The 52363-nt window shown below is 34.4% G+C and overlaps 2 protein-coding genes across 4 annotated transcripts; one reads left to right on the top strand and one right to left on the bottom strand.

Annotated features, from left to right (window-relative positions):
* Positions 1-3996: 3996 nt before the first annotated feature.
* On the bottom strand, positions 3997-17630 carry LOC110463408 (SET domain-containing protein 4-like). 3 transcript variants are annotated; one of them, XM_021517986.1, is made up of 5 exons: positions 17549-17630; positions 9044-9167; positions 5824-6241; positions 5224-5398; positions 3997-4085 (listed from the first exon to the last, which is right to left on the bottom strand). In XM_021517986.1, exons 2-5 carry the CDS (start codon positions 9148-9150, stop codon positions 3997-3999), a joined length of 789 nt encoding a protein of 262 aa, XP_021373661.1. In that variant the 5' UTR covers positions 9151-9167; positions 17549-17630. The 3 variants fall into 3 exon arrangements, with proteins under 3 accessions (XP_021373661.1, XP_021373659.1, XP_021373658.1); XM_021517984.1 differs by having other exon boundaries at positions 17354-17616; XM_021517983.1 differs by having other exon boundaries at positions 17370-17616.
* A 172-nt stretch (positions 17631-17802) lies between these two features.
* On the top strand, positions 17803-42372 carry LOC110463407 (MORC family CW-type zinc finger protein 3-like). The gene is made up of 17 exons (XM_021517982.1): positions 17803-17924; positions 18025-18097; positions 25343-25475; positions 25986-26209; positions 26887-27037; positions 27338-27476; positions 28089-28217; positions 29104-29226; positions 30059-30156; positions 30525-30596; positions 32756-32914; positions 33310-33393; positions 33697-33730; positions 34382-34483; positions 35315-35491; positions 39187-39239; positions 39463-42372. Exons 1-17 carry the CDS (start codon positions 17886-17888, stop codon positions 39902-39904), a joined length of 2232 nt encoding a protein of 743 aa, XP_021373657.1. The 5' UTR covers positions 17803-17885; the 3' UTR covers positions 39905-42372.
* The last annotated feature ends 9991 nt before the right edge of the window (positions 42373-52363 follow it).

Genomic DNA, 52363 nt, shown 5'->3' with positions numbered 1-52363 from the left:
TTGTTATCTACAAGAATCATTTATCAAAATGTATAATCAAAACCTAAAGCCTGATTTCATTTTGGAATGAGAGTAATATTGCATTATTTACATGTGATATCCACCGAGCCACAAATTGCCGGTTCTGGTCCCATCTCCCAAAAAAAAGAAGTATGGCCAGTTCTTGTCCCATCTCCAAGACAGAAGTATGGCAAGTTCTGGTCCCATCTCAAAGACAGAAGTATGGCCGGTTCTTGTCCCATCTCAAAGACAGAAGTATGGCCGGTTCTTGTCCCATCTCCAAGACAGAAGTATGGCCAGTTGTGGTCCCGTCTACCAAACACAAATGTGGCCAGTTCTGGTCCCATCTCCCAAAACAGAAATATGGCCAGTTCTGGTCCTATCTCCAAAAAAAGAAATATGTCCGGTTCTTGTCCCATGTCCGAGACAGAAGTATGGCTAGTTCTGGTCCCATCTCCCAAAACAGAAATATGGCCAGTTCTGGTCCCATCTCCAAGACAGAAGTATGGCCGGTTCTTGTCCCATCTCCAAACACAAGTATGGTCAGTTTTGGTCCCATCTCCAAGACAGAAATATGGCCAGTCCTGGTCCCATCTCCAAGACAGAAGTATGGTCGGTTCTTATCCCGTCTCCCAAACACAAGTATGGCCAGTTCTGGTCCCATCTCCCAAACACAAATGTGGCCAGTTTTGGTCCCATGTCCAAAATTAGATATATGGCCGGTTCTTGTCCCATCTCCCAAACTCAAGTATGGCCAGTTTTGGTCCCATCTCCAAGACAGAAGTACATGTATGCATGGCCAGTTGTGGTCCCGTCTCCCAAACAAAACATGGCCAGTTTTGGTCCCATCTCCCAAAACAGAAGTATGCTCGGTTCTCGCCCATCTCCTAGATAGAAGTATGGCCAGTTCTGGTCCAACCTCCCTGACAGGAGTATATATGGTCAGTTTTTGTCCCATCTCCTAGCTATATATAGATAGAAGTATGGCCAGTTCTTGTCCCACATATGTGGCCAGTTTTGGAATACACTTCAGTTTTTACGTCTACAAATTGAGCGACCAATTCATTATCTAGTCAAATTCTTATAATTAAACTTTACAACTAAAAAAGAAAACTTCTATAGCAAAAAAGTAGGTCTCATTATTATTTACACCAACAACAGTATTTTTTTATGAATGGCACAATTATTTGTTTATGTTTATCAATTAAATACCATGGTTTTCTTTTATGTTGATCAATTATAAAAGCCATGCTTTAAATGCCATGTGTGCAGGCTAGTTTGAGTGCCAATTTAGGCGAGTCAGAGTACCTTCTATAACCTCATCTACTCTCTCAAAGTTGGTTGCTAATAAGGCCATGTCTAGATCTTCACTTGTCATCGGGATACTTTTCCATACCGTCAGTTCAAAAAGTGACCACCATAGTGAAACCTTACCTTACACTTGATACAAAGCAATGAAAAAGCAAGTTACGAACAATATCAAACTATTAGATTTTTACTATAGCCTTGTAAATATACTGTTAAACTATGTCATACTCTATACAGGGAAATGTTCGCCCTGTCAAATTTTCACCTTCAACTGGTAGAATCTGTTATAGTATTAATTTCACCCATCATATGTTATTACTATATTATAGCATATCTTTTAACTGTTGACATTGAGACATGATATACAGGTAAACAAGGGATTAAACTGAATATACAGGTAAACATCAGGTAAACAAGTGATTACATTTAATATATACAGGTAAACATTGAGACATGATATACAGGTAAAAAAGGGATTAAACTTAATATACAGGTAAACATCAGTTAAACAAGTAATTACACTAACATATACAGGTAAACATTGAGACATGATAAAGAGGTAAAAAAGGGATTACAATTAATATACAGGTAAACATCAGGTAAACAAGTAATTACATTTAATATATACAGGTAAACATTGAGACATGATATACAGGTAAACAAGGGATTAAACTTCATATAAACAGGTAAACAATGAATTAATCTTAATAAATACAGGTAAACATTGAGACATGATATACAGGTAAACATTGAGACATGATGTACAGGTAAACAAGGGATTGATACAACGTGTTGTCAGATACATGTCAGTGGGGAATAATGAATACTTTATTGTAAGAATTTCAACAGTTTGACTCAAAGCAGGAATTCATGGTCTGGAATTTAAACTTAAATTTAAACTTTATATGATAGACATGATATTATTTTCTCAACATTGAGACGAAAGTGTCTGGGCCTGCCGTTATCAAACTGCTCTCAGGCGCAAACTTTTATTTCTTATTCTGTGCTCAAATCTTAACTTAAGTCAGAAAATACCTTTGAATGTTGCATGTTATTTGGTAGTTAAGTACCATTCCTATGTTAAAGCTTTACTTACTGATCCCATCAAAAGAATCTGATTTATATATAAAGCACAAAACATGAGTTACCAATACAGACCCAGATTTACCAATATAGGTCCTGGTTTACCAATACAGGCCCTTGTTCACCAATAAAGGTCAAGGTTTACCAATACAGGGCCTGGTTTACCAATCTGAATATAGGTCATGGTTTACCAATACAGACCCAGGTACCAATACTAGTGTGTAGTCCTGATTTACCAATATAGGTTCTTGTTTGCCAATATAGGTCCTGGTTTACCACTACTGGCCCTGGTTTACCAATACAGGCCCTTGTTTACCAATATAGGCCCTGGTTTACCAATACAGGTCCTGATTTACCAATATTGGTCTTGGTTTACCAATACAGGCCCTTGTATACCAATATTGGCCCTGGTTTACCAATACAGGTCCTGGTTTACTAATACAGGTCCTGATTTACCAATATAGGTTCTTTTTCACCAATATAGGTCCTGGTTTACCACTACTGGCCCTGGTTTTCCAATACAGGCCCTTGTTTACCAATATAGGCCCTGGTTTACAAATACAGGTCCTGATTTACCAATATAGGTTCTGGTTTACCAATACAGGCCCTGGTTCACCAATATAGGTTCTGGTTTACCAATACAGGCCCTGGTTCACCAATATAGGTTCTGGTTTACCAATACAGACCCTGGTTTACCAATACTAGTGAATAGTCCTGATTTACCAATATAGGTTCTTGTTCACCAGTATAGGTCCTGATTTACCAATACAGGCCCTGGTTTACCAATACAGGCCCTTGTTTACCAATATAGGTCCTGATTTTGCAATACAGGTCCTGATTTACCAATAATGGTCCTGGTTTACCAATACAGGCCCTGGTTCACCAATATAGGTCCTGGTTCACCAATACAGGCCCTGGTTCACCAATATAGTCCATTGTTTACCAATACAGGCCCTTGTTTACCAATATAGGTCCTGGTTTACCAATAAAGGTCCTTGTTTGACTGCAGCCATGNACTAGTGAGTAGTCCTGATTTACCAATATAGGTTCTTTTTCACCAATAAAGGTCATGGTTTACCACTACTGGCCCTGTTTTACCACTACATGCCCATGTTTACCAATATAGGCCCTGGTTTACCAATACAGGTCTTGATTTACCAATATAGGTCCTGGTTTACCAATACAGGCCCTGGTTCACCAATATAGGTTCTTGTTCACCAATATAGGTCCTGGTTTACCACTACTGGCCCTGGTTTACCAATACAGGCCCGTGTATACCAATATTGGCCCTGGTTTACCAATATAGGTTCTGGTTAACCAATACAGGTCCTGGTTTACCAATACAATTGAGTAGTTCTGATTTACCAATATAGGTCCTGATTTAGCAATACAGGCCCTGGTTTACCAATATAGGCCATTGTTTACCAATACAGGCCCTTGTTTACCAATGTAGGTCCTGGTTTACCAATAAAGGTCCTTGTTTGACTGCAGCCATGATTGTATATTGCCTTCTTTATGGTATCTGCTATAGGATCAGTCCTAATACGCATGGCACATGTACTTGTAATTACCAAAACAGTCACACTATTAAATGAAATCCAAAACTTACTTGTCAAAGCAACCATTCTGTAAAACATCCCTTTTCTCTTTAAGGTGTGTATGCTCCATCCTTAAGGCAATATCTAATAATGAATCTGTAATAAATAAAACCAACTTAGCAATGGTCAATATATATTGGAGTGGGGTACTAAGTGAAATTAGTGACTACATTACTGACCTCAACCTCTAGGAACTGGACTGACTTAAGGTGGCTCAATACACTACTTTTTTCGGAAGTACGTCACAAAATTGGACGCTGATGAAGATGTGTTGAGTAACCTTAACACTGCTTGTTTTCCTGATGATGTTAAATAACTACCCATTAGTTACATAACCTTAACACTGCTTGTTTTCCTAATGATGTTAAATAACTACCCATTAATTACATAACCGTCAGGAGAGCGGGCAATGATAATAGCTGGTGACATCATCATCAAGAGAATGATGTTAAATAACAATGACATCAGAAGATAAAGCAGTGTTAAATAGCTAGCATTACAGCTTCAACTCCTGGGCCCGTATTCATGAAACCGTTCTCATGCTCAAGCCAGACTCTGTGCTCAAGCCAAATTTCTTGAAACTCACTTAAATCGCGTCTAACGATAAAAAAATAAATTGTAAATATTAAAAAAACACATCCCGCTTTAGGTTTCTTCATATTTTTTCCCAAATAATTGACAAAATAAGATTTTTTGTATTAACCAAACAAGAAATTTGGCTTGAGCATGAGAACAGTAGCGATCAAGTTTTCTTTGTGAAAAAATAAAAAACAACTTTTAAGAAGCCTTGTAATGTATACAACTTGAATATTGCAAAATTATTTCCACAGGTTGATTAAATTCCTTTTTGAGTATGAGACATCCTTGTTATGAATACATCAAATGAATCACCTGCATTAACATAGTGAGTGGAGACGCGTGTAATGATCTTGTATGATATGTTTGATGTAGTTTACACAGTCTTTCAACACTACACAGTAGATATTTTATTGAAAGGGGAAAGTTTGATAAAAATTAAAACTAGATATTCCAGGAAAGAAAAATTATTGTTCATACCAAGTTGAATAGTTAATGCCCTAGCTAATCCTTATGGCAATCTTGATCTTGAATTGAATCAAATGTAATCAGATACGATAAGCTCTTTTTTGTTCAAATTTTATCTCAGGCAAAATACGACCAAGTAATCAGGATCCTGTGATGCGATTGCAGTACCAACTGACAAAATAACACTTACCAAAACTGAATTCCACAGCGTCATTAGGGTTGTTGGGTAGAACAAACCCATACTCTACTAACAAGTGAGCGTTGTCATGGTTACCGTAGGATATAAACACCTGATCGTACTTCCTGTATGTGTTCTCAGTCTGGATCTCATAGCAATTACTGTTTACATTGAAAGCTGCAGTTATCTGAAAGCAGACAATATTTTATGATTAAAAGGGGCAATCTCAGTGCAGATGCCATTTGCAAAACTGATACAAGGTGAACAGTGAAAAACATTGTTTATACATCAGTACCAGGAAAAGGATTGGGAAAGAATTGAACGACCAGAATATTTGTAGCTTATAACCTGTAGACAACTGGAATTAAAGCTACCTCACCACCCAATCCAGTCCTGCAACTCAACAAACACTAATTCATGATAAGATATATATTACCGTCCCTTTGATGTTTCTACCTATTGTTCTATAGATTTATGTGTTCAGGGAACACCCCATAATCAGGATCCTGTGATTCGATTGCATATATATAAAGAAAATCAGCTTTTATCGAATGAAAATCTATATTGTCATCTGTGATCTGTATTTCAGCAGATTACGTGATCTGGACTTACATTAGCATCATATGAATGGTTAAGCAGGTCCAGGAATGGTGCCAGGGCTAGGTGGTTCCCGTCAGCCAGGAATTCTTCACACAAGTTGTGTTTATAGTACACAGATCTAGTGTTGACAGAATACCAAGCCCACAAAAAATCTGGAAGTGTTATAACTGGTGCTAACTCAGGCCAGCAGGACCTGATAAAGTCTGTAACCAACTTAAATGCTGTGTGTACTTTTGAGATCTCTGTTGAGGCTCGTGACCTTACAGTTTTGGGTAGGAGATTCAGTTCAGTCTCGGAGAAAAAGGAAGGTGTAGTGTACTTCTTAGGTAATATGTTGATGTAAGGATACCAGAATGATGATTCATGTTTTGCTTTTTCAGCTAATAGAAAAATTGACATAGCTTGTTGAGAAGATAACCGTTTGTCCCATCTGAAACACAAATAATCAGAATTTATGAATTTGAACATAATGATCGTTATTATTGTAATGGATGCGTGCCTACAGTTCGTTACCAAGTTTTATCTTGGACCCAGTAACTGTTGTAACAAATAAATGCCGACAATATATACCAAATAATGGCCATCTATCTGACTCAAATAACTATTACCTAATGATTCAACAAACTACTGCCTCAAATCACTACTGCCTAAACTACACCCGGTAGACATTTTACAACTAAAACACTGTATCACAATATATCCATCACCCTGTATCAACAGTAAGTAGCGCCTTACTGCAACACCCGTGACTGTGTACACCCTTTACCGCGACACACCTCGACCACGTCACCCTTTACCGCCACTACCTTTTGAACAAATCACCCTAGATGCCTTGGTAAACTCTGAAGTATTGGTACAACCTGTGTCTTGGTACCTGTCACTCTGTATCTATCAAAAGTATGTCGCCCTGTACTGCTATACCCTGTGACTATGTGCACTACCCAGTAATACAATTTATTTTGACATAAACTATAAAGAAGTACAGTGGAACCCTAGCTTATGCAGCTTAAGGCCCAAACTTATTAAGCTTTGTCATTGCTTACCGTTTTAGGGGTGTTCGATCGCCATAGTAAGAGAGAGCTTTTCATCTGATGGAACCTCTACTTATGTACCTAGCCATCTAATGAAATGCCTTCTTTTATTAGCCAATAAAAACTACTCTTACTTCCAAAAGAAATAACTAGAGCAAATCTATACTATACATGTAGATCATTTATTGAACAATGCAATTACCAAAGAATCAATCGCTTCATTATTCAGGATCATGTCAGAAAATGTAAATTTGTGATCATTTAAGTTAAAGGGTACCAACAAGTTAATCTATAATATTACCACTGTCACGTGTGTGAAATATTTGTTTAAGACATTTGGAAAAGATGTATTCCATAAAAATCATGTTGTAATGCTTTTTACAAAGTTATAGCTGTTCAAAATTTGAATGTAATGAAATAGATATAATAAAAAATAGAACACAGAAAAACTGCAGGGGTCATACTCAGGTTCTTTCCATTGCAAGACATTCACTTTACCAATGTTGCCATATAGTAACTTTAATGGCACAGCATCAAAAAGAGTGTCCAATTTATGGGTGACAAAGCTTGAGAAAAAGGGAAACCATGACATGAACACTGAAGATACATGACATGACAGAACGTTATAATCTAATCAAGGAAAAATTGTTTTGGCATTTTTCTATAGAAGGGAAATTTTCTCCAATCAAAAAAAGAACTCTTCACTGTTATAACTGATACAGTGGTACCCTTGACCTTAAAGGATCATTCTGGGGAGGTTGGGTGGGGCAGTGGATAACGCACTCGCCTTCACCAAGGCGGGCGGGGTACGATTTCCTGATCGGACGTGTATAGGTATGGGGTGACCTGCCCGACTACGTGGGTTTTCTCCAGGCACTCAGGTTTCTTCCCATATTAAGATCCCTGCGCGCTAACCTCCAGGCCAACAAGAGTCGTTTATGTAAGTTGTAATGTTTCATTATTGTTGTAAAATAAATGAAGTATATTTATACATCATTTTGGTAAATTCCATGACTATCTAGGATCAAATTAACAAGTATTCTATGAGGAATGCTAAAGCAATACATGTCCCATACCAAACAATACATGTCCCATACCAAACAATACAAATATGAAAGGTAATGAAGTGATATTAATAGATGCCTGTCAATCAATTCTGCCTTTGTTTATGATAATGTTGATGTTTCAGCAGTTGAATAAAGGATATAATTGTATAAGTTTTTAGTGACTTACAACAACCATATAAACATTTTTTCTGTTGTAGATGTTGAGAAATATAAATATTGTTTTTCTTCTATCGACCAGCAGGTTTAACGGGGTGAAAGTATCCCGGTATACAGTAGTGGTTTCCCTTCATATCCCGCTAAAAAGTTTTGACAATGATAATTGTTGAAACAAAAACTAATCTTGCCTATGGTGAATTGTGACCCCTTGTGAAGTATGCATGGTGCTGTCACTTTCCTGGATATCATGGGATTTACTTTATCAGGTAATAACAACAGATCCTAGAAGGATCTTGGTGCCAACAATCAAAGTACAATGTATCTTTATCAGATCTACAAAAGATGATCTTTTACTTTCTTTGCTCTTCATTTTTCTTACTATTACCCAATCCTATGTTGAAAATCCTGAATAAGAAACTTGTACATTAAATTAAGCCTTGCAATGTCATATGTATTTTGCCACTATGGCAACAGTAATTGTATAAGAATATAAACCAATGTGTTTTTCCAGTCAGTTTCAAAACTAAACATGCACAACCATTGACCAAAGAGAACGTACATATGAAATTTGAGAAAGATGATCTCTTTAGGGCTTTCTGAGAAATAGAGATAACAATCCTTAACTGTCAAATCCAAGATGGCCACCGGTCGGCCATTTTGTTTATCTTATCAGCCTCAATAGTAAGCTTCTGCAGCTAGTGACTGAAGGGAACTTTCTGAGAAATAATGATAACAAGAATAGTTTAAGGACGGACAGACCACGGACAAAGGGCAAGTTATATAGCCCACTTTCTGATGATGGTTGGCTAAAAATTGGAGAAAACACAAAATGATATGCTTGTCACACAATTAGGTCACTTTATCCTTTCAAGCTAAAACATATTTTTACACTGGAGGATACAGTTGCGGAAAAAAATTATATCAAAGGAGATTTACTTAAAAGAAAAATTGACAACATTTACAGTAAAACTTGCTCACTTCCTAATATGACCTCTGAGACTTGTTAACACAGTGTGTGGAGTGATGAGGAGATGATGTGGGATAGATACAATGATGCTGCCTGGAGTGATGGGCTGGTGGGTCATCAAACCTCTACCAGTATCTGTGTGGAAAAACAGAGATATTAGAGACAGCATACTAACTTTTACACAATGTATATAACACTATGAACCAGTACAAAATAATAATAATAATAATAATTTGAGGTTCTTATATACCGCTTTATCACAACCTAGTTCATAGGTCGTCTCAAAGCGGTTCACAAATTATTATCCATGGTTAAAGGGCCTTGACAACCAGCCAATTTCTTTCTCAACTCCCGGTGCTGCCATTTCCGCGCTCACAGCTAGCATTTTACAATCCTAGCACTGCCCAACCACGTACTCATTTACAGCTGAGTAGACTGGAACAAGCAAAGTAAAGTATCTTGCTCAAAGATACAACCGGTGCCGTGCCTTGACTCGAACCCGCAACCCTTTGGTCACGAGCCCCGCATCCTACCACTAGACTACCGTGCCTCCAACAAATATACAACTGGAGATAAGAACACTGAGAGGAAGAGAATTAAGATAGACTTGAAAACTAGTTTTTTAAATAAGCAAGTATTTTAACATGAGACACTGTAAAATAAACCTAAAACAAAATAAGAGTATTACATACAAAGATTAAGTGATCTTTAAAAAATAAACATTCAAATCAGCTCTATTTGACCAAAGGAGAAATACGAATCTACATGTAATGACAGGTACAGCAATTTAATAAAGTTTAACTGTAGTCTAGTCTGCAAACCAGAATTTATCTCAGCATATTTTATTCTATTTTTTATTTTATTTTATAATACAATGGTAAACATTTCATACATTATCATCGTAGATCTAGAGGAACAAAATAGCAAGATTGTTTAAAAATCTGCATTGCTGTCTGAATTTCCTTGTGAGCTTACTCGCTGTTACCACAACGATGGATAGCCAGCACAGGCTCGTTCTATTGCCTTATTCTCTTTACTATTTATTTCTTGATCCTTGTACATCTGGTTGCATGATATGTTTGTCTGCAAAGATGTGGCAGTTATACCAGTAGGTCGTCCATGTCTAAGCAGTTTATTGCTTCATTGTCCATTTTTCAGGTTTTAATGCTTTAATCAAACAAAATTTGCCATTTGGTCTATTCTCTTTGAAATTGTTTGTAAAGCTTTCTCTCTTAATAATACAGCAATGCATTTCTGGATAGCATCTCTTAATGTTTCTGGATATTTAATATTTTAATCTATACCCTGCTGACTATAATTTATCTACTAACTAGATTATTTGAGTTCTGTCATGGACTTTTGTAATCTACTCCATTATTCTGTTAAGTAAAATTTATTTATACCAAACAGATTTTACTAACAATAGAGTTTAACCGACTCTTATTAAGAAGTCTATACCAGCTACATTGTATACTCTACTTACTAGAGTTTATCTAAGTTCCATTTAGTTAAGTTAGTTAACCATCATGAACAAGGAAAAAATTACTAAAGCCCCTTTTGCTGTACCCAGCTAGCAGTCAGACGTTGGTCAAATGTTGGGCCAATGTAACACCAAACATTGGTCCAAACATACGACAACCAGTGTTGGCTCGACATACGTTTGTCCACCGTAGTGAAGTTGGCTCGACGTCGGAGCTAAGCGTTGGTTAAATGACAGGTAACGTTGGGCCAACGCTGGCTCAACACTTAATTCTGATGTTGGCCCAACATTCTGTTAACGCATGTAATATAACGTTGGGCTAACGTCAGTACATCGGTTGTCTAATGTCGGGTACTGCATCTGGTGCAGTATTGTAAAGTTGGGCCAACGTCATTACATCGGTAGACCAATGTCAGGTACCAACTCAAGTACAACAGTGGTCACAAGTTGGTACTATACCTTTTGTAAAGGAAATGTAACACTGCATGGCTACAATTAACAAATGTCGGAATGATGTTATTATAATAATTATAATAATAATACTGGACGCAGGCAATATGCCTATATATCCAGATCTGGAATATCGTCAGACACTATGCTGACGCCCCAGCAATGAATAAGTTCATTATTGTCTATCTCATGGTTATAGAAACAATCAGGTTGTCCCCAATACTTATCCAGACGGGATATTACCCTTTTCCCTGCATGTACATTTTGTCAATCTTTCCGTCCTCACTTGTTGATGATCAATAAAGGAAGAAACACAAAGGGTAAGTATTTCGTTATGACACACCGATAATAAATTTACAAGTTCAATTCATTTAATGATAATCGAATAGTTTTGCATGAAGCAAATCCATATTTTTAGTTTGGTGAAACAAAATACTTGCACAATGTCAGCAATTCAAACAATGATATTAAAGTAACAGGAATGGCTTCTTTTGAATAAGTATTTATTTAGCCGCTGTTGTATGAGAAACACAGGCTCCTGGCTGCCATCTCCTGTTAAGCAACTTCGTGTGCACCTGAAACATACAAAATATTAAAATCATGAGTATTACTTTTAACTGATTTACCTCAATATTCTGCAGTTTAAACAACAAGAATTGTGATAATGATTTATCAAACAGTAGGATCATTACCATATAGCCTACATAGTATACTATGATTTGACTTCAATTTCAAAGAATTTCACAATCATGGAAAATTTTAACAAATTTGGATGAAAAATGAGGTCCCTTTCTACATGCACTAAACTAGTTAACTCATTCACCCCTGAAGACACATTTGAACTCTTCCATATCAAAGGATGGAAAAGTTCATTATGAAATTTCAGGGATGAATGAGTTAATCAACAGTGATGTACGTAAACAAAAATGATATAAATAAAATAAATAGAAATATCAGTATGGTACATGTAGCATATTGTTTACAGTATATGTTTAAATATTAGATTTATTCTTAAAGTATTAAATATTTCGATGATTTATATTATATAAATATATATTGATGGGATATATAGACGTATATATTGTTGTTAAACCTGAAGAGCCCTGTGAAGGGTGAAAGCAGCTAGTTTTTTTAGTCGGTCGTTAGATCTTATTTTTTCTATACCGGTATTGCTCTTTTGAAATAAACCTGAAGAGACCTAGGTGTGAAGGGTGAAAGCAGCTAGTTTTTTTAGTCGGTTGTTAGATCTTATTTTTTCTATACCGGTATTGCTCTTTTGAAATAAACCTGAAGAGACCTAGGTGTGAAGGGTGAAAGCAGCTAGATTTTTGGTCGGTCGTTAGATCTTATTTTTCTATATATTTATGTGATATATAGAAATTATACCAAATACATGTATCATGTTATGTTTCAATGAGTGCCGCGATTTTGACTCACATATGATGATTATATATACATATACCAACCGATATTTTTCATAGATTATGTGTATAATAAAATAGGATAGGTATGAAATGTATTTATGTAATCACAAACATATACAAAATTTCACACTATTATCTTATGAGTATAAGCAGATCGCGTGCATTAAATGTTTAATCCAGAAATACAGTGTAATTCACCTTCTAGTAGTAAGCATATTTTACTTTAAATAACAGTTAGTTACATGCAGACTGATAAAGAATATGAACAAAACGCATGACAACATATCTAGAGCATACTTACTTGGAATAATAGTCTTTTTGCAGCTTTGAAATACGACAAGTTTGTGTCCAGCATCAATTGCAAACAAAGGAGATGTATTTGGCAGAAACCGTTGACCCCCATTCAAAATCAGCAAGGATATATGTGCTGACCGTAGCTATATTTACGTGAGATAAGGGGATTTGCCGTCATATGTGCAATGTTTTGTGCATGGCAAATATTGGCATGATTTTTTAAAACATTCCTTATTCAAATTAACTTCGAAAAAAAATTCATATTAGAACTCCACGTTTGAATTAAATTCAGTTCAAATGTCTAGTTGTTGGCAATGCGTCGGCCCAACGTTGTAGAAAAACGCCAGCTTCAAACGAAATATATGCACTGTGTTATCGCATAAAAAATTGCAATGGTGTCAGTCCAACGCTGTAGTTATCTTTGTCGAACTGACCATGGCCCAACTGATGTTATAGAAAACAATATGTCGGCCCAACCAGGCACCGACATTATAGAAAACAATATGTCTGCCAACCAGGCACCGACATTTTAGAAAACAATGTCGGCCCAATGTGGCACCAATGTTGTGAAATACCAAATTTAAATAAAATACAGCAATGTATAAATTAATGTTCTGCAACGGTATCGCTCCATGCCTGTTGTATCAACTTCATTTTAAATGACCAGGTATATTAACGTTTTGTTGTCGGCCCAACGTGGTTCCGCCATTGTAGAAAACAATGTGCCGCCCAACGTTGCATGAATGTTATAGAAAAACAATGTCGGTTCAACGTGATACCAATGGTATAGAAAACAATGTCGGTTCGACGTGATACCAATGGTATAGAAAAACAATGTCGGTTCAATGTGATACCAATGGTATAGAAAAAAATGTCAGTTTAACGTGATACCGATGATATAGAAAAACAATGTCGGTTCAACGTGATACCAATGGTATAGAAAACAATGTTGGTTCAACGTGATACCAATGGTATAGAAAAACAATGTCGGTTCAATGTGATACCAATGGTATAGAAAAACATGTCAGTTTAACGTGATACCGATGATATAGAAAAACAATGTCGGTTCAACGTGATACCAATGGTATAGAAAACAATGTTGGTTCAACGTGATACCAATGGTATAGAAAAACAATGTCGGTTCAATGTGATACCGATGGTATAGAAAAAAATGTCAGTTCAACGTGATACCGATGATATAGAAAAACAATGTCGGTTCAACGTGATACCAATTGTATAGAAAACAATGTTGGTTCAACGTGATACCGATGGTATAGAAAACAATGTTGGTTCAACGTGATACCGATGGTATAGAGAACAATGTTGGTTCAACGTGATCCCAATGGTATAGAAAACAATGTTGGTTCAACGTGATACCGATGGTATAGAAAACAATGTTGGTTCAACGTGATACCGATGGTATAGAAAACAATGTCGGTTCAACGTGGTAACAATGGTATAGAAAACAATGTCGGTTCAACGTGGTAACAATGGTATAGAAAACAATGTCGGTTCAACGTGGTAACAATGGTATAGAAAACAATGTCGGTTCAACGTGGTAACAATGGTATAGAAAACAATGTCGGTTCAACGTGGTAACAATGGTATAGAAAACAATGTCGGTTCAACGTGGTAACAATGGTATAGAAAACAATGTCGGTTCAACGTGGTAACAATGGTATAGAAAACAATGTCGGTTCAACGTGGTAACAATGGTATAGAAAACAATGTCGGTTCAACGTGGTAACAATGGTATAGAAAACAATGTCGGTTCAACGTGATGCTGATGGTATTGAAAAACAATGTCGGTTCAACGTGATACCAATGGTATAGAAAATAATGTCAGTTCAACGTAATACCGATTATATAGAAAAACAATGTCGGTTCAACGTGATACCAATGGTATAGAAAACAATGTCGGTTCAATGTGATACCAATGGTATCGAAAATAATGTCAGTTCAACGTGATACCGATGATATAGAAAAACAATGTCGGTTCAACGTGATGCCAATGGTATAGAAAACAATGTCGGTTCAACATGATACCAATGGTATAGAAAAACAATGTCAGTTCAACGTGATACCGATGGTATGGAAAAACAATGTCGGTTCGACGTGATACCAATGGTATAGAAAAACAATGTTGGTTCAACGTGATACCAATGGTATAGAAAAAAATGTCGGTTCAACGTGATACCATCGGTATCACGTTGAACTGACATTGTTTTCTATACCATTGTTATCCCGTTGAACCGACATTGTTTTCTATACCATAGGTATCACGTTGAACCGACATTGTTTTCTATCCCATCGGTATCACGTTGAACCAACATTGTTTTCTATACCATTGGTATAGAAAACAATGTCGGTTCAACGTGATACCAATGGTATAGAAAACAATGTCGGTTCACCATGATACCAATGGTATAGAAAAACAATGTCAGTTCAATGTGATACCGATGGTATAGAAAACAATGTCGGTTCAACGTGATACCAATGGTATAGAAAACAATGTCGGTTCAACGTGATACCAATGGTATAGAAAACAATGTCGGTTCAACGTGATACCGATGGTATAGAAAAACAATGTCGGTTCAATGTGATACCAATGGTATTGAAAAAAATGTCGGTTCAACGTGATACCGATGGTATGGAAAAACAATGTCGGTTCAACGTGATAACAATGGAATAGAAAACAATGTCGGTTCAACATGATAACAATGGTATAGAAAACAATGTCGGGTCAACATGATACCGATGGTATAGAAAACAATATGTCGGCCCAATGTCGGTTCAATGTGATACCAATGGTATTGAAAAAAATGTCGGTTCAACGTGATACCGATGATATAGAAAAACAATGTCGGTTCAACGTGATCCCAACGGTTCAACGAGATACCAATGGTATGGAAAAACAATGTTGGTTCAATGTGATACCAATGGTATAGAAAAACAATGTTGGTTCAACGTGATACCGATGGTATAAAAAACAATGTCGGATCAAAGTGATAACAATGGTATAGAAAACAATGTCGGTTAAACATGATACCGATGGTATAGAAAACAATATGTCAGCCCAACGGGATACTGATGGTATAGAAAACAATACGTCGGCCCAATGCAGGATCGATGTTGTAGAAAACAATCTCGGTTCAAGGTGATACTGATGGTATAGAAAACAATACGGGTTCAACGTGATACCGATGGTATAGAAACCAATGTCGGTTCAACGTGATACCGATGGTATGGAAAAACAATGTCGGTTCAACGTGATACTGATGGTATAGAAAACAGTATGTCGGCCCAACGTGATACTGATGGTATAGAAAAACAATGTCGGTTCAACATGATACCAATGGTATAGAAACCAATGTCGGTTCAACGTGATACCAATGGTATAGAAAACATTGTCGGTTCAACGTGATAACAATGGGATAGAAAACAATGTCGGTTCAACGTGATCCCAACGGTTCAACGAGATACCAATGGTATGGAAAAACAATGTTGGTTCAATGTGATACCAATGGTATAGAAAAAAATGTCGGTTCAACGTGATACCGATGATATAGAAAAACAATGTCGGTTCAACGTGATAACAATGGAATAGAAAACAATGTCGGTTCAACATGATAACAATGGTATAGAAAACAATGTCAGTTCAACGTGATACCAATGGTATAGAAAAACAATGTCGGTTCAACATGATACCGATGGTATAGAAAACAATATGTCAGCCCAACGGGATACTGATGGTATAGAAAACAATACGTCGGCCCAATGCAGTATCGATGTTGTAGAAAACAATCTCGGTTCAACGTGATACTGATGGTATAGAAAACAATATGTCGGCCCAACGTGATACTGATGGTATAGAAAACAATACGTCGGCCCAATGCAGTATCGATGTTGTAGAAAACAATGTGTCGTCTCAATGTGGAACCAATGATTATGAATCACAGCTTTAAAATGAAATATATTACACTGTAAAATATGTAACAATGTCATTCCAACGCTGTAATACCCCTATTAAACCGACCATTAAGTTTATATTTTATTCAAATGCTTTTCAGCCCAACGTGGTCCCGACGATGCAGAAAGCAATATATCGGCCCAACATGGTACCAACTTTTTAAATCGCCAACTTTAAACGAATTATATTATATAAAATTGTTAGTTATGATGCAACTGTGTTGGTCCATTGATGTATGAACGTTTGTTAAACCGACCATGTCATTTTTATTTTATTCAGACATCGCTTAATGTCAGCCCAACCTTGTACCAACGTTGTAAACCCGACATTTCAAAATAATGTTGATGATAAAGAAACACATATATCGAGCCTATTTTGAAAATTGAACGAAGTAGCATCTTTGATATTTGCATGCTATTGGTTGTATTTCAACTGTTGCGCCAATGTTGGCTAACGTTGCAAATTATACTGTCCTTAAACTGTCGTTTTCGTATGTTGGACCAATTTTGCAAATGCGTTTGCGACCTTGCTGACCGACCGGGACTTTAGCCCAACGTACCTTTGCTAAGCTGGGGTATTAGTATTTTTAAATGTCATTACTATTTAAACAGTTATATTAGGAACTATATTTCCTTGAAATACATTCAATTTCAGTTCTAATAAAACATCAAATTAAAAAAGAATTCTCTGATATTTAACAGACTAAAATAGAAGTTCACTCTGAAAAACGGCCGAGCTCAAGAAAGGATGCTTTGGGACAAATTGGTTTCTTTTCATCCACTGGCACAATGCAATATATTCTTGGTTGATATATGGGATCGGTGATGATTTCTCCTTTCTTCTCCGTATTCGTAATGTACGACTGGCTTTGCTTTGATTACTAGCCATGTAGTCATACCATCAAATGTACAAATCTAGGAGTAGCTATAACACTTCATAGGTTCATGTTGACATGTTGACATCAATCACATGGCTAACACATGCCGGAAGTTGACAAAGTGAAACTATACGAGACTCGAAGTAATTACTTTCATATCCAAGAATACGTTTTCTCTTTCGCATTTTTTTTAAATTTCCCATATCCTATTTGAAACACTATAAGTAAAATCAATAATAGTTTGATGTGTTTTCTTTATGGATTATTGTTTAAGCTTTACTCATTATTTTATCTGATAAGTTTGTATCTTAGTAGTCGACATTGTAAATTTCTGTTCGTGCCTCAGTATACAACAAAAATGGCTGCCCGTTATCCATCGGGCATCCAAACGAGCCGAGTAAGTTTCAAAACATTGCGGGAATTATGAACTTTAGATTTTTAAAAGTTTGACTGAATAAGTGAATTGAGGTAAACGCATTGTTTTAAATCTATTTCAGGTTAGTCCTGCGTATCTCCATGGAAATTCAACCAGTCACACTTGGGCGTTTAGTGCGGTTGCAGAACTTATCGGTAGGAACCCTACGAGATTTCATGGAAATACTGTTTTGATTTCTAACCTTGTTTCTGTTTGCATAGCTAATGTGTTAATTACTTATTTTACGAAGAAAATTTCATACTGAAAGTAGGATAATAGCTTAGATTTACCAGGTAACGTTAGAGCACAATGGCTCATATTTTGGTTTCAACAAATTGTATTGTATTTACAAAAGGATTATATTAGTCTTGCGGCGCGTCTAATTACCCAATACTACACAGTACCACCCAATACTACCACATACGACCCAGTATGAAACAAATACTTCTCTATTACTGTGAAATATCACCTTTGTAGACGTTATTTACTTCCATCTGCCACATTTTATCGAGAAATATGCGATTTGGTACCGAAAACATCACCGAATTGCCGTGACTNGCTAGGGGTTCGGCGATTTACAGGAACGTGCAGGAATGGGCAGAAATCTATCAATTATTATTATATATATACATTAATGAATATATATATTAGATACATTTAAGCATCATTATCGGGTATAAGATATAATTGATAAAATAATTGCTAGTACATGATACTATAGTAATTCTATTCATGTCATAAAATGGTGTTATTAAGATCATATATATAAATTTAACAGGAAATATTTAGAAAATTTGAAATTACTTTTCAAAAATGTTGGTTATTCAATTTTGTGAAATATAACAGTATCAATTATATAACAATGCTGGAGAAGAACCTTCATTTAAATTAGATACTCAAATACTATGAAATTCAAAAAGTATATGGATTGTATATGATTTGAAGTCTTTTCAATTACTTGATTAACTCACAGATAGTCTGTTTTGGACAAGCTAGATATAGTTCTCTGACCAATCTTATGAAGAGTAGGTTGTCAATAATCAATGTAAAAATTAAATAGATAAATAAAAGGAATTACGTTATGCTTCTTATACATCAATCCAGAGATGTATATATACGTCTTTGATCATCCGAAAGCAAAATACTAAATGACATGAAAACTTGATTCGACTCCCAGAGATACTGTATACACATACATACTTTTAATAACCCTGAGTTTGTGACACTAATTAAGAAATAACAGAAATCTGTTATCTGGAGTACGGCTCCATTCTGGACTCGGGCAATGCAAATATCCCGACTCTGTGCCCCCGGGCACTTAACAATCCAAGTTCCTGATGGTACAATAATGAGGTGTATACTGGTACCGAATCTAAATCACAGTTACAGGTTAATATATATATTATAATTTAATTTTATAATGTCTTCCGAGGAATTACCAATTCCACTTGCAAACCACTTATATAATATGTACAGAAGACGTAGCAGTCTATGTGATTAGTTATAATTTTGAACAGTGTCTTGTAAGCCATTTTAGGCTGAATATCATATACAAATTTTACATTTTCTATTTTATGCATTTGTTAAATATGATACCAGGTGTCAATCAGAATTTTTTTTATGAAAACAATCTTCCGTTTAAATTATAATTAGCTACTAACTATAGTTAGTGAGAAGTTAGCAGACCTCGCTGGTAGGGGGCTCCCCAACCCTTGGAAACCTAAATTTCACTACAATGTAGAACTAGGAAATTATTCATCTTATTTATTACCATTGCTAAAAAATAAATAAAGACATGTTTTAAGGCAGTAAATGTAAAAGAAACCTTTTAACTATTACAGTATTTAATATGTAAGGACAAAATCCAGGAGTGTGTTAGGTATAGGGGCTGTCCCAATCACCTGCACCTGGATTGGCACATGTGATAGTTTGTTTTAATTTATTAATTTATTATGTATAATAGTTGTTCTTAACAAAATTATGATAAGGACTATATATTTTTACATTAAGATGATTGATATTTACTGTGTAACTATATACTATGATAAACAAAATTGACTTGACTTGACTATATATATATATTGGTTATGCAATGATGACGAAAACGGAGATAAATTTTGAATAGAATTGGCAAATAGAGGATTTTCCCCAAAATAACTTATAGTCAACTAAATTAGAACAAATGTTTAAATAATATTACTATGCAATGAACGTTATAAAGGTATTGACGTACATGAACATTCTACGGATTTTTTTTTAGTTATAACAACTATCGATATAATATGTATAAATATAGATTTGGTCCAATATATACTTAAGATACATGGTTCTGAAAAGTAAATCTACTCTTACTAAACATTCGTCAAATTTATTTAAACAAATTTAAGTCTTTAAAAACAGCAAGTTACATGAATGCATATCCACAGACTTTATCCAATTCCGTGTACAATATCTAATTTTAAACATAAACTTAGTCCCGTGCAATTGAATAGATTCTTGATATATGAAATCCATTTAAAATCAGCGAAATCATTTTCATGTAAATTCAGCATAAGCTTGCACATTATACTAGACAATTTCTTTTCACCTGTAATTAGTTTATACCAAAACATTATCCTTCTAGATTTAATTTCAATAATCAGAGGATACCTACCCGTTTCACCATATAGCATTATATTTGCTGTGGAGCTATGTATGTTTTTTTTTTTTTTTACAAAACTGTACATGTAATTTCTCAATCATATTGGTATTTTCCAACCCCAAAACTTATGAGGAGTACAAAAGGATTGGGGATATTGATACATCAAACAATTTTAATTGTAGGTCAATTGGTAAAATAATATTTCTTAGTTTTTTTTTATATAATGCAAACATTGCTTTTTGAGCCTGTTCAACAAGTTTTTTTCTTGCTTTACATAAACTGCCATTATAATGAGATAGCAGTCCTAGAAACGACTAGCTGTCATGTGTTTGCAACTCTTCACCAAAAAGAGTAAAACATATTTTGTGCAATTACTTTTACTGTTATCAAAGATAACAACTTGAGTTTTATTGAGAATAACTTTAGGTTTCCAAATAGTACAGTAAGTTTCAAATTCACCGAAAGCATTCTGTAGACCTTTAGCTGTTTCTGACATAACAACTGTGCCATCTGCATATATAGCAGAATAAATAATTTAACAAATATACCCATGCATTCTTGAAATAAATTATCAATATACTGGAATTGGTCAACATTAATTTGCATGAAAAATTCTTCTAAATCATTTAAATATATTGAGAACAAAAATGGGGAGAGATTTTCACCTTGTTTTACCACGACGTGACATGTGAAAAAATCAGTCATACCATTGCTAGTTTTTACGCAAGATTTAGTGTTTGCATACAGATTAATTATAGCATTAAATATCTTTCCTGCGATAATATTCTTCAATAATTTCTTCCATAACCCCCCTCCAAACAGTATCAAACGCTTTTCTGAAATCAATGAATGAACAGAATAGCTTTTTACTTTTTGAAAAGTATATAGATATTAAAGCATGAAGGATAAGTATATTTTCAGTTGTAGAGTAGCCTTTCCTAAAACCAGCTTGAACATTGGAACAAGAAGTCTATTGTCTAGTAATACGGGATTTTAAAATCAGTTTTGACCGCATCAGCCTTTGAAAAAAATGAAACTTAAAGCGTTTCACCGTGTTTCTCTCTTCTTTACATATATAATTAATATACAATATTGTTTTTCTAAAACAGATAAGGCCTAACAATCCAACATATGGACTTCAATATTTATTTACGTAAAACACGTATTTCAATTAACTTATATTTACATATAGAATAATATTTAATTTTCAGATTGATGTCCCTTTTTTGAGTTGGAAAATTGCGTTTTTTTTTTTTTTTTTAAGATCGTAGACGTGATGGGATTGTAATCTATACATTAACACCAATTAATTCATGCTATTTATTTAGAGTTGAGTATAAGTTATCAAGTTATCAAAATTTGGTTATCATAATGTCATTTCCGATGTTTCAGGTGTTATGACATCGCAATAACAATGTCTCATATATACATGAGAAAATAACCCAGATTCATATTTATTATATATGTAAAATATAATTCTCTGAACAACCCTTTTTTATAGAATAAAACAGAGACATATATATGTATATTGGAACATCGGCCTGGCAATTTATACAAATATTTAGCCCGATCCTGCCCCGTTCCTGTAATTGCAATTCTTTTATCAAATAAACCTTATACCCGATAATGATACTTAAATGTATCTAATATATATATTCATTAATGAATATATAATAATTAATAGATTTCTGCCCGTTCCTGCCCATTCCTGTAAATCGTCGAACCCCTAGTCACGGCATTTCGGTGATGTTTTCTGCACCAAATCGCATATTTCCAGATAGGATGTGACATATAGAAGTAAATAAAAAAAAAGTAAATTTCGCAGTAATAAAGAAGTATTTGGTTCATAACTGGGTGGTATGGGATAGTATTGGGTGGTATTGGGTAGTATTGGGTCATAGTCACGGTAATACGGTGATGTTTTCGGAACCAAATCGCATATTTCCCGATAAAATATGGCAGATGGAAGTAAATAAAGGGGATATTTCACAGTAATAAAGAAGTATTTGGTTCATAACTGAGTCGTATGGGGTAGTATTGGGTAGTAGTGGGTGGTATTGGGTGGTATTGGGTAGTATTGGGTAATTAGACGCGCCCGTGCCTATATTAGTCTTGTCCTGAACCGGTACAACATATATACATTTACACAGAATAATAAGATATATTTACAAAATAATCGATAATTAATTACTTATTGAAATAGATGGACATTTATATCGAAAATATGTATATATATGTTTGAATTAATGATATGGCTGATTGTTTAAACTACACTTAGGGCCTAATACCAAGGCTCAATCTTCTACCAGTGGGTAAATGTCTAGGTCACTTTTGATGTTTTTCCGTATTTGCATATTGCAGAGTTATCTTCTCTTGGGAGCAGGTATTGATTGTTACGTCACTTATTTGTGAGAATAACGTCATCAATTTTTTGAGAAAACGACGTAATTTTCTCACACAGACCAATGAGGTAACAATCAATACCTGCTCCCAAGAGAAGATAACTCTGCAATACGCAAAGACGGAATAGTACAAGTTCTACACCACTGGCAACATACATACTTCTAAACACACATGCACACATACTCGGAGCAGATTGATATAATGGGAAGTATTTAATAAAAATATACTAATCATATTCGAGTTAGATGAATCTATTAGTTAAATCAATAAATTTCTCAACTTTAGATAATATATAATATAACGACTCATATGGGTAATAATACTACATTTGGGTAACAGTTACCCAAATCTAGGAGTAGCTTTTATGCTTCATTAGAATGTGCTCATATATGGGTAATAATACTGCATTTGGGTTACAATTACCCATTTGAGTAACAATTTTATTACTGAAATAGGGATAAAATGAAATGAAAACATACAAGGTTCTTTTAAAAACTTGGAGCAAAAAAGAGTGTTATAATTATTCATGATCAGTGAGCAAGAGTTTGAGGTTGTATCAACATTAAGCCTAGAATGTTACAGATTTTACTGATAGATCTAAGATCACAACTGTGATATGTGTTTGATATGAAAATAATATGTCCTGTAAACTGATGAAAAATACGAATTAATGATATCTGAATATATAAATTATGATTTTTTTTTAAAAGAGCTGAAAAAAGACTGAAAATTTCAAAGTAATATCTGACACTGTAATGCACAGGATTCAAGCTTAATGTATAATTCCCCTGAGACTTACTAGTTACATGTAAGATGTGTAGAGGTAGTGGACTCAGTTGAACGCCAGCAACCATGAAGGTTAAGGTCAATTAGTAGACAGTCCGTAAAGAGTTTGGATGGTCACATGTTCGATTCCCAGCCGTTTCATTTTTTCCTCTTTACATTTTATGCCCAATGAAATGTACCTGTGGAAGGTGGTATATTGGTTGAATGTCCATCTAGATTTTACTTCAACATTGAATCCCGGTCTGTCTGTGCAGTTCACATTCCAACAGTCATGATATTATTTCTGCTTATGAAAATAAGTATTTCCAGGTTTTTTTATAGGGATGATTGACAGTGCCAAATTTAGGTTCAAATCACAATAAGATCTTGGAATGAAGTGATGGCTTTGATATCATTGTTTACCTCAGACTCATACTTTGACACACACACAATATACAGTGTCATTCTGTAAGTCTTTCATGTTAGGTCATGATTATTTCCCATTGTATTCCTTGTTAATTTACTTTTTACAATTAAATTTTCTGACATCATATTTATACCTTAGAAAACACTTTTTGTGAAGCCATTTTGTAGTCCAGTGATGTCTGTGTATTTTATTTATTTAGATTTTATCAAATTCATATAACCAATTTGACAAATGTCAATGAATAATCAAGGTATGAACCAAGTCTTTCTCTTAATCCCTCTGAGCATGACAATACTTTGATCCTTGAAATTTTTCAGCTATACTATACACAAAACCAGAGCTGAAACAAATGTTTAAATGATAAGTTCGCAAATATGTGTAATATATATAGATGTGAACCCAATTTTTTTTTTTTAAACTGTGCCACATATGATGGATTGTGCAACTTGGCATCATACCTTACAAACTTTAGCCATTCCAATAACTCTGTATTTCGCATTGTTTATCGCTCAGTCTCTATCCCTGAGAACAAAATAGATGGAGGGAGTAAAGACAAATGTGATCGAGTTTTAATATTATGATTACAATTTTAATGAGCAGATAGAAAGCATATGTAACTGTTGCAGTAAATTTGTATTGCGTTATCATAAGTGGCTTAGAATTTCTTATATATATATAATAGCGCTGTCCTTCACATTGTGACAATGTCACATCCTATAGAAAACATTTGAGTTGGCATTTGTTGATGTTCTATATATACATATGACGTTGTTATTTAGTAAATTTAAATTCCATACCTTCAAAATGGATATATACAGATGCATCTCTGAGTGTTCCCACTGAGTTTGAGATTTAGGGATATATATTTGATACATTTGTTAAATTCTGTACCCCTAGGCACTTAGTTACATATAGTGATTGTTGGAAACTTGGGGTACAACCAAATGTTTTTGGTGTGAAACCCCCTCATTTGGGGCTTTCTGAGAGCACTAATCTCTTCATTCTCTTGACTGACAAATGCAACAACTACTCAAAATGTACATTTTTGGGGTAAATGACATCAAAACAATTGGAATCATTGTATTTTTTCTCACAAAATTTGATTATGTTAATTTAATTACCAGTGACCTTTATTAAGTATTCGTAACTGTTTTCTCTTATTAGACAATGCCTATGACCCTGATGTGAATGCATCAGAAATTTGGATTGACCAGAGGCTGATCGACAATAAGGTTTGTCTCACGTTTGTAGACAATGGAAATGGAATGACACCAGACAAACTGCACAAAATGCTTAGGTATGTTGTTTTCTACATCAAGTTATACATACATGTATAACTGTAATGACTGAGTGCTGCAGAGTAATATCACATTAATTATATAACCGCACTTAAGTTTTCTTGTTTTCAAATTGTTTGTTGTATATATATGTCCATTAGATTTGAATGTCATTTAAGAAATAAGAAATTTTGTGTTTGACTTTTATAACAAAACCATATTCTTTGCATAAAGAGCTCACATTGTATGTGTTAAGTCTGAATATAACTGTTAAAATTTGATACACAAACATAGACGGTAATACCTAGCTATATGTAATATCAGGTTGATGTTGTCAATTGCTCTGAACAATTTATTAAACCTTTAACATACATGTGTCATTGTGTTTTTGAAAAACTTTGGAATTATTGTAAATGATATAGAGTGTGCTAAATACATATTAGTATATAGTCATTTAAATACATATTGGTACGGTATAGATATATTATTTACAGTAAATATGTTTTAGATTTGTTTATATTTATTCACAGCTTTGGCTATTGTGAAAAAGATAAGTTTGCCTCAGGTAAGCACCAAGCTGTAGGACAATACGGTAATGGATTCAAGTCTGGATCCATGCGCCTTGGAAGAGATGCCATAGTGTTTACCCGTCAAGTGAACACCATGAGTGTGGGTCTCCTGTCACAAACCTATCTCAACAACATCAATGCACAAACTGTACTTGTGCCCATTGTCACATGGAACCTACCTGACAGTATCCTTTTTGGAATCATCAATATGTAGAACTTTTTCAATTCATTAATTTCTCTGATTACACACGATTTATTCTGAGAAGTTGATTCAAAATCACCTGTTCATTTTGAACAATTTAGTACTGCAAATATTATTTTCAAAAGAATTTCTTAAGTAATATGAAATATAAGAAACAAAACCCTAAAGCACATTATTGTTGACAGGTTGGTGGTTGATGCATACATTGATTGATTGCTGAAGTGATAAATATATATGATTGTTCACCAAAGAAAAATAGTCCTTTAGGTAAAGATGTAAATATTACTGCTTTGCATTCATATTAGCATAAATTATGTGAATGTTAAGAACAATGCTGTTCCATACTAGGTATATTTACATTCTAGAACTTATTATGTTTATTATTAGTGATCTAAATATAAGAATGTCATAACTGCAGTATGAAGTGTCAGTATTGCCAGTGCACGAGTGCAAACAATATTTCATCACATAAGCATTTCAAGAAGATCTGGCATTATGTGTGGCAGGAAAAGCATCCAGATAATACTGATCTTGTTGTATTCATGATCTGACAAAGTCCATTTCCTGGTAATGTTCATACAGTAGGTGGCTACTAGCACAATATAAATATAGTGTAATTCAATTTGCTATGGTGATGTTGCGACCCTTGACCTATCTAAGAAAGGAGAAAACCAACACCAGACATGGCACATAACCTGCGAGCTATCTGTCAGCATTCCATATTTAAGACAGAAAAAGATTTGTTAGAAGAATTAGATGTCATGGAAAAATTAAGGACAGGAACTAAGATAATGGTCTATAATTTGAAAAGGTACAGTATTTGTATTGGTTATAACTTTGCAAAATGAAAGAACAAAACATATTCAGTTTACTAACTTATTTATTAGATATTATTCAAAAATATTTGCTTTTGGGCTATTGGAGTGAATATTAGTAAGATTTATATTTATTTTATTTACTTTTGTAAGATTTGAAATAAATATTTGAAATTGTAAAATGATAGTAGATTAATTATATGCGATTATGAAAAAAAGTGGCTTTCCAATTTGTTATAAGGAGACAAATATTTCTTGAGTATTACATTTATATGTACGTAACCTTTATCTTATAGGAAAGAAAACAAAGTATTGGAACTAGACTTCAGTAGTGATCCACATGATATAAGAAATCCTGAAACACACATGATGGACTTCTCCACCATTAATAGGGCAACCACAGATCATATACCAGCCTATATGGTATCTCTAAGGGTGCGTTTACAATTGATTTATATAGCCAGCATATAGTACCTATCATTGATTTATTCAAAAGAGTTTCTTTAGTAAAATTTGGGAGTTATGGTAGGTTGAAGCAAGTATAGTAACTGGTAGGTTCCTAGCCAGCATATAGTTACTCTTGGCCAACCAGCATTGTGAATATATGGTAGCTTGTAGCTAGCAAGTATAGTTAGTTACTCATTTAAAATATCCATCAGCGTAGTACTTGTCATGGTACGTTGTAGTAAGTAACTTACCCTAGGTGGTTATAGTTGTACAATTGTAGTAACTTTCAGTGAAGGTTTATGCAGTTTTTTACCAGCTTGTATTGTATCTTCCAGTGTAGCCTTCTGGAAATTCTTTGAAGACCTTATGCATGTACTTCACAATCTTAATAAGATAACCGCTTACAAACTACCTATTTAACCATTAAGATTAGATTAAACCATAGTTTCTTTTTGTTTTCTATAAATTGTTGTATGCAAATGGAATTTCTCTATTTTCAATTCCTAAAAGTATTAGAGAAATCAGATTTAAATACCAAGCATGGGTAAATTGTGTCATTTTCTTTAATGATGGACATTGATATTTTGTGATTAATTACAGGAATATTGCAGTATACTGTACTTAAAGCCTAGAATGAAGATTGTTCTGAGAGGGAAAAAAGTGAAGACAAAACTTATTCACAAGTCATTGTCTCAGACGGAAACCGATGTCTACAAGCCAACCTGGGCAGTATCCTTTCTTCCACAAAAGACATGTGATAATCAAGTTTTGCTCTAAGTCGGAATTGAATTTAACCCTTTGAATATGTAATTTAGGTCAAAATCATAAACATAAGTACATTTGTAAAGAATAGGTTTGTTTTGAACACAAACAGGAATTGAAAAATTATTTTGCAAGCTTTAGAAAACACCCACTTAGGGACGGAATGGGTAAACATTTTACCCTTCCCCTTGACTGCCTGCAGTATTAAAGTGCAATTGGGTGAAATGTCTCTACGATTTTTGACAGATGACTTTTCTTGATTTGGCCCACTGAGACTTCGTGAGTTGTTTTCAGCGGTTTAGAGTCGAGACATCGGTCATTTGCATTCTTTGCTTGACAAAGGGAACAGATGTTTTTGAAAGCTTGGAAAATAAGATTTCCATTCCTGTTTGCATTCAAAACCAACTTAGTCTTTATTATTCATACCAAACTGATGAATCCTATTCCGAGTAATACATTTGCCCTCTTGTTCAAGGGTGAATACAAAACGGCGTAAATGATTCCAGTTGTCCAGTGATTACATTAACACTTTTTGTGTCAATGTAAGTAAAAAAATATCCTTGAGAGGCCCTTAATGTTGTACAGTTTTGTCTTATATTCCTGTAAGCTCCAAATTTCTTTCATTGGGACCCCACTTTTGTAAGCCTTAGCACTATCGCTAGCAATACATTTCTGTAACCAGCTGTTTTAATTGGTGATCAAGAAAGTATTTTTTAATACTGTTAATTTATGATTTACTCCCGAGATAGCATTAGCCCCTTATGACTTATTACAATTAGGAAAAAACTGTCTTACTGTGTCGTTTTAGAATGTTGTTTAACCTTGCTCTTTGATTTTCCTTAATTGTGCTTAGCCAAAACCCATTCCCATAAAATTTGGGTTTGCTCCTCGAAAAAATTACAAAGATTATGGCGTTATGTTGTATCACAAGAATAGACTGATAAGAGCTTACGAGAAGCTTGGCTACCAGAAACAGGTAAATATGTTGTATTGACATGAGAATTAGAAGTACCAGTATATAGATTCATTTGTAAACATATAAAGTAAGAGGGTTCTCACCACCTCGCAACAGTGTTTGTATTTCATCGGCTTATAATTAGTTCTAGTACATCAGGCCCAAGTTTCACTATCATCCTCAACCTTGGGGAGCAAATTAGCACCTTTTTATTCCTTTTAACAGATTATGAATTTCTAAATTTGTAAAGATATTTGACAAAATTATCAGAAATTGAAACCACATCATTATTATTGTTTATACCTGTTAGTGTGATGTTTTATATAATGTTATATTAATCTTCCTTAAATTTAAGGCTGTTTGTAAGTTTGTGAAAGATTGTTGAACAAGGTTATGGACACTTGTATTTACCATATAAAAAATGAGGTAGATTTCAGAACCAAAATATGTAGCAAAACATAAATCACTGAAATGCATACAGTTGATTGTTCATACACACAAAAAAATCTACAATCTAAAAGGATCAGATGATGAGAAAAATTGTTAAGACAATTCAGAAGAAAGCAGGATGAAGTATTTAGAATGCTAAATGACACACATAACTTTTAAACAGATTTTATAATGTAGTACATATACAACATATTGCATAGATTTTACTGATTGTTGGTGTGTACAATTTTTTTATTTAGAGTCCATTTCAAAATTTTGAATTTTTACTTACTAAACCTACTATTTCATTGTTAACATTTTTACTAGCCCTGACCATAAATTTGCTAGCCTCAGGATAACGCCCCTAGATTGTAGGCTGGAGTGATGAGTACATAAGAGATTTTAATCATTGTTTGTTTACTAGCCTAATGAACTGGGACTGGGAGTGGTGGGTGTGGTTGAGGCCTACTTTCTGACCCCTACCCACAACAAACAGGACTTTAACAAGGATGAAAAGTACAAGTAAGTGCTTGTTGTAAGCCTGCAATCATCTGGTAAAAGTATCCTGATTATTTCCGGAGAAAATACCAGGTACTACTTCTTAAGGAGCAAATTCATGCTATAGTAAGTCTTCCATTTTTTTTAACTTGTAGAGCTCTGGAAACAGTATTTAGATAATCTTTGAAACAATACCTACCTGGTAAATCTATTTAGTAGACCTGTAGTTATCACACTATTTGAAAAATGTACTACACAAATTTATTGAAACAAAAAATCTAAATACAGCACAGGAAGGCTTTGTGATATTATAAACATGGAGTTTCTCAATTTTATTTTTTTATTTCATAATATTTTAAGATACATGTGTATTGCCTTTTTTTAAATTTCAGTGCATTAATAAGCAGTGTATCATTGAAATTAAATGACTACTGGAATGAGAAAAGAGGCTCAGGTGTAGTGTTGTAAGTATATATAATATTTGTTTTAATGTGTTTAACACTTCTAGAGACATTGTATGAAAAATTAAGATTTTTTCATGGTTTTGCTGTTTATACAATACTAGAAAAACTGTGTGACCTTTCAGTAATTCTGCTAAATGTTTAATGCAGCTTATTTTTCAAACTCTTAGCGGCACTTTGCTGCCGGGGTTTGATCTGTTAACACTTAATCCACTTCCGGTGCTTTCCTATGCATGAAAGCCTTCTGGGAAATTGAGGCTGCATACTATCTACAAAAAAAACTAGTAAACCCCTACGTTATTCGTATTTATTAAGTAGAAAGGCACCAAGACTAAGTTGTCATCGTAAAGAGCAACCACAATGCATTGCTTGTCCCAAACCATTTACAGTGAAGCACTTGTTATTAGAATGTGTTGACCTTCAGGCAACTCGAGAACATTTCTATGATAATGTTAAATGTCTTTTTAGCTCACTTGGCCTGAGGTGCCAAGTGAGCTTATGGCATGGTGCGGCTTTCGTCCGTCTGACGTCAACTTTTAACTTCTTCTGAATAACCAAGAGGCTGAGGGTGCTTGAATTAGGACAGTAACATGCTGGGATGAAGGGTTACCAAGTTTGTTCAAATAAATGACCTTGACTTATGTTCAAGGTCACAAGGGTCAAATACGTTTAAATCTTAAAACAACTTCTACTGAATAACCAAGAGGCCAAGGATGCTTAAATTTGGCCAGTAACATGCTGGGATGAAAGGCTACCAAGTTTGTTCAAATAAATTACCTTGACCTATGTTCAAGGTCACAAGGGTCAAATACGTTTAAATCTTAAAACAACTTCTACTGAATAACCAAGAGGCCTAGGATGCTTAAATTTGGCCAGTAACATGCTGGGATGAAAGGCTACCAAGTTTGTTCAAATAAATTACCTTGAGTTATATTCAAGGTCACAGGGGTCAAATATGTTTAAAATCTTTAAACAACTTCTTCTGAATAAACAAGTGGTCTAAGGGTGTTGATATTTGGCCAGTAACATGCTGGGATGATGGGCTACCAAGTTTGTTCAAATGAATGAACTTGCATCATATTCAAGGTCACTGGGGTCAAATATGTTAAAAACATTTAAACAACTTCTTCTGAATAACCAAAAGGCATAGGGTGATGATATTTGGCCAGTAACATGCTGGGATGAAGGGCTACCAAGTTTGTTTAAATAAATGACCTTGACTTATATTCAAGGTCACAGGGGTAAAATATGTTTAAAACATTTAAACAACTTCTTATGAATAACGTAAAGGCCTAGGGTGCTTTAATTTGGCCAGTAACATGCTTAGATGAAGGGCTTCCAAGTTTGTTCAAATGAATGACCTTGACATATATTCAAGGTCACAGGGGTCAAATATGTTTAAATCTTCAAATGATGTGTTCTGTATAACCAAAAGGTCCAGGGTAATGATATTTTGCTAGAAGCATGCTGGGTTGGAAGACTATAAACTCTGTTCAACCTAATGGCCTTGTTCGACATTCAAGGTCACGGGCGTCATATGTTTAAATCTTTTAATACCTTCTTATGAATCAAACACTGATATTCTGCCTGTAGTTGTATTTTAGTCCACTTTTAAGTGTGAGATCAATATCAGGTGAGCGATTCAGGCCCATTGGGCCTCTTGTTTTTCAAAACAATAACTGTCTCTACAAATCATAATGAATTAACCTACAAATAATGGATACCTCATAGAATTTGCCCAGTAGGACAGTGGGAGGAAGTAGGTGCAGCAGGGGGGGGGGGTATTAGTCAGCTGCCCTATGACAGTTTTCTTTTCTTTTTATCAACCATTTATTGGCCCTAATGACCTTTCCTTTATTGACTGGCCGTTAAGGATGTAATAATAATATAACTCAAAACTTGGATAATGAACAAAAAATTAAAAGAATATAATTTATTTATATTTAACAGATGTCGCTGAAATTTTCAATAAATTTTTAAGGAAAAATTATTCCAGATATCATGAAACATTTATGATTTTAAGCTAGTTTATGTTGAACAGTGGGGGAAAATTGTTATATAAGTTCTATGCTGCAGTTTCAGAAATACATACTTTATTTTTCATGATCAATCTGACTACTGTATGTTTTACAATGTGACAATACATAATGGGAACATTGCAGAGGAACGCAACCAGCACAAGTCGTTGCTAATGTAAATCCAGACTGGACATGGGCTCAGTGTGACAATTGTCTACAGTGGCGCCGTCTACCTATACAGTTCAGGTCAGAGGACCTTCCAGACAAGTGGTACTGTCACATGAATCCAGATGCACAGTTCAAGTAAGTACATGACCTTAGACATGAATTACTGTGTAATATCTAAATCTATTATGACCAGGCTTTGAAAATCACAAGGATTATTGTCAAGATTGTTGTCATTATTTCTTAAATGAGACAAGAATATAAAGATTATGTTCCTGTTTTAATTTTAGAAAATTATTGAGTAAAACAATGTTTGTGTGCCATATATAATCTTTTTATTTTTAGAATATATTTAGTTCTCTTGATTCTACATCATTATTCTCAAGTTAAAAATCTTGTATTTGTTTTTATGTCAGCATATCACAAGATCCTTTTCATTATTCAGTTTCTGTACTTACTTACCTATATATACTCACAAATATATATATTCACTGGATATTTGTATATATACTATTGTATTGTTTTTTCACCAGTCGTTGCGACATACCAGAGGAACCAGAAGATGAGGATGAATCACTTCATGGACCAACTTATAAAAAAACATTCAAAAAAATTCAGTAAATATCTTTACAATTACTTAACATATTTATTAATGGTAAAAAAATCAGTTACTATCTGTACAAATACTTTTGTAAATGTATTTTATTTCTAAATCAATTATAATATTTACAATTACTTCTGCTTTAACTGAAACTGTCACTAATAGAATGAATCCACTATTGGATTGCTTTGATTGAGAGGTTTTGGTTTGTTATTGTCTCTTCACAGCCGTTGCTAAACAATGTTATTCTGTTTTAGCAGATTGTATTAGGCTTAGGTTTTTATCAAACGTGTATCGTATGTAACATTACATATTTCAGAAATGAGAAGAAAATGCGTCTGAAGATGATGGAGGTAAATATCAAATCAATTGTCAGAGGGCAAAATTATGAATTTTCACAATGAAAAAATCTACTTTTTTCTCCCTTAATTTTCTCACGTAAGATGAGGAGGCATCAGTAATATTAAAACTTTTTAAAATGTCAGTAAGTGAAAGCTATGCAATAACATTTTATAATGTCAGTAAATTAAACTGTCCAATAACTTTTTATAATGTCAGTAAATTACACTGTCCAATAACTTTTTATAATGTCAGTATATGAAACTGTCCAATAACTTTTTATAATGTCAGTATATGAAACTGTCCAATAACTTTTTATAATGTCAGTATATGAAACTGTCCAATAACTTTTTATAATGTCAGTATATGAAACTGTCCAATAACTTTTTATAATGTCAGTATATGAAACTGTCCAATAACTTTTTATAATGTCAGTATATGAAACTGTCCAATAACTTTTTATAATGTCAGTATATGAAACTTTCCAATAACTTTTTATAATATCAGTAAATGTCAATTGTACAATAACTTTTTAAATGTCAGTATATGTAAACTAAAGTAACTTTTTATAATATTAGTAAAGTAACTTTTTGTAATGTCAGTAAATGTAAACTGTACAATAATTTTTTATTACAGTTTAAAATAGCATTTTACTCACTTTTTAGGTAAATCAACAGCGAGCTAGGGAAATGGCTTTACAAGCCCGGGAGCAGGCTCTAAGGCAGCAAGAAGCCAACCAAATCAAAGGCTCCCCTCAAAGTCAGAAGGTTGGTACAGGGATTATCACAGTAAAACATTGGTTTTTACAACTTGATGCAAAATTTGTATTCAAAAGCACCAAAGATAACTTTATAAAGATAGCTTCAGTTAGCAGTTTGTTTTTTACGTCCTATTAACAACTATGGTCATTTAAGGATGTGCCAGGTTTTGGTGTTGGAGGAAAGATTGAGTTCCCAGACAACTGCCCCATGTAGGCCCCAAACCCGCGACCCAGTGGTGGAGAGACAGTGGTAGCAGAATGTCAGACGCCTTTACCACTTGGCCACAGTGGCCCCCCTCAGTTAGAAGACTCAAATACAGGCCAGATTTCGCCATTAAGGCAAAATCTCACTGAACGTTGAGAAAGAAAGACCTGGTTATGAAGGCTGAAATATTAGTTAATACAAATTTTGTTCTGCAGAACAGTTTGCTTTTCATCACAGCTTATCATTTCAGCCCTCTTAATAAACATGCTTCCAGATTCTAACATTGCCCAAAAGTTCAAATATAAACGAACAGAGACAACTGCTATTCTTACAAACTTACTCAATCCTAAGTTCTAAGTTTAATGTCTGCTTTATTAAACACCAATAGTACTAGTTAATTCTGTGACTATGAAACTTCAGATAAAATTTGTAGGGCAGCAAAATCTGCTTTGACAGTGTGATCTTTCCACTGTGTGATATTCTGTTTTTGTGAATTTCAATTTATGCTTTTAATAATTTTTTAGACAAAAACTCGCATTAAAATAAGGCTTCCTATTTCTAATGTTAAATATGGATAGAAAAATACTGTGAAAAAAGCTATACTAATTAATGTTCTATTCTGTCAATTAACAGGTATCCAGCTCACAAGAAAAAAAGTCTGAAAGTGCACAGATGAATAAAATGATGGCGGAATTGGATAAGTTCAAAAAACAAGCTGAGCGTCAACAAAGAATCATTGATCAATTGCAATCCAGAAAAAGGAAAGTGAATGCAAACATTGAGAAAGTAGCTAGTGGTCTAGATACAGATGTAAGTACTAAGTCATTAAGATACAAATACCTAGCGCTATATCTATATTGAATCAGTTGCAGATTAAGTATTAACTCATTAACTCATTCACCCCTGAAGACACATTTGAACTCTTCCAATTCAAAGGTTGGAATCGTTCATCTTGAAATTTCCGGTGTGAATGAGTTAAGATACAAATACCTAGCGATATATCTATAATGAATCAGATGCCAGATTAAGTATTAAGTGAGTTAGGGGTGTTAGTATAAGTCAGGTTGATACAGATTAATTATTAAATGAGGAAGAGGTGTTAGTATAAGTCAGTTTGATACAGATTAAGTATTAAATGAGGAAGAGGTGTTAGTATAAGTCAGTTTGATACAGATTAAGTATTAAGTGAGTTAGAGGTGTTAGTATAAGTCAGCTTGATACAGATTAAGTATTAAGTGAGTTAGGGGTGTTAGTGTAACCTAGGTTGATACAGATTAAGTATTAAGTGAGTAAGAGGTGTTATTATAAGTCAGGTTGATACAGATTAAATATTAAGTGAGTTAGAGGTTGAGTATAAGTCAGTTTGGAACAGATTAAGTATTATATGAGTTAGAGGTGTTAGAATAAGTTAGTTTGATACAGATTAAGTATTAAGTGAGTTAGGGGTGTTAGTGTAACCTAGGTTGATACAGATTAAGTATTAAGTGAGTAAGAGGTGTTATTATAAGTCAGTTTGATACAGATTAAGTATTAAATGAGTAAGAGGTGTTAGTATAAGTCAGTTTGATACAGATTAAGTATTAAGTGAGTTAGAGGTGTTAGTATAAGTCAGGTTGATACAGATTAAGTATTAAGTGAGTTAGGGGTGTTAATATAAGTTAGTTTGATACAGATTAAGTATTAAGTTAGTGAGAGGTGTTAGTATAACTTAGGTTGATACAGATTAAGTATTAAGGTAGTGAGAGGTGTTAGTATAAGTCAGTTTGATACAGATTAAGTATTAAGTGAGTAAGAGGTGTTGTTATAAATCAGGTTGATACAGATTAAGTATTAAGTGAGTTAGAGGTGTAAGTATAAGTCAGTTTGATACAGATTAAGCATTAAGTGAGTTAGGGATGTTAGTATAAGTCAGTTTGATACAGATTAAGTATTAAGTGAGTAANAAAAAAATAAAATAAGTCAGTTTGATACAGATTAAGTATTAAGTGAGTTACTTAGATACAGATCCATAATGAGTTAAATAAAAGATGATTACCAAGTTAAGGATTCTTTAATATTAATTAGATTAATTTTGCTTTCAATCATATTTCCATAAAGCATATAAAGTTGAACCTCGTTATCTCAAACTCTTTTAACTCAAAGACCCTGTTTATCTCGAAATATTTCTCCGGTCCCAGCCAAATCTCTTCTTTATCTTAGTAAATTAAACTCTGATAATTCGAACCCTGAAAAGTCAAAAACTCGGATACCTCGAAGTAAGATATTGGTTTTGATAGCGTAAAATCCAACATCACAACATCTTCAACTGCATAGTGTTCAAATTTCATTTTATCACTTATTAATCATTTGATACAAATAAAATGCGAACATCCCGCCATTCCCTGTTTATGAACATCTTCTGTGAGTAGACATGCATGAAATCGGTAAAAAGAATATACGATTAAGCTTCAGACTGTAAAGTGTGCGGACTGGCAAAACCATGTTTTTCATAATAAAAATAAAAATAAATCAATAATGTTGATCAACAGTAGTCTGTACTTACTATGAGTCCGTTTAATGATTTATACACCCAAACAGATGACAGTGCAAACCGGAAAATTGGTCAATAAGCGTGGTCATGCACAATAGAGTTCCACTGTTAAAATCGCATCCTAGGACAACTTCACGGGTTCATGTTTTTACAGGAGCCAGTATGGCTTTAAAAGTCGATCGAGAGATTTAAGAACAATATGATAATTGCTGTTGATTACATCAAGTTGAGGAGGTGTCAGGTGCCACATTTGACTTTAATTAATCAATGTGTTACATGTACGATATAATCTGTTTTCATTTACAGAACCAACTATGCGTACGCTTCATTACAGTGATTTGTTTTAGACTTGCGCACTTCAATTTCCGCAGTGCATAGTACAACGACCAAGACAGCGGGATAGTTCAAGTTTTAGCTCACCTGGTCTAAAGGACCATGGTGACCTTATGCCATACTGTAACGTCCGACGTCCGTCCGTCAATTCTCCTTTAAAACGCTACTAGTCCTGAACGACCAAGTAGATTCTGACTAAATTTGGTCTGTAGCATGCCAAGGGGATTCAATTTTCCATAAACAGTGGGTGTGGCCCCCCTAGGGGCAGAGGGGCGGGGCCCAATATGGGAAATAGAGGTAAAACCTTTAAAATCCTTCTTTTACCATAGGAATTAAGGGATTTTATCCTAATTTAGTCTGGAGCATCCTTGGGCCAAGGGGACTCAATTTGTATAAATGGTGGGTCTGGCCCCCTGGGGGCTGAGGGGTAGGGCCATATAGGGGAAATATAGCAAATTATTTAAAATCCTTCTTCTGTAGGAATGAAAGGATTTGGTCCATATTTGGTGTGGAGCATCCTTGGGTGAAGGGAACCAATTTTGTATAAACAGTGGGTGTGGCCCCCCCTGGGACCTGAGGGGCAGGGCCCAATAAGGGAAATAGATGTAAAACCTTTATAATCCTTCTTCTACCATTTAGTCTGGAGCATCCTTAGGCAAAAGGGATTCAATTTTGTATAAACAGCGAGTGTGCCCCCCCTCCCTGGGGGCAGAAGGGAGGGGTGCAATAGGGGAAACATAGCAAATTCTTCAAATACTATCTTCTTCTGTACGAATGACTGGATTTTGTCCAAATTTGGCATGAAGCATCCTTTGGTGAAAGGGAACCAAGGGGGCCAAGGGGTCTCAATTTTGTATTATTGGTTGGTATGACACCCCCCCCCCCCCCCCCTAGGAGCATAAGGGGTGGGGCTCTGTTCGTAGTTTGTTCTCGCTTTATCTCAAGTACTGGATGGATCTTTCTACCATGGAGTGCTATATCTTTACTTCATACCATTATTTTAAACATATTCAGGTGAGCGATACAGGCCCTCTCGGCCTCTTGTTAAATGTAACACTTCAGAAGTAAAACTTGACAGACTTGCAAATGCAGACCTGGAAAGACTTTGCCAAGATCTAGACTAGCCAAAACAACATTTAATCACTAGGCCCGTCCATATTTAATAATGAATTCACAATATGGTCCAACCGTTTTTATCGCATTAAACGAAGTACGTTTTTCAGAAATAACTTACTCTATTTTTGTAAGCGTGTTCATTGTAAAATTACATACCTGTATTTGTTATATTGATTACGTATATCATTCATTGATTGATTACAGTATAAGCATTGGCTATTATTAAAATCAACAACTGCTAGTGCTGTCTTAACAGCAAATTTCATACCAAATTTATGAATCTGCATAACTCAAATACTCTGATGACTAAAGTTTTCCCACGGCCCCGTCAACTTCAAGTTAACGAGGTTCGACTGTACTTTGAAACAGAGACAGGGAGGATGTAGTAGTCTAAAGAATTTCTTGTTTGTTAAGATAGTCATATAAATAGACAACTTCCTATAATTTGCAATTTGACATGTAATAATTAGATTCCCCAAGTTGTTTTTGCAAGGTAAACATTTTGATATCAATTCTTATTTGACAGAGTCTGTTGGAGAGTGTGGCTGGAAGTAGTCCCAGGGCTGTATCATCTACCAGGTATGAAGAATATGACCTAGTTAAGTCTCAAAACAAGGCTTGTCTAAAAAATGTTTGAGACAGTTTTGCTACTGACAGTAAGTCTGTAAGAATTAAAGTTGTATCCATTTATACTGGTGATTTTCAACCAAATGCAGGGCGGTTTATCATCTTCTCCCTTCTCCTCCTGCCCAGTGTAAATCATCACATCATACTCATAATTCTTATTTGTTTTTAATTCTAGTTCCAAGGACAATGAGTCAATATGTATCAAGACAGAGGATGGAGATGTGGTGGCAGTAATTCCCTGTAATGAGCCCAGCTCCTCTAGTGACAATGATATAGTTGATCTCACATTGGATGACGAGGATTTGGAAGCATCCACATCAAAAAAGCCAAAAATTTCCTCTACAAATCAAGAGCCTAAACCAGACATCAGCAAAATTAAGATAGAGAAAGATGTTATTAGTTGTAACCATGACATTGGAACACAGACTACAGAACGATCTAAAGGGTGCACACGGGACTGCGGAAAGAAGATCGAGGAAGGCAAAAAACACTTAACAGAACTTCAGAGAAAGGTGTTTAAGCTTCTGAAAATCATAGTCCCTGATGAGGATATAGGAACGCCTGATGGAGTGGAAGAAATAGTGACAGAGATGATTAAACACAACCAACCATCATAGTGCTTCATTGTAGTGTATTGTTGTCCCTTCAGTGTTCTTGTAAGCCTTCAATTCCTTGGCGAGCTCACCCATTGGTCCCTTAAATATTCTGTACATTTGATTCACAAGTCTTTCAGAATATGTATTTTATTTTTGAATATCATCAAAACAAAGAAATTAAGTTGTTTGTTTTTGTAACCTTTGAATTTCCACTGAATGTGCTGTTCTATGTAAATTAAATTATTGAATTAATCTTTCTCTTTTAGAGATATCTTATTTCTGTATGGAGTTTTCAACATAGCCAACAAAGCATGGTTTATAAAAGTATCAATAGTCTATGACTATTACATAACTCGTTCAATTGCATCAGATAAAAAATTTGGATGTGGTATATCCTGTTGTAATCAAAAGAAAAATAATAGAACTCGCCCACTGATTATTTGAATAAAATACTGTTTAAACTAAACATACATGTACTTTGAAAAAAATCTAAATGATAACAGGTGAGCAACTAAACATACAATGGAACCCTTGGGTTCCTTGTTAAAAAAGCTTTATTTCTTTGTTAATATGTTCTGTATATCTGTGTCGCGGTAAGTACAACCATGTCAAGATGAACTAGCTATGATGATTACTGTACTGAAGGGCTGTGTTTGAGCTTGACAGGGTGTTCTACGCTTTCAGGCTACTAGAGACTGTTGTTAATGTAGAAACAGATTTGTCATATAATTGATGTTAGTTAGGTGTGTTTGAAGGAGAGTGTCATAGCTCCTTTCTTTAGTATATTTAAATAGTATTTGTTTTGTTCTGTTCTTTGTACCACTCCCAGGTAATACAAAACGTGCAGGGATATTGTGATCATTTTAATGCAGATACTTTTCATTCCAACTGTCTGTACAGCAAATTTCTTTTAATCAGACATCATTTGAGACAAAATGTAAATCATCTATAGTGAAGTTTTATTCCTTTTCTTAGACGGCTATCTATAAACATTGTCAAATCATTATTTAAAAGAAAAATAATGCAATTATAAGTTAAATGTAAAGAAGAAAAATTTGCAATTGTGATGCAAGCACTTAAGTTGTTTTTTCGTTTAAACATGACTGCTGTGCTGTGAAATTTATTACCAGAGGTACGTTCAAAATGTTTTGCACAGTTTAGAGTGTTTCTTGTTTAGGCCTCCATAAATCAAATGTCAGTAAAATATTTCAATAAGCCTTCAAAAATGTTTTTGTTTCTGAATACACTCCTGGTGTAAATTTTGATAGTGTTGAGATTTAGTGTACTAACTTTTCATTTCCTCCTGATAAATTCTTTCATCAAAGAATTACACCAAGCTATAGAGCTGAACACAGGTCTAATGCTGTATCAAAGTTCTACCTAAAAGGTGTTATCGACAATGTACATTGTTTGTGTATGAGGTAAAACTTTGATATGACATATTCATAGGCGTCAACCTCTGAACCTCAAATGAGGGAGATCTCCCACATTTCTATTGAGGGAGAAAGTGCATGAAATGCGACTGAAACTGTTTTTTACTCAAATTATCTTTCCCTTTTTATGTATCAAAATAACTCCAAAAAGCATTAATTTGATTCAGACACACCTGTTATGATCATTACACACACCCATATCCAAATGGATGAATCCTATTGAAGAAAGGTCTAGTGCTGAAATAGTGTCATCAGAAATTTGTTGTACAAAACAGCAGGTTCTTTTTTGATAGCCATAAGTAAGGCTTCAACAAAGATAAATATGTGCATCATTTATGCTGTCCGCTGCATATGATTGTAGGGTTTAAGTTTTAGCACACACAAACTCGTGAACAGATGTCATGTATTCTGCCATCTTCATTGATGATAATTTAGTATGTATTTGATATATTTTGATCATGTGTGCAGTCTTCCCATTTATTTGCAGTGTTGAATTATTTCACTTTGCATTGCATTTATACTGGTTTGTGGAAGTTTTGTAACTACATCTATTGTACATTTCACTCATTGATTCGTTATGTGGAATAACCACACCATGCTATTGTACTTATTTTCAAGTGTATCCCTGCATATGTTGGTGCTATGACAAAACAAGGTGTTTGCACTAGCATTGCGACTGAGCAATATTGGATTTTTCATCGGTTTGCAGCTATGCAAGAAACTAATAACTATATATATGTAAACAAATCTAGCAGATACGGTTAATCTAGTCATAGATTGTCTTTTAGTAGTTCATGAGTCTCTGCTCTGTAAAAATCCTACTTGTTTTATATAATTGTAATTCATAATTTTGCCATTGAAAAGAGTTGTGTATATGTATAGTTGCACATTTTTCAGAACTCAGTGATGTTTTAATTTTGCAAACACCAGAAGATAAAAATTACGAAGTGGTTTTTTTATGCCATGGTGCAACATCCGCCGTCAACTTTTTACTTAAAACAACTTCTTCTGAATAACCAAAAGGTCCAGGGTGATGATATTTGGCCAGAAGGATATTGGCATGAAGGGCTACCAAGTTTGTTCAAATGAGGTATGAAGGGCTACCAAGTTTGTTCAAATGAGGTATGAGGGGCTACCAAGTTTGTTCAAATGAATGACCTTTGCCTTTATTCAAGCTCTTTACAGGACTTGTTCTGAATAACTAAAGCGTACAGTGTGATAGCTTGTTCATGTGAATGACCTTGACACACTTTCATGGTCACATCTGGTACATAGTGCATAAATCTTTAAAAGTCTTCTTCTCAATAAACAAGGTATAGGGTGGTGTTAATTGGCAAGTTGCATTCTGGGATGAAGGGCTATAAAGTTTGTTCAACTTCATGTCCATGTTTGACTTTCAAGGTCACAGGGATCAAATGTGTTTTAATCGTTTAACAGATTCTTCTGAATGACTTTAAAGTCAAGACACTGATATTTTGCCTGTAGCTTTATTTTAATCCACTTTTAAGGTTACAATTGTGAGATTAATGCCAGGTGAGCGATGCAGGCTCATTGGACCTTTTGTTTTAATGTATCATTTCATTCATGTTTTTACACATTATTTTTATTGTTCTTTTATCAGTTCTTTTATAAATTTTACATGTTAAGGACAGAGCTTCGACAATTCAACATGGATCTTCAACATACTTTTTCAGTGGAATGATTTAATATGTATTGTATAATGTTTCATTTTTAATAAAAAAAAAAATCATGTAATAAAAGTATAAAGTATAAATCATTCACAATCCACAATATTGTACTTATATTTAAAAATTGTTCTGCATTGCAAAATTAAACCGTCTCGACACTAAAAGCAACTACAGGGGCCGGGATTCCATTTATTCCTTGTTACTAAGTGTCACATTTCAGTTAGGGTAAAGAGTATGAATGCACAGGTTATTATCAGGGTAAAGAGTATGAATGCACGAGTTATTATCATGAAAGAAAAGCTCCATGTCAGAGCTACTTTTTTTTTTTACAGAAGCAGTTAAAAACAAAATTCTGGTTTAGAATTTCTTACTCTTTCCAAAGTGTTCATCTCTCATTTCGATGTAATGCATTTATAATTCCTGGATAACAATATTGATAAAGTGTAGAAATCACAGTTCAATCTCTATATTTTTTTTTCCAAATACTCAAATTTCAAACACCTATAATTATGTAAAATGTGAGATATGAAATGGAACATTCCTGTTGAAAAGGTCTTAAACAAATCTTTCATAGTTTTTAAGATGGTATTTTTTAACTTCAAGTTAATGGTACTCTTTACCTTTATATCATGTTTTTATAAAACAGCATTTTACTGGATATATATTATGTAAATAGTGATGGTTGGTAATCATGTTTATCTAAATCAAGTTAATTTACGGAGTATCGTTTACAATTTAAAAATGAACTAATGAGGTTAGATAAACATGATAACCAACCATCACGAGTTTAGGCACCTTTCTCTCCTACAACATTCAGATATTATATCTAGAAAAACATGTGTCTCTTGGAAATACATTATTCCTGTTTCTGATCAGGGAAACAGTTGCCATGAACTTTGACACCACAATGGAAGATGATGCCTGAAAGCTTTGTTACTCGACATAATAGTAAAAGATTGTCCAGCGAAATTATGTCCGGGTGTTGCCCACTTGTGGGTAACCAAAAATGTTTACTAACTCCTGGCAGGTTTATCTAATGAGTCATGAGTGAGGAAACCTACAGTTGTGGGAGGAATATAAATTAGTTTGTGATAAATATGTTGTTTGATTTGTAATGAACCCTTCTTAATGTAATCCAATATTGTCAACTTGCCAAAATATCACATGAACAAAAATGCCATGTACAGGCTTACAACTCCTCCTTTGGCCAGTCACTAACTATATGTGTGCAGCCTAGACGACCTTTCTTATGAAGGCCTTGTGGGTGTATTTTCTTGCCTTCACTTGCAATATGAGGTAAAACAATAGTGGATGAGGGTGTCTTCACTGCAGCGTTCACTTTGATATGTTATGATAGGGGCACTCATATATACAGGTAATATTGAAAATTTCCTTTTTTTTAAAATCTCGCATGTGCATCCACTTCCATCTTTCTACAACAAAAGTAAGTTGTTTTCACAGAAATACTGTTGTTTCTTTTGATGTGACATTTTACTTGATATCATATATTCTTCATGCATTCTTCTGAAAAAATTATTAGAAATATAAAGCATACGGGTGTTTTGGCGCTTTTAGCCAAAAATAACATATTTATGTTGGTTTGTTTTATTTTTCCGTCATAAAAAGTTCAGGCAACTTGATTCATATGAAATTTTGAGTTAATATTACACACTTATTGCCCTTGTTGTTGGGGAATATGATTCTTTGTTTCTCTGAGTTTAATTGTGTTTTACGTCATGAGATCAATATCATCCAATCAGACAGTCTTATAGAGATACGGTATGATAATTATCAATAGTGGGATCATCCTTCTGATGGGAGCCCTTCTGATAATAGTATAATGCTTTAAAATATTTGAAGGCCAAAGGGTCTAAATGGTAAATTATCGAGAGTCACAAATATAGAAGCTTTATTTTACACATAATGTAATAGTTACTAGCACTGTAGTGCTATTCTTGCAACAAACAAGTGTAAATAATGACCACAATCTGTTTATATACCACTTTGATGAACATTTATTAAAACCTAATTAAGATTCTTTTTACACCGTGATACTATATCAGTATTGCATTGTGCTGAAATTGCCTTCTGTTTTGGAAATGGATGTAGAACCATATTTTTCAATAGAAACTGGATATCGAAGAATGTGTGAGAGTCATGAACTGGTAGTGGAAAGTGTGAACTGTTTTGTTTCTGAAAAAGATTTCATATCTGCCAAGCTCTCAGCAATGAAATGAGGGTCACAGATTGTCAAAATGCAGGTCAAGCTTGCTAAATGCAAGTTACTTCAATATATAAACTTTTCAAAATCATAAAAATTAGTAGTATGGCATGTAAACTACCAGGCATTAAAATTTGCCTTTTTAATACAATACTAGTATGTCTTTTCTAACAGGTATTTTGACATACAAAAAGGTGAAGGTTTTTTTTTTTTTAGATAAAACATAATATACAATCTGCAGGTCATGGAGGACTTTTGCTGGTTGACCTATGCAGGTGACTTGGCAGATATGAGCTCTACAATCATAATTGAAGGTAATTGGAGATTAAGATTGGAGGAGATTAATACATACACATGTTATGGGACATGTTTATGTTTGAAATCAATTCTGAAAAAGCATACCATTATTGTCATTGGTAATTAGAATTTTTCCAGATATATGTATTTGTATTGGCCACATATTTAAATATTAATCTTGTAATGTAACTCTAAATGTTTTTTTTTTATTTATTTATACAAGTGCATATTTGTAAGGTTTGATTTGAATTGTTACCGTGTAAATATATATACATTAATTCTATGCTTACATCGGTGTGTATATTTGAGACATGGCATGTGTACTTAGTTTTATGTTGATAAAGACTTCATTTAATGTATCCAAGCTTTCCTAGTACTTTTTGTTAAGGATGACCAGCTTTGTGACCCTTAATGCATAACTCAATTCATATTTGATACATCCCTTTGCTTGTTGATCAATCAGCTACATTGATACAGCAACACAATTACTGTATGTTGATCTATCAACATCAAGTTCCTTGATGCGATGAATATCTGATTTGGCTGGTATGATGTATATGAAAACAGCTGTATGTATAACCATCCGTATCAAGTCAAACTTTTGACTTGGTACATTGAAAACCTTGATAACTGTATATTGATAAATAAGCTTTTAGATTTTTGATGTATAACTTATTGTATGTTGCTGTATTATGAATTCCATGTGTTGATCTGTCAGCTTTGATTTCTACGATACATTAAATTTCTAACTTTTAATAGCTTCAGCTCCTCCATTTCGGTCATATACTCCTTTCAGTAATTCATAAAAAGATAAATTGTATTTTGTTAAATAGATATATACATTAACATGTATTTGAATTCCAGTTTCACTTAGGAAAAGATCGAATTATATGCTTACTTATTCAAGATTGACCTTTTTCTGGAAACAAAAATTAAGGATCTTCGTCTCACTGCAGGTCAAACACCTAGAGAATTTCACTGTCCCTTTTTCATACATGCAATAACCTCCTTTTCAATTTTGTTTGGATAAAACTAGCTGAACTTGTGATCAGTTGGTTAGAGCGATAGTGTAATGATCAGCAGCTCGGGCTTAAATCCTGATCCAGCATTGTCACATTTTTACACTCAGAACATTGAAAAATGCACAAGGCATGGTTTCCTTTTAAAAATGAATTATCGAAGAAAGTAGCCAATGGTAGATAGTTTTTGGCAGTGGTGTGAGGATTCTTGAGAAAACCATTATTTCTGAGAATATGTAAAATATATAACTGAAAAAGATATGCTTTTCAGTTTCAAAGAAAAATATTGAACAAAGAAAAAACAAGCTTTTCATCAGTTGGTATAGGATAATATTTTGTCCTTATTTTTTCCCTTCTGTCAATATCATGTGTCGGATAATGTTAACTTGTAAATCATCAATTTAATTTTAATAAATTCAATATGTTTTTTTATTTTTTTTCTCTGATCCGTCTTCCTTTTTGCATCTTTAAACAATCCACATTTTTTTTACTTAGTCTTAAAAATGTTGCATTGGTTTCCATTTAAAAAACTCTGAAGATGTCTGCATTGAAGCTGCTATGACCAAAAGTGTGAATTATTTGTTTCCCTCCCCCAGGGGCTTGAGGTTCAGAGCCCAAAGTAAGCATATTAGCTAAAATTTCCAAAATCTTCTTCATACCCAGAAACCTATAATCAAATATGAATGGAAAAGTCTTGCATGTTGGATGAAAATTAGGAACTTCATTACCCTTGGGTTATCCCCCCTCCCCTTGGTCTGAAGCTTCACTGGGCCAGAGTGAGTTTATGTTGCTCACATTTTTCAGCATTATTTAGTCAACAATCCACATGGCCATATTTGCTTCACATGAAATGTCTGGCTTTGTAAACATGACTATTTCTACTTAACATCTAAACAACAACAACAAAACTTTATCATAACTCAGGTGACTGATAAGGTCTGTTGTTATCCCAACTGGCTCCATTTTCAATGATTTCAGAATTTGTTCTCCATCCACGGTCACCTGTCAGTTTTCAACTTTCATAAATATAGCCACAACTTAAATATTTGAATTTCAGATTATTCCATGGATATCAAATAAAATCAGAACTCTGAAAGTCGCACCCTAGCTAACATCTGTTAGTCAAAAGTTGAAGATAATATTTAACAGACAAAATTCCTTTTTATCATCATTTTAGGGGCTATTATAAGGTCATACCACAGAACAAAATTCAAAATACCTTTTGCCTTTCTTGGTAGGACAGTCCTTTATATCTATATATATAAATCAGGAAAACATCCAAAGTCCTTGTGATGGTTGAATATAAAAAAAAGGAATCGCAATGCTATACTGGAAACATTTTGCTTATATTAAAATTGTATGTAGAAATAGCTGTATGATGCTGCAAGAATGTATAAGTATTGTGCATTATGTGTGTTAATAGAGTGGTATTCTCTGTTATCTTTATATATTTTGTAAATTTGAAAAAAAATAAAAATTGTTTCTAATAAAAAAAAATACAATATATAATTGATATTATCAAAGTATAAATGTGTTTCTTCTCTCTTAATCTAAATTAATGTTAAACTTACTTGTGTGGAATACAAACAAAAATCTAGTTAAAGTGGAAATGTTGGTGAATAAGCTAGGTTGTCTTGGAGAATAATTATAATTTACTCAAGTTTTCATTCAAGTATCTTTACCTTACCTTTAATTACTTGTACCTAAAATGTGCTATAGTAACCAGACTTGACAATGTGTAGAAGAAAATGTACAACACTTTATTTCTATTGAAAAATGCATTTCACTGATTGGTTCAAAATGTTTTACAGATACTAACCCAAACATGTAGGGCATATGGTTTTATACTGTATAACATGAAATATTTGTTGTGTATAAATATTCTTGGTTTTCATGGTTGCTATCAAACCACAAAAAGAGACACAACAAATTTAATTGATATACTTGACCACTCTGTGGTGTACGTTGTATTGAGGAAATTTTGTACCTCTATGCAATCTAAATAGCTTCAAACCATGAAGGAAAGTACCCACGAAAATTTATCATTACAAACAGTAATTGAAAACTTCTGTTTTCTTCGTCAAGCAAAGAGAGCAGATGACTGGTGTCTCAACTCTAAACTGCTGAACGTACCTCACTAGGCCACAATGTTCAAAACAAACTTAGCACGTACCTCACTAGGCCACAATGTTCAAAACAAACTTAGCAGTTATTATTCTGACCAAACTGATGAAGAATCTCGTTCCAAATATGAGACATACTCATCTACAAATCCTGTGTATTTAGCACCATTAAAAGTAGAATGGAGACGCATGTAGAAAGAACAAGAGGCCCAGGGGGCCTGTATCGCTCACCTAGATACCAAAGCAATCATGGCAAAATATTCTCCGTATGAGATCAAGGGAGTATGCCAGACCCCAAGGCCAATCCTTGTAGCATATCTGTATTAGATTCTTCATGCCCAGCAATTTTATGTATGGTTATGTGGTGCGGATCTCAACTGTTTCCAAGCTTTGACTCAGAAACTAGGTCCCTAGGGTTGTGGCCAGACCCCAGGATCAATTCTAATATCGTGACTGCATTTGTCTCTTTTTGCCCAGCATTTGTATATATAGTTTTGGGGTGGGGATCTCAACAGTTTTAAAGTTATAGCCCAGGGACTATGTCTCAAAGGGTGGGACCAGACCCTATAGCCATCCTGGAAGCAAATGTGCATTCTTCTCTGTATACTCAGCAATTATATACCATGGTTATATGGTGGGGATCTCAACCATTTCCAAGTAATACACTTTTTTTGGCCCAAGTACTTAGCCCGGAGGGTCAGCCCCACCATTTGTACAATTTTGAATCCCTGCCTCCCATGAATGCTTCCGACCAAATATGATCAATATCCATGGCATAGTTCTACAGTAGAAGTCGTTTATAGCAATATAGCAAAATTGACACCGCCCTCAGCCCCACCATTTGTATAATTTTGAATCCCCACCACCTAGGGATGCTTCCAGTCAAATATGGTTGATATCCATCTCTCAGTTCCAGAGAAGAAGTCGCTTAAAGCAATATTGCCAAATTGACCCCTTTTGGCCCCGCCCCTCAGCCCCCTGGGGGGTCAGCCCCACCCTTTGTACAATATTGATTCCCCACCATCTAGGGATGCTTCCAGTCAAATTTAGTTGAATTCCAATCAGTTGTTAAGAAGAAGAAGTCATTTAAAGAAATTGTTGACGGACGGACGACGGACGCCACGGTATGGCATAAGCTCACCTTGGTCCTTCGGACCAGGTGAGCTAACAATTAAGTAAGCTAGACACTATAAGATGTTGCAGAGAAGCTTGGAAATGGAAAACAGCTAGACTCCGAAAGCAAGAGAAGTCACTAGACTCTGAAATTTCCTGGAGAAGTTACTTAATATTAATCTAATCTAATTGTAAATCCCTGATGAGGCAGAAAATGACCTTTAACGCCCCTAGTATTTCACATGTAGGTTTCCAATGGTCAATCATGATACCCGATTCATTTTGAGACTGAAACAGGAAGGCCACCAAGAAATATTTGACAGATCTTCGTCAAATTTTATCTCACCTGGTCTGAAGAGCAAAGTGAGCTTATGCCGTGGTGCGGCGTCCGGCGTCAATATTTTACTTCTGCAGAGAGCAGCTCTATTATATCAATTTAGTATGGAAATATAAATTGTTACAAAAAATAATTCTGAACTAACCAGAGGGCACAGTGTAGTCTGCACTGTCCATGGTTACACTCTTGGACCTACTCGCAATAACACTTATATGAAATAACACCAATTTAAAGGGATAACTGTCCTTTTCTATTGTCACAGGAAAAAATAACTAGTAAATGGCAAATGATCCTTAAAACTTTTGTTGAACTATACATTCTATATTGTAAAGTATCAAAAAGAAAAAAACGTGTTGGACAGATTCATTTTCAATTTCAATAAATTTTATTGTCAAAAAGACAAATGGATTGGGCAGCAGGCATAGCATATTTAAGCCCTCTCCAAACACGGTAACAAAGAGTGTTACAAGCATAGACATTAGAACACATACAAACACATATAAACAAGTTGATATTATCAAATTAATAATCAAATTAGGGGAAACAACTACTAAATCCTATTTTTATTATAATTGAATCTGTGATTGAAACTTGTTTCATAATTGTTGTAAAAAAATAAAAGTTATATTATATCGTATATACAAGCATACATGTCCCCAGTACCGAACCCCGCTAGCTATTACACTGTAATGATTTATAACAAGAGGCCCAAGGGCCTTAGCAGTCACCTGAGTTATATCATAGGTACTGGTAGCTTTATTTTATTGTTTAGATGTGATGTGGAAATCAGCATGTAAACTAAGTGAAATACAATACTTGTCATGTCATCAAAGGATAAGAATTTTAAAATATTTGTAAATGTCCCCTTTGGGGCCCCGCTCTAACCCCTGGGGATGGGGCAGGAATTCCAAGTTTACAATTTAAAACCGTCATCCACCAAAGATGATTCTGACCAAGTAAAAATACTTTCCAACAGAAAATTGTCAAAATATACCCAAAAGTGTTGTTTTCCTATATAAAGTATAGTAAACTTTACCCCCTCCCCAAGGGAGAACGGATAGCTCGGGGGTCCTGAAATTTACAATTTAAATAAAGCCCCTGATGATCTTTCCATCCATGCAGAGAAAATGACTGTAATGCCTCTGAGTCTGGAGAAGAAGATTTTTGAAATATTGGCTAATTTTCCCTTTTGGGCCCCGCCCTGGCCCCTAGGGTTGGGGTAGGGATCCCAATTTTACAATCCAAAACCATCTTCCTCCAAGGATAATTCTCACCAAGTAAAAATAATTTCCAACAGAAAATTGTCAAAATATACCCAAAAGTGCTGTTTCCCTATATAAAGTATAGTAAACTTTACCCCTCTCCAAGGGAGAACGGATAGCTCGGGGGTCCTGAAATTTACAATTTAAATAAAGCCCCTGATGATCTTTCCATCTATACAGAGAAAATGACTGTAATACCTCTGAATCTGGAGAAGAAGATTTTTGAAATATTGGTTAATTTTCCCTTTGGGGCCCCGCCCTGGCCCCTAGGGTTGAGGTAGGAATCCCAATTTTACAATTTGGTAGCCTCACCTACCAAGGATGATTCTGACCAAGTTTGAAAAAATTCCATCCACTGGTTCTTGAGAAGAAGTTGATAATGTAAAAAGTGTACGCACGACGCACGGCGCACGACGGACGACGGACGGAAATTTTAAGTGATTGGAATAGGTCACTTGAGCAAAGCTCAGGTGACCTAAAAATGGTGCCCTTTGGTGGTAATTTGGGAAAATGAAAAATATACAATTAGCATGCAATTGATTTTATTGTAATAATAATAAAAGAAATTGTAATGTTAGTATTATGACAGAGGAATTATATAAAATAAAATGATTGACAACCCTGAAACTAGAACTTGTCCGAGATATTATTGTCCTTTGTTAATGTGTGAACTTTGATCAAAATCCCTCTGGAATAAAGCCGCTAGAGTGCTGACAAGGATTTTCTAAAAATAGTAACAGTGACCTTGACCTAAACTCGACAACCCTTAAACTCGAACTTGTCCAAGATATTATGGTCCTTTGTATTTGTGTGAAGTATCGCTGCAGAAGAGAGCTAGGTCACAAAATGACCAGCTTTAATAGTTTCCTTAGGACATCAGAGAGAATTCGGAAAGTCAAAGGCCAAGGTCACTTGATGTAGAGTTGAAACATCTGTTTATCAGTAAATTTACAAAAGTTTGAGTTATGAAGACTGACTGCAAATTTA

This window comes from Mizuhopecten yessoensis, unplaced genomic scaffold (genome assembly GCF_002113885.1).
Source record: "Mizuhopecten yessoensis strain PY_sf001 unplaced genomic scaffold, ASM211388v2 scaffold10901, whole genome shotgun sequence".
Classification (NCBI taxonomy): Eukaryota; Metazoa; Mollusca; class Bivalvia; order Pectinida; family Pectinidae; genus Mizuhopecten; species Mizuhopecten yessoensis.
This window is presented reverse-complemented; position numbering and strand designations above follow the sequence as displayed.

Coding starts and splice junctions, on each gene's coding strand:
- LOC110463408 (XM_021517983.1), bottom strand. CDS start 17,538: ATGGCTAGTAATCAAAGCAAAGCCAGTCGTACATTACGAATACGGAGA. Junction 9,168..17,369: donor GAGCTCGGCCGTTTTTCAGA/GTGAACTTCTAT, acceptor TTTTCCACACAG/ATACTGGTAGAGGTTTGATG. Junction 5,399..5,823: donor ACCATTCATATGATGCTAAT/GTAAGTCCAGAT, acceptor GTCTGCTTTCAG/ATAACTGCAGCTTTCAATGT.
- LOC110463407 (XM_021517982.1), top strand. CDS start 17,886: ATGGCTGCCCGTTATCCATCGGGCATCCAAACGAGCCGA. Junction 28,218..29,103: donor TCTACAAGCCAACCTGGGCA/GTATCCTTTCTT, acceptor AATTGTGCTTAG/CCAAAACCCATTCCCATAAA. Junction 33,731..34,381: donor TGCGTCTGAAGATGATGGAG/GTAAATATCAAA, acceptor CTCACTTTTTAG/GTAAATCAACAGCGAGCTAG.